Source organism: Schistocerca serialis, chromosome 1 (assembly GCF_023864345.2).
Source record: "Schistocerca serialis cubense isolate TAMUIC-IGC-003099 chromosome 1, iqSchSeri2.2, whole genome shotgun sequence".
NCBI classification, from domain to species: Eukaryota; Metazoa; Arthropoda; class Insecta; order Orthoptera; family Acrididae; genus Schistocerca; species Schistocerca serialis.
In genome coordinates, this window is record NC_064638.1 from 1271343985 (window position 1) to 1271416073 (window position 72089).

The 72089-nt window shown below is 42.4% G+C and overlaps 1 long non-coding RNA gene across 1 annotated transcript; it reads left to right on the forward strand.

Annotated features, from left to right (window-relative positions):
* Positions 1-23061: 23061 nt before the first annotated feature.
* Positions 23062-60356, forward strand: LOC126459906 (uncharacterized). Its single transcript, XR_007585932.1, has 2 exons — positions 23062-23386; positions 59806-60356. It is a non-coding gene; the product is annotated as an uncharacterized LOC126459906 (long non-coding RNA).
* The last annotated feature ends 11733 nt before the right edge of the window (positions 60357-72089 follow it).

Consider the following 72089-nt stretch of genomic DNA (forward strand, 5'->3'; position numbering starts at 1 on the left):
AAGGTATAAAATAAAAAATGGAGACGCAGACGTAATGTTTTTGAATAAAAAGGAAATGCCTTTCTCAAAAAGAAGGAAGACGCTGCCGTTAGAGGCGGAACGCTAGCTCAGAATACGGAAGGATGCGGAAGGATCGGCCGTACCCTTTTCAAAAGAACCATCCTGGCATTTGCCTCGAGCGATTTAGGGAAATCACGAAGAACGTAAATACGGATGGCCGCACAGGGATCTGAAGTATCGTCCTCCTGAATACGAGTCCAATGTCCTTAGCAGTCCGCCAACTCGCTCCGTTAAGGGACGAAAAAGTCGTTGAAAATGGAATTTGAACTATATCACATTATGGGTACCAAACATGGGCCAGGGTAAGGAAAACTCTTGAAGACTTTTAGGTATGGCATTGGAGAAATCAGATAAAAGATAAAATGGACGGAAAGAATAACCAAGCAGGAAGTCTTTCAAAGAACTGGTGACGAAAGAACATCGAGAAAAACAATCGAACGAAGACGAAGCCACAAAGATTTTGTTTTAAATATTCTACAAAAGCCACCTAAGGAAATGAGCGCTAAGGAAGACCAGATCGGCATTTTTAAAACAAGCCATAAATAATACGGGAGTTAATAACTGTGCCGAAATGAAGGGGTTAGCTTGTAAATGATACAGATGGAGAGCTGACAACCAATACAAAAAAAATATGATGAAGAAAAAAATCATTTCCGGAAAGACTGTTCATTTAAAATAAACATTTTTTTCTGCACTAGCATTCGATATTGGCATTTGCGCCGTTGTCAAGTGGCCATGGATTAGAAGATTCTTAAACTAAGACCACGTCAAAAATAAAAGCCGCAAATTGTTGGTACACCGGCGTACATGACAAGTGAAACATGGGTCTAGATGTGCTCACAGTCGAGTGAACAGAGCGGTTACTTCTCCACCCACTTCATAGGTTAAGATATTACGGTCGTGTACATACCTGTCATACTGGTCGTAGGAACAGTTTGTGGTTTTTACTTGGGATGTGCAGCTACTGTAAGAATGCACTTATCCATAAGCGCTTGGCAGTGGCGCAAATGTTCAAACTGTCGTGACTGTTTTGGGAGATGATGTGTGGGGGAGGAAGTAATGTGTTGCCTGGCTCCTCTTGGAAAGAATGCTTTCGGTATTTTAACTGCAAGCCTCTTCGTGACGCACAACACATCTCTTGTCTCGCCTGCCACTGGACTTTGACGAAGATCGAAGTAAAACACTTACTAAACGTTTTTTTGGATCTTCCCTTTCTCCATCCTACTTGCTAAATATAGCAGGCTGACGAACGGAACTCAAAAACCAGTCGATTGAGTGCTTTGTAATTAATTTATCTCTTGGGTGGATTACATTTTATCCTGACGAAGACTGAATTATATCGCGCGGTTGCGCAACCAGAAGAATTTTATCGGAAAATGAATTATATTTCCTTAGCAGTTTTCCAATGAAACTCTGCCTGGCATCAGATAGCTAGTTTTGTGTCGTCATTCAGTTTTAGTTCGCTATGGACAACTGAGGCATCAAGGGCTCACCAATTTGGTATTGAGGGGCAGCGTGGAGGGTAAAAATCGAAGAGAGAGGCTAAGAGATGAATACACTAAGCAGATTCAGAAGGATCTAGGTTGCAGTAGGTACTGGGAGATGAAGAAGCTTGCACGGGATAGAGTAGCATGGAGAGCTGCAAGAAACCAGTCTCTGGACTGAAGACCACAACAAAAACAACATGGACAGCTTCTTTTATATATCTTAAATGTTACTTTTCCAAGTGCTTTATCGCTACCAGTGAAATCAAACATTAATCGGCACTCCGTCTGTTTATTCGAAGTATGTAATTGCGTAGGCTGCTACGGCTATGGTAACTGACATAATTTTGTGGGCGTAGGGCGACTCCATGTTATGAAGTAACTGTCACTAGAGGGATAAAACGAAAGTTTACGGCAAGGTTGCACTGGTCTTCTCCTGGTCTCATGGTGGAGAATTTGTATCCACTTTTTTCAGATAGTGTAGCCTCTCACAAAATTCTTTGTCAGATTGCTTCAATTATTTTATGTTACAACATGTTTCGAGATGAAACATCATCAGGCAAAATGGTAACATACAAACTTTTAACACGAATACACGTAGCTCTCAATGTAGTGCGGCGCAATCTACAACAGAGATAACTGGTACGTCAACATGTGTGTGGTATTCACGGGAAAAGTTGTTATATTGTCGTTTTGCTTGATGGTTGGGTCACACCTCGAAACATGTTACAATATTAAAATAATATAAGCAACTTAGTGAAGAACTGTTTGACCAGAAGCAGTCTCTGAAAAACGTGTTTAACAAATTTTAATAAACGATGGAATAACCGATGGAGAAAACCGAATTTATGGAAATAGGTCGAGTCATAAACCCAAATCCTTACTTTGAAATTGACCAACATTCTAAATTCAGAAAAGTTCTCCAGTTTAAATACCTTGGATCACGTTTCAACAGTAAAAATATCATAACAATCGATATAAATGAAAGAATAGCCTCACGGTCAAGATGTCTGTACTCACTAATCAGCCCACTCAAAAGTAATGCTTTGTCAATCACCACAAAGATGAAGATATACAACACTATTATCTACCCCATAGTACTGTACGGTTCAGAAACCTGGACGCTTACAAAGAATGAAAGAGAAAAACTGAATGTTTCTGAAAGAAAAATAATGAGAAAAATCTGGGAACCTGTGTTGGAGAATGGTGTATGGAGAATTCTAAAGAACAATGAAATTTATCAGTTCATGAAGCAACCCAGTATCATCCAGAAATTAAAAAGTAGAAGACTACATTGGGCTGGACATGTGGAATGGAAAACAACAGAATCACCAAGAAAGCCTTTGAAGGAACTCTCCAGGCAACAAGACGATTGGGCCGACCTCGTACAAGGTGGAAAGATGACACAGAGAAGGACATCGCAGCATTAGGAATTTCCGCAGGGTGGAGAGAGGCTGCGAGAGATAGAAGGCGGTGGAAGCAGATTGTTGGTCTACAGGGCCTGTGATCACTGAGAAGAGAGAGAGAGAGAGAGAGAGAGAGAGAGAGAGAGAGAGAGAGAGAGATGAAATAACAACTGATTACTAGTGGAGAAACTTCTCCGTAATATCGTGACGCTGCTCCACACGGAGAAAACTTTTCTTCTGTGCGCAACACGTTACGTCTACTTTCCAGTACCGTAATCAAAGCCGTCGCGCCGAGGACTAAACGGGGCAGAGATCAGGCGGTTGGACAGCTCGAGCACGAGTTTCGCCGAGGGCGGATAACCACAGAGGGAAACAAAGGCGAGATAAGGGGGGGGGGGATGGGGGTCGCGTCATTTGTTGTGCGCGGTCGCTGAGGCGAGGCATGCATAGCGGGAGACTTGTTGAGTCTCCCCATTGAGGGCAGCAGCAGCGCCAGCGGAAGAGGGTGGCGGGGGCGCCGGAAGTCGGGGGCGGACGCGCTCCGCTGCTCCGTGCCGGGGGCAGGGGGGCAGGGGCGGGGGCCGCACTCGCGACTCGCCGCTTTGTACTCCGCAATTACGGGGGCCACGCGGGTTATGAGGGAAGCGGCGTTAAGGGGGTGGCCATTAGCGTCGACTCGATACCTGGTGGGAACGTCGCAGTCAACATGTGGTTGAACGGTGGCCTACTGCTGGGCTGTTCTTGAATTCGTCATCTTACACGAAGCAGTTCGTTGCTGGAAGACTGCACGTGTGTGTAACGCATGGTGAAAAAAGTAAGCAGGGGATAAGAGGAGCACCACAGGGAAACTGAGCAAGCCTCGCCAAGACAAGTTTATTATTTTCAAACAGTCTTAATTTAGAAAGTCATCTGTCAGAATATACGTCTGGAGCACAGCACTGAACGGAAGTGGAGCACGGATTGGGGGGAAAATGGCAACAAAAAAGCACCGGAGAGTCCGGGATGTGGTGTTACAAAAGGGTGCCACAAATCTCATCGAAATGATAAGTGAAGAGGACGTTTTCTGCAGTACGAAGAGGAAAGAAAGATGGTGAAAACACTGACTGGAGGAAGGGGCAGCTTCGTAGGTACTTACAAGAAATAACTTCCAGGGTAATAGAGGCAACCGTAAAAGGAAATGTAAAATCTGTGGTGCAAGCCCGTGACCGGAATATCGGCCTGATTGCCGATAAAGTGCAGCGCCCGACCCAGAGAGAAATGTAGAGCACAGTTGTAGGGGAGTTCTCAGATGGGAATATATAGCGCTGCAAAAAATTAGCGAAAATGTTAGATGTAGGTACTACTCTGCGAAATTACCGGAGGGAAGGGAATCGTTGCTGCCGTCATCAAGCCAGTCAGAAGACTAATGAAGAACAATAATAATAACAATATATAAATAAATCAATAAATTACAGTAGAAGCCACTTCAGCATGCATCCGAAGAAAGTCAGAATGGATGTTGCAGATCATTTTCAAATATTCTAAAGAAAAGAAAAGTTTTATGGAAGATGAGAACTAAAAAAGTACGAAATTTCAATTGTTCCATCAAATTTCGGGAGAACTGCCGGACGTTGATAACTTGCTCCATAATATTTCGCCATCTTCCGTTGTATACTCTGACAATGCGGGCCATGACGGGGTTTAAAATAGGGGAGTTCAGTGGACTTTCGGTGTTATACACCTGAAAATGGCCAGAAGATTCTGAACTGAAATATAGTGGTAGCACGTTATCGACATCCAGCAGTTCGCATGAAATGTCGTGGAACAACTGAGAATGTATTTAGTTGAAGAATCACATTTCAGTGAATGTTCTAGGAACAATCTGCAGTACCAATATTCTGCTCTGGCCGGTATTGGCAAAAAGTTATAGCTCACTTAGAAGCTTATCAGAAACTATTCTTCTTACTGTTTATTTGACAGACAAAAGAGAAGAAACATTAAAAAGTAGCTTCATCTAACATAATTTTATAGGATATTACTAGTCTGGCATCCGACACTAGCTAATTCGAATTTGTACTAAAATTTTAGATAAAGAAATAAATGAATTTTTAGCACAAAGTTAACTAGGAACGAAAGGAATGCTTCAAGTGAACAATTACACTACGCACCAAACCCCTAGAAGAATTGAAAAGAGAGAAAAATTATTTATTTTTCGTTTAGGGTTATACTATCGGACAAGAGAAACACTTGTTAGCAAATCAAATGTTGTTTAGTTCTACAATGTACTGGTCCAAAATTAATTCACAACATTAATTCTGTAGTATTTTCTCTGATGGCGACATCTCTGGCGTCTTTTCCTTTTTTTAAATTTCAAAATGTAAATGACGGAAAGAAATAAGTCCATTCAAGAAAAAATCTGTAGAAACTAATATGCTAAGTTTTAAGAAAACCTCACAAATTTTGTATAAGAATTAATAATGAATTTCCATGATACTAATTATCGGGAGTACTGCAAGAGTTAAGCGTATATGATGATGTGAGATAAACCACCACAATAAATATTTTTGATACAACTGCATATTACAAATTATGAACACGATAAAACCTACCTGAGTGGGATTGCTCACAGGTACCACGGTAGTCTGTAAAGTGTTCGATTTTTCTGGAGGCAGAATATTCCGGGTGAAATTCATTGCGCTTACAAACCGTCGAGGCAGACTGAAACGATTTGGTAGAGTGGGACTCGAATCCGAGTCTTCCCCTTACGCTGACAACGGCTACCAACCGATGCACCCAAGCAGCTATTAGTAAGCCACTTCTGGCCTCGCCTGCTCTCTAACGCTGTATGCCCTGACATTTGCCAAAGTACGGGTCATATTTTACTCCGTACAGAAACAACTGCGCGAAGTGTAATAAAGCAATAATCTCATTTATAGACATGGAATATGTAAAGTTCATACTTAGCGTAATTATGAAATACATGCGGAAACTGACGCCAATAGATTCATCGATTGCTCACTAACCTCAATCATCCCTAAAGATATAAAAGGAAGGGGCCATGATGTTTCAGGTGCATCGTAAACGAAATACGTATTTAAATTTCGATTTCTATTGACTGTTACTATACATTTGAAAATACGTTTTTATAACATGATATGGTTACATTAAATTTAGTTGTGTTTGTTGGTTATTATAGCCAACACTTTGTAAATGAAAATTCTGACTGAAGCAATGTTCTGTATATTAATTTCACAGCAGGACCAGTACGGCTTGATGTGTTAAGTTTTATGAATTGATTCACGTTGCAAGTATGCTTAATATTGAGGATTTCCGAACGAACTTGTAATTTAACAGCTTGAAAACCAAAATGAAAATTTTAGAATGGACTTTAATACGAGTAAATCAACTGTTGAATTACTTCGGTCAGTGCGTTCGAAACATTTTGATTCTCTTCCTTTTTCAAGTGACAGAATTTCGCAATGTTACATCACTTATTAGAGAGTTGTGTAATCTTCGTCACCTGCGAAGCTTTCAGATAAAGTGACCAGAAATAATTTGAGAGCCTGATCTGTAACTGAGCTCGAGTTCATTTTAATCCTATATTCCGTATAAAATCGTATTTTAAAACAAGGACAATTTATTAAACAGACAACTGCTTAAGACCGTATCCCTCCAATCGCAAAAAGTTGACAGCCATTTGAAATGGTGTCCTAGGCTTTCTATGAAAGGTGATTGTACACACGAAAAACAAATGTCTCTCTTTTTCTGATCAACAAGTTTTAAAGGAAACATTAAACGGACGACTGATGTGGAAAATCCTATACAGTGAGCGTCCTGTCTGTCTTGGCGACGAGGAAAGCAGGGGATTCTCTGGAGAAATAGCCAAATAAAAACGGCCGCATATTTCCTGGTTGTGAAGAATTTTACAATATTCTCTGAGATGTCATACTCAGTGAACACGACTGAATTAGCGGTTCTGCGCTAAAAACTGCACAAACTATTCTTTCCTCCGTATCCAGTGCCGAACCACGGAGAGATATAAAGGCTTATAAGCCTGTGTGAGAACTTTTTGTTATTCTAAATTTATCTCCAATGACGGAACGGGAGCAACCCACAGTGTGCTGGAGACTGTTTGTAGATTCCTCTCAGAAAGCTACTTCTTGGAAATTTCTGACGTCTGTATCTTCACACGCGATTTTAAGCGCTTTCTTTGAATGTTCGTTGTGGGAATGCGTATTTCCCCTGATCTGCCTGCAATGCCCTCCTGTGTCCAGCATGACTCACTCGATCGCTAAAAGACCGCCGGTGGGTATGAGTCACTGAAATAACTGCACACTTCCCGTCCATGAGTCCAGCTGCAGGCTTCGAATCCCCGAGCGCTGCCTATTTTCACAGCAACTGTCCACTGAAATTTTCTGCAAATTATTGAACGTCTGTTACCACAAAACCTTGCGCGTACACTTGAAAATGACATATTGCAACAAACAGTAACTGTCTTCTATTCTACCAAAGGAATTTTTTTCCTCATTTGGGCTCCCCGTTCGTCGTATTTCCCCTGTATTTTTCTTCCAGGCAGAGTTTGTTATTACACCGATAGCCCGATTTCCTGAATGATGTTTTGTTCAAAATAAAGAAGACCGTATTTTTTCAAAACCAAACTGGCTTCGCCGACGTGAAGTTTCAATGAGATGTTCGTTGTTATTCGTATAAATTTCCATAACATTACCACCAGTGGTGAACGGGCCAGAATGTAAAACTTCCGAACGGGATCTACAAAAAACGTGGTTTTAAACAAACACAGGAGGGTCTCTCGCTCGAAGTGGCGATTGACTTTTCAAGTCCCAGAGATTAACGTGAAATCAGGAGACGGCAAAGCCGTTTTGTAAAACATCCCGACGAAAAGGCTGTGAATAACGTAATGTTCTTGAAGCATCTTTGAGAATGAACGTTTTACGAGCTTAAATGTTTTCTCATACAACTTTACTTACTCGTGTTGCTTTTGTTTTGTTTTTAATGCCTCTTTTCCCTAGTCGCAGTTATACAAGTAATATCTGTATCGTCTTCTGCGACTGTAATAAAAGTCTTATTTAAAAGAAACGCGTTTCGCTTTATTTTAAGGTATCTCCAGTGGTCAGATTTGTTTTGTTTCCCGGTGCCTTCTAAAATAGGTGTTAAACTTTTAGTGCCCTGCACTTCACTGACACTGAATATATTTTCATTTCCGTGTTGCATAGATCCATTTACAATTCCTGTCTTGAAAGAAAGGGAAAAACGAATGGCCTAAAGAAGACTTTTATTACAGTAGCAAGAGACGGTGTGTAACCTATTTTACTGGTAATGTACTTGTGTTTTACAATAGAATAAAACGAAACCCACTGAAGATGGTGTTACATCACCGAAACATGTTTGGGCAAAGTGAGCAAAAAATGGATTATATTTTGCTTCAGGCAGTGTCTTCAGTGTATGGTTAATGCGTATAAATTTGGCGATAAAGTCGAAAAAAATATTTACCCATGTACCTAAGGAAATCATCCTTTCATGTCGATCATATTGTGAGATGCTAGTGAGCTGCCAACGTTCTTAAAACAAAGGACACTCGTATCAGAAGCAGGGCGCGCATATTGAAACACGTGCATCCCATCGCTCAAATTTAATTTTTAACACCTGTAGAATACTATAATACAAGCTGTGGGAAGTATGGAACAGTAAAACTGAAGAAAGAAGACACCACTGTGCTGTACAGCAGTGCTCTCGAATTCAGGCTGAGCATCTGTCAGGTTAAGAAGGACTTGGAGAGGAATGTCTGCCGGAAAATTCAGTGTTACTGACAGAAAGAGAAGAGGAAAGAAAATCAATTATTCTGATAAGAAAAAAGGCCATCAGCGCTCCAGCCGAACGGAGCACCGCAGCGCCGTAACGTGAGTGGATCTGCTGAAGGTAAAATATCTTGTCTTTATCGGACTTGGGGACCACTTTATCTGATCATTTACAAGTTGACTAACAGTTACCGTCGAATCAGAACCGTGATATAGTTAAGCATTTGCCGAATGCGTGAAGCTTTGCCAGTGGTGAAAATTCCATTAAAGTTAAATTAATTAAATCTGAATTTGTTAGTCTATTACTCAGTAAGGTAAGCACAAGTTAGCATGTTTAGAACAAATGTTATTTACAAAACGTTGACGCCTACGTCTAAGCGGCAACTTTCCAGAAAATAATATTTCTCGTGTTTAAGTTCTTGATACGAATCGGTGGTTGCTGTGCAGAAAGCTAGCAAATGCGTGCGCACTTCTGTGTCCATGTTGAACGCGCAACTGGTGTTGTGTATCTATCATATAATGTGTTTTGGACTGAGAGTCTCATCTCGTATCGAATTAGCTGTTAAATTCTGATACTGATATTTATGATTAAATAGAGTTCCATTTTTTGTTATTATATTGCCTCATCGAAGTACCGGCTATCGTTGATCTTACATTTGGTATTGTACTAACCTCCACCGAGGTGGAATATTTCCGAAACTCTAGTTAATCTAACGACTAGTTTGAAGACAGATCCACTTGGGTACAATGCACGAAACAAATTATTCTGAATGTTCCGGATATTTACACCGTCGATTTGTAATAGTATAACTCGTAAAACCAAAATTTTTTAAAAAAAATTATTACTGTTATGATTTTCCTTTGTATCAGAAATTCTATTTTTAATGAAAAATGCCAACTACAGAAATATTCAGGAAGAGAAATTATTGTGATTAATCATATTATCTGATTTGAAATGTGATTTTGTGCAGGTGTAAATTTTTATTGTACTATTACTGCAAAATATCTGTGTGTGTATTCTGATCAGTGGAAGATTAACTGTACGTGGAACTCGGTGTGATGGCATTTTTAACTGTTAATGTGTTATTGTTGCACGAAATTGTGAGCTACGATCACCACGTTTATATGCAACGCAAATTGCAATGGGCCGAATGTGAAATTCGGAAAATGGTACTTGCTGTCCAGTTCACATGTGAGGCCAGAACTGATTTTGATAGTTCGATCGAATAGTGGATTCCCTCGAATACCTTGTTTTGCGCGAACGGTGTTTGTAAATCAGCTGCAACGATTTCGTTAATACGATAAAGTGAAGTTATAAGAACTTCCGTAATCTGTTTTGTTTGATAAAGAGAGAGTATGAATTCCATACGGATGTCAGCGAACTCCTAAGGAAGAGAAAGGGGAACTCGTATAAGAATCTTAAAGGAAAGATGTTTACAATAATCTTACCGACGCCAATTAATGCCTGCGCAGCTGTTTTACTACACTCACCTAGATCATTCAAGTTATTGAAAAAGTATCAACCGATAACTGGTGGAACATTATTATACGCTAAAGTTCTGGAAACTTGGAATGTCTAGAAAACTTAATAAAGAGAAAATACACTTTCCTACTCTTGCGCAAGAAACTGGTGATTATTTTATCAACAGCTAATCATTGTGTGGGGAGCCTTTTTCAACTAAAAGCGAGATAGCGTACAGCAATTTATAATTTGGAATGTCTAGAAAACTTGATGACGAAAAAAGGAGAAAAGATACTTTTTTAACCCTACACATAGATTTAGCGATTATTTTGTCAACAGCTATTGATTGTGTGGGGAGTTTTTGCCAATGAATGCGAGAGTGGGTATAGTAGTTTAGCATTTAGCCGGCTACTCATAATATAGGTTGTTGCCAAGCAGTTCGAATTTGCTAATTCAGTAAATATATTAGAATTCATGTATCCCGATCCGTAACACAAAGAAAAAAATTCGTTTCTCACCAACGAAGGAAATTAGTAACTTACTCGTCAATTCAGTGCTACTTCTTCTTTACTCCACATGAAATCGCTTCGCTCACAGTGGCCAACATTTTAACAATCCGACAACTTAATCACGGCTCAAATACTGTGAGCGTTTATATGAGACCTAAAACGGATTGTGAGAGCTGGAGGCCAGAAATGCATTTCCAGAATCGGCAGCCGAAAGGGGAACTGAGAAATCGGCTTAAGAATACCGGTTCCGGAGCCCACGCAAGTGTAGTGAGAGAGAGATTTCATTACTGAGTTTACAACGGCGTTACGTACTGAAACATTGTACCGTGTGTTAGGATTGCTGAGCCTTCTGGTCTGGCCCGTGTTATGGGGAATGCGACCCCACGAAGACGTCTGTGCGCGGCTGCGGATGCTTCCACACGCCTGCAGACTGCTTAAACAGCGGCGCAGAGAAGGCGAGCTACTGGGGCAGTAGGCGTAATTGTCCCGGACCAGTGCGGGCGGCGTTACGTGCAAACCGGCTGCCGTGGAGACGGGCAGCCTTCATTAAGGAGGCTCTGTCAACGTCACTAACAACACGGGCCGGGGAAAAGGAGAGGCCGAGTAATTAGCTTCGTTAACCAGTCCTGAATCACAAAGCCGGACGCGAGCGTCAGAAGCGCGCCTCGGGGAATTAAGACCGCCGCGACTCGTTACGCAATAGAATATTCCAGTGTGTCACGCAACCCAGAATTTTATTCTGTTCGCGATTCAGATTCATTACACTGTAGGCTAGAGGCAACACTTTGGAGATGGATGAGGCTCGAGCTACAGGTGAACAAAATCAACAAAATTTATGGCAGTACATTACAGAGACTTATGAGGTGGAATTAGGATTTGTACTGTAAATGGAATTCTGATAGCTTACGTTCAGAGGTAACTCACACACAGAAATTTGCTGAGAACGACAGCAGAGGATGTTGTGAAAAAAAAAACAAAAAACACTGAATGGAGTTACTCACTGGTGCCATGGAGTATTCAAATCATTGAAATGGACAGCGAATAGGCATGCCAGAAGATATCAGGCAAGCAATAGGCACTTTACCTGCTTGTCAAAACACCATACTAGTAGTAACAATATGAAAGGTTGAAGAACATGTCACTGACGACTAAGACGATAAATTAAAGTTCCGTCACATTTGTAATGTTACTCTTGAACAAAAATCGACATTTAAGGAAGAGCAAGACAGAATATCAAAAGAAAAGAATTCAGTTATACATTCTCTTAATCGCTGTGTTTTCATCTGGATGAAATTTTCCTGTTCCTCCAAAGAAACCAATGTTTAGCCAACTAAATTTATTGTGTACACACCTCACATGTTTACATATTTCTACTAGTAGTTTTAGTAACAAACATTTCTCGAGATATGTTTTTTTGTGAGGTGCTAAAGCCACAATGCGGTTAAAAGGCAATTAATTAACACAGAAACCAATTAAAGTCTAAATGACAAGTATCCTCTCACTGGAAGAACACCGACCGCCAGGAGAGATCAACGGCTTCGTTTTCGTCCCTGGGGCCTTCAAGTGCATATCACTAAAAGAGGCAGAACTGCTACGATTCTGAACACGATGGGAAAGAAACAGCGGGTGTCGGATGTAATGTTGTTGAATGACTGCAAGATTCACAGAAAAAGATCTGTCAGCATAACGATACTGTAACGTAGATATTCACTATTACTTCAACCTTCTCGCTTCACGTAAATAATAAAGTAAATTCCGGTAATGTTTACCATAGCTTAATTATTATGGAGAAGTTATCAGATAAAGTAGCATCTTACTATTTTATCTAAAGTGTAGTATTATATGGAAGTTAATCATGGACAGCGAAAATGAAAGAGAAAACACACTTTTTGATACTTCTGGAATGAGGTTGTGGAAAAAGATGCTTAAAGTGAAATGGATTAATAAAATAAATAATGAAACAGTACTTCTCAGAAAAAGGGGGGAGGAAGACATGAGACTGGGGGAAGCATTAGTGTTGGGACGTGTGTTGTGAATTAAGTTGTCTGTAAGGAGAGTCGCCGAAGGGAAGATTGTAGGGAGGAGAGAAAGGTAAATGCTTGGAATGCTGGACGACAGTTAAAACAGAAGTTAGCAGAAAATTAAGGGAGAGGCACAGGGAAGCAGAACGTGGTTATTGTCCAGCCGATAATGGAAGGAGTGAGCCCGGAATGACGGTTTTACGTGGAGAATGAGTAACCGCTCGCAGTTTAAGGCGTTTGAACGGCGTGGTTGCTGGGAGGTGTGTTCGTCGGAGTCGAGACGGGATGCCGATTTTTGCACAGACAGGTTGGAGACCAGGCGAAGAACGCATTTATATGAGACGTAGAGGAAGAGGTCAGTAGTTGATACGTTATGCACAAAACTGGCTCCGAAAACCCGCCTGCACTTCTGACAATATTGCTGCTTCTAACTCACATTTTTCTTGTTAACTTGGTAAAGTTATACGTCCTGCCGAACAAGTTAAGTCTGCTGCCACTGAAACCCGTGAGTAAGTGTTATCGTGGGATCTCGACATCAGAATTAGAAGAGGGTGTGCAGGAAGCTGGTGAGTTGGACGTTGTTCAGATATGAACGGCGTTTAGGAGGACTGAGAGCGTGTCCTCCCTGAGTGGCGGGGTCAAGCAGAGACCCGGCGCTGCCCGCTGCCCCCCCAGTCACCCGACACCAAACACCCGAGACGGCCACGCCGCGCCTCACACCTGTTGCTGTCAGCCGGGCCGTCCCAGCGCTCGGCAGCGGAGGCGACAACAAAGAGGGCTGTACCGAGCGGAGCTGGTCAGTTTCCTCTGCAAGGCCGAAAGCGATACGGAAGCGTTGGAAAACAAGGTGAAAGCAATCGTCTAACACGGAGATTCCGAAAATCTGTCCCCAGTGACGACCCAAAATGCATATTCCTGTCTCAGCATACACAGAAACGCCACGATGGACACAACGACCGCTTCTCCGCGAACGACTCGTGAATGGAACAAGAGTGCGGCTAAAATGAGCTGGTGTCGCGAACCCTTTGTCGCGCACAGAGAGTAGACTTGCAAGATCAAGTTAGGAGAAGAGCTTAAAAAATTAAAGAAAAATACTGCACCTGCATGTTTTGGAGATGGGAAACCACAGGGAGCTAGTTAGAACGCATCGACGTAATTCAGAGGGAACACAGGTAGCCCTACACAGAAACAGACGGACGTCGCGGTTCGCTCGCGATTGACTGGCAACGTATCCCGAGTCTTGGGAAGGAAGATTTGAGTCGAATCGCATTTCGAGCCCTATGCACAGTGTTGCGTTGGCAAATGAATCGAACTGCCATCGTGAAAATATGCTGGATAGTCGGTGTGGATATGACACTGAATAGCTCCTAGAAAACGATGATAATGCGTATCCGCGAATCCATGGGTAATATGTACGGTCTGTTACGTGAAAAGGGCTGAATGATAGATAATTCTGAAGGGCATTGATTGCCTAATTTTGTGGACCAACGACATTAAAGAAACTTTTCAGTAGGTGATGCTGCACGGACTGTAAACATTTATTTAAAATCGTTTGAAGTCGCACCACCTGCAGCTACGACGAGTCACTTTCATTTCGGCAACAGGACGATTAACGGACAGTCATGAGAAAAGAATAATTTTTTATGATGTAGTATTTGTGTATGATTACAAGTACCATATCAAAAAAAGACCTAAGTGTTAACGAATAACTTCGAAAAAAGTTCCAGAACAGTCTGTGACGATTTTGATAAGTTATTCTACAACGCTTAGGGTATTTTTTTCGGTAGTGGTTGGACTGATACAAAAATGCGGAGGTGATATATGTTTTTCGTAGTTGATGATTTGCTACGATTGGAACTGGATGCAGAAATAGAGTCATAGCAGCAGAGAGTGACTCTCTACTGAAACGAACACTTGTGTTTGCTGTACGTCTGATTACACAAGGCGACGATCACTGTTTAGCTATAACACGTTTTATTCATAACGAAACACGAAAAACACTGATTTCTCAAATCCTCGTAAGTTAATTTTTATTTTCCTTTGACTGGCTTTGTTGAAAAAATTGCCGTTTTGACCATTGTCTTATTCTGTTTCGCTACCGTAGGTCTCGCGCTAGTGCAATACTTGAAACGATGATATATTGACCACTGTTTTATTTATTTAACAGAACGAGGACTGCATTACCACATTACAATATCGCACATGTCGTTTATACAACAGCTCGCTTCTAGAAAGATCCGTACCCAAAGTCTGGAAAGCTGCACCAGTCACAGCAATACCTAAGAAAGGGAATAGGAGTAATCCGCTGAATTACAGACCCATATCGCTAACGTCGATTTGCAGTAGGATTTTGGAACATATACTGTGCTTAATCTTCATGAATCACCTCGAAGAAAACGTTTGGTAAATAGGCACCACGGATTATAGAATGATCGTTCTTGTGAAACGCAACTAGCTCTTTATTCTCACGAGGTAATGAGTGCTATCGACAGTCAAATTGATTGCACATTTTTAGATTTCCAGAAGGCTTTTGACACTAGTCGTCACAACCCACTGTAGTTAAATTGCGCGCTTGTGGAGTATGGTCTCAGTTGTGTGACTGGTTCGCGATTTGCAGTCAAAAAGGTCACAGTTCGTAATAACTGAGAGAAAGTCATCGAGTAGAACAGAAGTAATATCTGGCGTTCCCCAAGGAAGTGTTACAGGTCCTCTGTTGTTCTTGATGGACATAAACGATTTAGGAGACAATCTGAGCAGTCCTCTTAGAATGTTTGCAGATGCTGGTGTCATATTCCGACATTTTAAGTCATCAGATAATCAAAATGTGATGCAAAACGAATTGGACAATATTCTGTTTGGTGAAAACTGTGGCAACTGAATCTAAATCGCGAAAAGTGCGAAGTCCTCCAGCTGAGCAGTAAAAAGAAACCGATAAATTTCAGTTACACGAAAATCACACAAATTTAAAGGCTGTAAATTCGACTATATGCTTAGGGATTACAATGACGAATAACTTAAATTAGAATGGTCACATAGCTAATGTTGTAGGGACCGCAAACCAAAGGCTGCGACTTATTGGCAGAATACTTAGAAAATTTAACAGGTCTACTAAAGAGACTGCTTTTATACCCTTGTCCGCCGTCTTCTGGAGTAGTGCTATGCGGTGCGACATCTGCATCAGATAGAATTGACGGAGGATATCGAAAAAGTTCAATGAGGGGCAGCTCGTTTTGTATTATCGCGAAATAGGAGAGAGAAAGAGTGCCAAGGATATGATACACGAATCAGGGTGGCAGTCATTAGAACAAAGGCGTTTTTAATTGTGGGAGGATCTTCTCATGAAATTTTGATGGCAAAATTTGTCCTCAGAGTGTGTAAATATTTTGTTGGCGCCCACCTACTTAAAATGGTTCAAATGGCTCTGAGCACTATGGGATTTAACTGCTGTGGTCATCAGTCCCTTAGAACTTAGAACTACTTAAACCTAACTAACCTAAGGACATCACACACATCCATTCCCGAGGCAGGATTCGAACCTGCGACCGTGGCGGTCGCGCGGTTCCGGACTGTAGCGCCTAGAACCGCTCGGCCACTCCGGCCGGCCCCACCTACTTAGAGAGAAATGGTAAAATAAGAGAAGTCGGAGCTCGCACGGGAATGTTTAAGAGTTCGTTTTTCCCGCGCCATATTCGAGAGTGGAACGCTAGAGAAGTAGCGTTAAGGTGGTTCGATGAACCCTCTGCCAGGCACTTAATTGTGAATTGCAGAGTAATCATGCAGACATAGATGTAGATATTCGTGAATCATATAAAATTTGTTCTGTGTGCTTGTGCTCTTTTAATTGGCTTCGTCACAGTTCCGAGGTAAAGATGGGGAACAAGCACAGTGTTCTCTACGTTGGCAACACATGCAGTTGCCAAAATAAACCACGGAATCTGCTACCGTTTCCTGTATTTCCCCCGCATCTTCTGCAGAGCCCCAAAACCACATGGCAACGGTTGGGAGCAGCTACACATTCAGACGAATAACGAGCCGTATAAAGTGGAAAACTGGTAGGACCATATGGAAACAACGGTTCCAATGCCGCCACACTAGTGAAACGTACCAGAGGCCGTTGTTAACAGTCTTCTCCTTCGAGTCAGACAGACCTCGTTTGCAGTGGGAAGAGCAAGTAGTGGCAGACGCAGCAGGTGGGACCAGCGCCACGTGCGTCAACACGTCGCGGGGTGTCGGCGTTTAGACGGTCTCGCCTCCGCTCTGCACTGAGCCGCGGCAGGTAGGCACACAGAGCGGTGAGCCCGGCAGCCGGGGGAGCCAGCGGGCGGCCGGCCATTGTCCGCAGGCTCTGCCAGCGCCGGCGCGGCCGTGACGGGCATCGCCGGCCGCCGCTTTGCATACCGCGGAGGCTCCGCCGTCATAATAAGCGCTTGTTTACAGCAGCCCGGCGCTCCGCGGAATGAAAGAACAGCTCCCGGCTGATACCCATCGCCTCGCCGCTAAGTTATTCTCTCGGCCCGCCAAAGGCGCGGTACAGAAATCCTAAAGACATAGAATAACTGTAAATGTGATGCTGTCGTCACTAATAAAATGGGAAGTGTTACAAAATCACTAGTCTCATTCGTATTATACGAGGTGACGTACACGAGGAAAAATAATTTTTTTTATAGTGGCACTCACTGAGCCACACGTAAAAAATAATTTCCCCCAAGTTCCAGTGACAACAAATGGCAATGGAACTAAACATAAAATCGAGAAATGTGGATGAACTTTACTGTGATCCTATGGGCCTATATAAACCAGGAGGAAAGGGTACCTAGAAAGTAAATGTGGACACGTTGCAGTGGTAGGAGCTGTCGGTCGCTATTTCCGCTAAGAGCTCCAACTTCGCAACACACGAAACTGTACACTCCATCATTGTCGGCATGTGTGGCTCTCAAGTTTTCATACCGTTTCTCTGAGTTTTCACTGCATATATTTCTAGCGCTGCTGGTCCCGGCGGAGGTTCGAGTCCTCCCTCGGGCATGTGTGTGTGTGTGTGTGTGTGTTTGTCCTGAGGATAATTTAGGTTAAGTAGTGTGTAAGCTTAGGGACTGATGACCTTAGCAGTTAAGTCCCATAAGATTTCACACACATTTGAACAATCTAGCGCTGGCTCCTGTCAATCAGGATTTAGATATGTCATGTTAGGCGTCTGTGGGAGAATAAACATACCGATCTCGAGGTTCTTCAATGTCTCGCTAAATTGTCCGTCTTTTTTGTTTGTTTTGTAACCGAATAAGTCTAGCAAAAGAAAAATAACAGCTGTTCTTGATTTATTATGAGAAGCAGCAAGCGATCGTTGCAATATTTTTCTGATTTAGGCTCAACGTGTGTATATAAATCAATGATTTGCCTCACTGTCTTATCTGTAATGTGATATTGTTCTACATACGTCGCTGTTATCCATGTGCATGAAGTATTCGATAAGGACTGCGGCTATGTCCAGTTAAATTAGCCTCCAGTGAACATTGGCACCTAGCTCTTAATGTTCAGAAATTTTTGGTTCAAATGGCTCTGAGCACTATGGGACTTAACATCTGTGGTCATCAGTCCCCTAGAACTTAGAACTACTTAAACCTAACTAACCTAAATACATCACACACATCCATGCCCGAGGCAGAATTCGAACCTGCGACCGTAGTGGTCACGCGGTTCCAGACTAAAGCGCCTAGAACCGTCAGAAATTTTTACTTAATGCTTTATTGAGTATAAAATCATTGACTTCGCTATAGAAATTTGACCAAAAATCTTTCCACAGCCAGTTAGTACTATGAGACGTTACTCATTGGGGAAATACATTGACTGCAAATATTCCTGTTGGCGTACCACGTAAGTTACACTGTGATACGCTATTTATAACCCAAGCTCTATTTCCGACAACACTGTCTCTCTTTTAAGATCGTTCATTTTTATGTATCCTAATGCAGAAACAACGTGTGAGTAGTATAGCAGCTGATTTCGACTCATATGTTTCGAAGGCAGAAGCATGTAAAGCTGTCTGAGGATGAATTTTGAAAATTCGAAATTAGTACAGACGCATTTTTAGTTTGTATTTTGTAAAAAAAGCGACATGGAATGAAACTGAATTTAGTATGGTTGCTGCTCTATATTCTGTAAAACTGTTGATTTTTTGACAAAATAGACATTTGAGTTTGTTCATTATATGACTGGTTTTCAGCTCTCAGTGTCACAGTTTGAAATAGTTCATAAACCAGTTATCTTGTAGCAGAAATCGGCACTGTCGAAGAACTATGTAATATATTCAGAACATCTCTCTACACGCTTTTCGTAGAGGTAAATATCTATTTTAGTTACGAGATAAGTGGTTTACGATGCAACTGAAAATAGGACATCAGCGTCATATAACCGGTCATGTAATAAGTTCAAAGTGACTGAGAAGAGATTTTTGATCAAAGCCGTACAATATACCAGACACGGACTAGCAAAATACCAGTTCAAAGTAAACTAATTGTTGTTTTCACAACGCTATTAATGAGGCACACCTGTTATCGGTGACGTCAGCTGGACTCAGTTATCCGTGACGTTATGGAGGTGATCGATGTCACAGACTCAGTCATTCGTAAATACAGCACCGAGTTTTGAATCTCATGTAGGAGACTGGGAGACAACACTACTTCTTTGAAAGGGCTCGCTTACGAAACGGTTGTACGGACTGTACCAAAATACTATTCAAATACGTGGGCTGCTTATCGGGTCGGAATACAAACCAGCAAATGTCGAGCTCATACCCAGAATACTCCCGGACGTGTTTGAATCGAGGGGGAGTGTGACTGACAGCCGATTATGAATTGGCAGGTATTCGACGAAACACACGTTAATTTTGGAAAAAATCTACGCAGCAAATGGCAACAACTGGTTTCCAAGCCTGCTCTGAATATTTTCCAGCTCTCTGTTTACGGTGCCTGTAGCGGCTGTGAAGTTGAAAGCGCAGCAGTAGTCGCTCGCAGAGAGGCATTTAAGTGATTGTTCACCCAACGTCCTAGCTATGGACTGAACGGAAAAAATACCTTAACAGTTTCATGTGGCACACTAAACAGTAACATCTGACATTACTGTAGTGAGTTGCAGCATTTGATGTAGATATAGGGACAAAAATGTGATACATGTGGAAACAGGTCTTAGTTTCTGTTTTGTTGGAAGAAGTTAGGAGAATGATAACGCGAGTTTTGGTAAATACTGACAGAATAAAATCTTTTGGAGAGACAAAACGTCCACGAAAGATTAACAGGCAATTTCGAAGTAATTTTGTAGCATTTGATTAAGCTATAGCCTTGTCAAAACATCATCTTTCTGCTGACAGAATAAAAAAGAACGTTTCTCCGTTACTCTACCAAAAAAAGATGCAGTCACACAATATGGTTTTAGAACTTCCATACAAGAATCCCTGGAATGAACGACTTTAGGTATGCTTAACATTTTAAATGGATTTTTTTTCCCACTCTGCACCTCCAAGAAAACTTGTTTCATATTTGTGGCGTATAGAGGTAATACTGAGCTCGGTTTTTACTCCCACACACGGTGCCCATCTACTTAGACGAACCATTCATCCACAACGATTGCAGTGGGATGTTCTGACAGGTGCATGTTATGAATAAAGGTGACAGATGTCCACCATCGGTACATCTAAAAGTGTTTCTGTAACACGTACGACGAAGTGCACAAATTTTACAGTTTGGGAATAAAATGGAAGTGCGGGAAAGGAATAGCAGCAATAGATCAAGAGTCCCTGACAGCAATATTGACGAATTCGACGTGGGGTTGAAGGTAACAATATTTTTCCGATAAGTAGCAGGTAGGACATTAATGCTTACGGAAAGAGAAACACAAATTCTTTCGGTTAATGACCTCTTCCAGCAATATCGGAAGGACGAAATTTCCTCTGTTTATAAAATATTCGCGTCACATATTTTTCTTAAGTTTGTACACTTACAATATAAACGTTTATCGATGGACGGTGTTATTTCATCACATATTTAGGTGTCATTCATATGTTTTCAATGATGTCATTCCTAATGTACAATCTCGAAACTTTGCTACTGCTGAGGCTTCATAGTTCTCTAAATGTTGCGCTACAGTGTATTACCCGATCTGTCCCAAAAGAGTGTAGCATCTTTCTCTGAAGCCACAAGGCTATGAAGCCAATAATAAAACATGAAATTAATTTTCACTCTAAATTGAGACACGTCTACGCAGCTAGCCACTGCGAGGGATCACACTATCTTTTGCAAACTGCAGCACAGTATTCGGAAAAAGAGCGAACACGCTAACCGATAACAAGTCACTGGGTAATTTCACACTAATCGACCAGAGCTTTCGAAAACAGTTTGGTTCTCAGCGTTTCTATAGCGGGCTCCCACAACTCTACGTTGTATTGGAATGTAGCTGCTACAGCCACAGTGACCAGACAGTAAAAAAATTCCCCTTTGTCCCTCTAGCGTCATTACTTAAGAAAGTATTTTTGCCAGGACGTGGAGCAAGCGTAGGGAAATCTAAAAAGCAGTGGGCGGCAGTTCAGTGACACGGGTTTGTTGCCTTGTCACGCATCGCAGGCTCCAGCTAGAAAGTCAGCCCGTGACTCACCGCCGCTAAGTACGGATCTCTGATTTCTACGCGCAACTAGCGAACCCCAAACAGACTAAGTTTTCAAGTGGACTCTGCCGCTCCGATGCCGAAGCGTTTCACTGTTAACTACATACTATCGGTATCATATACACTAGCTTGGTTTCAGTCCAGCACAACAAAACACAAGCATAGAAGGTAAATTTTTGTTATTATTAGTATTATTATTCGTCTTCCTTGAAAACCTACCGCTAGACCACATAAACTCTTTCAACGACAGCAGTAATTGTCAACGAAGATAATTCTATGCTGTTGCTATATAAAAACAAATATCGCTTCCGGTTTTGAACAAAAGACATGAGCTTCATTATAACTTGACACGAGCTGTCCCGAATCATCCTGTTAAGCGTATGATCACCACAACGGTTTCGAAAATAATCACTTTTTGTAGAGCACACGTGTGGTGTCGGTTTTTATAACAGCAATTATACTAGCCGTTGACAGTAATTGCCCGGAACCTCTGCTCCTGCCGGGGCTGGAGTGGCACGCTGCGGTTACGCTTTCTAGCCGGCGCGGGCCCGGGCGGAGACCGCAGGTACTGCCCCGGGCCTCCGCTATTTTTAGCCTGCACCATTCTGGCGGCGGCTAACCTTCGCGCCTCGGAGAGCGGGGCAAACCGGTGTTCTGTCAAGTGCATCTCGGCGTGGTCTTCAGTCGAGCACGCAATGCGATACTCCGCGCGGTCTCGCCTAGGGTCGGTCAGGCGGATAAGATAATGGGCGGGCAGCGCTGATGCGCTAAGTGTTGCTGTTTCGACCGCGCGTCGAAGTCTCCACTGCGGAGCGGCGACCACCTGTAGCTACGAGCGCGGCCCTAACTGGGCCTGCATCGGCGCTCGTTAAAGATGTGTCACATGGTTCGAAACACGTATTATGTACATATACTGCGCAGCCTCTTGCGTTTGGCAAATATTTGCTATTCTTTCTCACGAAATTCGACCCTACAAGGTCTGCAAAGACAGGTAGTACATTATTTGGAAAATCTCACTCGTAGGTCAAGGTTCATAAGATACATATAATGTGAAAAAAAAATGAATCACCTGTGTGACAAATCCAGATCAACGATCCCACAAAACTGACGGCTTTAAGCACAACAAACGCTCCACTTAGAAGGATACATCACTGAGAAGAACGCTCCAGCTAGAGCTACGCACCACTGGAAAGCCACTCAGACACAGATCTCGGTGACCACCCGCAACAGCACGATCCACACACAACACTCGAAGAGCGCAACACTGCGCGTGCGTCTGCGCAAACACTGTCAAAGTGCTTACCTTTTCGGAAAAGCGCCGAGCCGCCGTGGATGAGGCACTGGGTCGGCAGTTTGGTCGTCACGGTGGTTATCACTGAGAGCTGGGCGCGGCGAGACGCTCCGAGTCACATGAGGTGCGACGCGACGCGAGCGAGTAGTTTTTCCGGTTGCCCGAGCGCGCGCGCGCGCACTGTACAGAACTACACACGCGACTGCTGGAGCGTAGTGGCGCGGCGTGGCGCACCTGGGCCGCACCGCCGCCCCCACCGCCGCGCGCGCGCCCCTTCCCCCGCGGCCCACGGCCTCCCATTGGCCGACACCTGCCACTGGCCCCGCCCCCCCGCGACCGCAGCCGCCCACACACCCACACAGCCGCCGCCGAGCCGCCGGGAGGACGCGCCGCGGCAATACGCAAAAACCTCCGGCCTGGACACCTGTTGCACCGCGGCGCCGCGGCGGCAGGCGTCGGTTCCGTCGGCGACGCTGGCCGAGCCGGTGAGTGCGGTCCTGCGTAGCCATCCGGTGCCGACCGTTCGAGGGCGCTCCGCGGGCAGAGGCCGCCGGGCTTCCAACTGCCGTCTCGTCCCGTCCGTTCTGCGCCGACCCGCTGTCGGTAGCTCTGCTTAGTTACCCCAGTTTTAAGCGACGCGGTTGAGACAGCCTGGAAACCACGCACTGTGATACGTAACGCGCTATCGGTAACTGTGTGATTTCTAAAAGTAATTATCAGTTATGTTTATTTATATAAAAAACTGTGTCTTCCATTGTTTCCAAGCGACAGTACGGACTGTGTATGTGACTGTGAACTGATGTAGGCGATCTGGACGTAAGAACTGTGAGCAATGAAAGAGGACAAAAAACAGGAACGATTGAGGGTTTCTTTCTTTTTTTCTTCTTTGGTTTAATTTTATAGTTTTCACATATCGTTTCGAACTCTGTGCACCATTATCAGGTGATGTACAAGGCGCTCTGCTTCCGATCCAACACTGTAACTTGTAGAGGGATACAGAATTCCGCACTCTTTTGTGGCCGAATACGTCTACAAACGAAGCTGGAAAGACTTGTCACTCTTAGCAACGGCTTTTTAGTCAATGAAATGAATTGGAGTTTGTATCATTCAGGACAATGTAAATGTTATGGTGGCAGGAAGTGAAGCTGCCCGACTTGGGTATCACTTCATGATGAAGCATAGGCTCCGAAAGGTATTGTGATGCATTCAACTAGTGAGGAATAGTGATCGGTTATATTTCTTCTTCTCCTTCGCTGTCAGTTGAAATTAAACACGACAGATACGATATACACGCAGCAACGTAGTTACTTTCAGAATGACAGACGTGACTCGTACAAATTCACAGTAATCATTAGCAGGTGCGAAACGTTTGGAAGGGAAGTTCTGTAAGATGTCTGCGGACAGCCTTGGTCATTACGGAGGCTTGCTGTTATACGCAGTGCGTGCAGCAAACAAACCTCAGGCGATTATCTCGTCTAGGTCACAGAGGTAATTTCTACACAGCCTGCATTTAAAACGAAGGACATCCAGTTAACTATCTCAACAGACGCGGTACAAATGTACAAAATAAGTGATAACGACGTCAGAACCGACTTGTTGACTATAATGAAGACTCGATGAATCCTTAGTCCAAGAAGCAAATTGTAGAATAATTTTAATATCACAACCTTCAGTTGCCAATTAATGCACGTGCCCAGTAAAACACTCATGTCTTTCGTTACGAGACACACAATTTGAGTGAACGCAAAATATAGAGCGGATCGGTAGTAAACAGCTTCTTGAGAGTTACTGCTCTTTGTCCGTTGGAATGAAGTGTAACTTGCTTTTTATTTTACGATCTGTGACAGGGGCGCACACTTCTACTACGGGGAAAGGTTTGTTCTAAGAGGACAACGACGTGCCCTTCTGATCAAATTACTGCTTTCAATTTCTGCGTTGGAGTTCGAATACCAATGATCTGATGACAGCCTGAAAATGGTCTGTGCCGGAACGTAACACGGTTATTGTGTCCTCTATAATAAAACAGATCTTTCACGACTGTCTACCTATTTGCAGCGTGTTATGGAATAATTACTATTAGTTAGGGCAACTAAGAAGTTTAAAAAGTCTGAGGGCGGAAGAAGGCTAGTGTTAACGATGACAGAATTAACACAACACTGGAAGAGGCTCTTATTCCGTGGAAGAAAGCTCCATTTATTTAGTAGCCAATGACAAGTTTAATTATGTGCAAACATTCATCCTAATTATTAACTAAATGTGTAGGAACTTAACGTTAGAGGCCCATACGTAACGCGTTCTTGGCGATTAATCTCCATTTTCTGACGAGTCTCCATTGTGTCCTTTGGAATAGATGAGGAACATGTTATGATTAACATGTTTACCTATATAAAGGACTGTCTTGCATCAAATATTACTGAATAGCTTCAGTGTGTTTTCTGCAACGCTGCAGTGCAGTTCGAGGCGGGTAATTCTCTCGTACAAAATCTCTGATAGTAACGGATCTGGTAAGAGAGCCGTCTAGGTGTCATAAAGCCTATCGTGTTTCCAGATTTTTTACAATATATTTTCCCGTTTATGGATACAGATTTCGGAGCGAGGTGTTTTTGTAGAATATGGTTGAATTCCTGCTTTTTTTAAGAGTTGGAAGACAGTCGGTCATCCCCTTGCGAAATGTATCACAGAAAAAAGTTGTCGAATTCCCTGACGGCAGAGAGAACCGTATAGCAAGTGCAGGCAGTGAGAACAGCGGCGGCGCGTCTGCTACGAGTTTTAACGAGGGCCCTGCCGCCCGGCTTCCAAGGCCGTGTAGACGGCAACTTCCTTCCACGAAGACGACGCCGGGCAGACTAATTAGCTAGCCACCCCACTGTACGCCAGTCCTTATGATAATCGGGGAGGAAAGGAAAGAGGAGCAACGACTGAAAAAATGAGACTTTTACCTAAAGTAGTCGGATTGTAAATAGTCATGTACATAATCTAAATTAACATCGGATACAAATCGCAGTTGGTTTGCTGTCCGTGACTATCCACTCGATCTGTAGCACAAGACAAGTGACGTTAAATTTACTTGTTTAAACACTCACCGCCAGCTTGCGGGCGAATCTCTTGATCGTACACTGAGTTTCGATCTACAAATTGATTAGACTACAAAATTTTGCATTAGTGTACGTATAATCTATCGTAATTTTTATAGTGCGCGTTCTGTCTCAAGTTTAAAATATGTAAGGTTTCATTTGATCGTAAATTCCTGGCTTCGAAATGTCATACATCAATCAAATCACAAGCTGAACATGTGCAATGTACGTCACAGCTTAATTTTAAAAACCGACACCTTCTCACACACTTCTCTGCTGGCGTCAAATGCCAGAAGCTGTGGAAGAGCAAGATGTGCATGTCAGTTTTGTCATAGCTTGAACTGTCTGACGTTCAAATCTAGACATCATCGTTACAGCGCCCAGCGTTCCATGTTATCACATCACATTTTAAACTATAAACAGATGGTCGTCATCGAAATCGCGATGTGCTATACGTACACATGGTAATGTGATATTTTCTGATCTAATGATCTCCTTGTAGACTGGTCGCACAATAAATAGATTCACTTAGCAGCTGTCAGAGTGTTTTCCAATGCGGCTTTAACACAATGAAATACTTCACGGCTGTGGAGCACCGTCTATCGAAAATATTCCACACGTGATGCAGTTTCTGTACTTTGCTTTGATGTTTTCTGATAGGCAGTGTAAATGCTTTACAGTCACAAGGACGACCAGTACTCAGATATATGCATTTGCTGATTTCCGGTAGTATCTCTAAAATTGGGACGTGTTTAAGAGTACCATTCGTGTCAAAAACAGTTGACTGTCTTCATCCACCTTATGCTCCCGAGCAGGTGTCAAAAGAGAAAAGCTACACCATGTCTTCCTGGATTTCAGCTTTACTTTCGACACACTGCCGATTAACATTCATCCAGTCATATCAACTGTCTATTCTTAACTACTTTCGACCCTTTGTCGACTGACATTCATACAGTCGTATTACCTGTCTATTCTCAACAAAGGCCAAGGGAGGTGCCTGCGGGAGTAGTAAGACACACAATGGAGTGCTATTCGGAAGGACGATGGTTCACATCTACTCCCGGTAATCCAGATTTACCTGTGATTTTTCCTAAATCAGTTAAGACAAATACCGGGATGATTTCTTTGAAATGGGACGGTCCATTTCCTTCCGAACCTTTCCCTATACCGGATTGTGCTCTTTCTCTAATCACGACGTCGTTGACGGAACACTGGACGCTGACTTCCTTTCTTATTCTTAACGGACAAAACGAGTGATGCTGGGTTGCCTGGTGTTTATCAGATATGGAGAAAGACTTGCGTGTGGTCCAAGGAAGAATGAGGCTATTAATCAACCTTAGAACGAGTGAACCGTCTGCTACGCAGTGTGAGAAATACCTACGTGTAAAGCTACCAAGTCGTGTGAGGTTCAATACGAGAAATTAATAGTAGCAAGGTCCACAAGAGAGGGGAGAATGTTACGAAAGTGTAGCGTATGTACGAAAGTGTTCGCCTCTACTATGACTTTTTCTAAAATTTTGGTGCAACATTTGAGATGTCGTGAGATCGATCTAAACGGACAAGTGGGAAAACGACAGAGTCACCCAGATGGGATCGAATCACTGACTGGAAAAATGTGAATTTACGGAGAAAAGTGGGGTTATTGAGAAGTAGGAGGACATTAATATTGTGAAGTCGTTGGGTAAATTTTGTGAATGCATATTTACTTCTCGGACTAAAACGATTGTACATCTACATGTATACCCAACCGCACAAGCTAGGTGTAGGGCTGAAGGTATATCTGGTACCACAGTTATTTCGTCCCTTCCTTGTTGCATTCGCGAGAAAAGAACGACTGTTAGTAAATCATACGAGCTGTAATTTCCCTGATACTGTCATCATGATCGTTTCGCGGGACGAATATGGAACGAAGTAATACGTTGTCCGACTTTTTTTTTGAATCTACACTGGCGGAATTTCAACGACTCTGTGCAATAGGTAACGCTTCTTTTGTGCGCCTGTTGATTGCTCTACATATGAGTTCTATTTGCGCTGATTTTGTCGTCGCAGTCATTTCGCGAGACGTATTTGGTAGAAAGTAATATATTGCCAAACTCTTTTTGGAACGTCCGCTCTCGGTATTTCAACGTGTCTCTCCGTGATACAGATCACCTCTCTTGTAGCTCCTGCCATTGGAGTTCGTTGGGCATCTCCGCGACGCAACCACGCAAACTAAATGATCCCATGACGAAAGGCGCCGCTTTCTGTTGGATCTTCCCTACCTCTTGTGTTAATAAAACATCGGAATGGTCCCAGTCTGACAAGCAAGAGTCAAGAACCGCTCGAGCGCCGGTTCCGTAAACCACTTTCTTCGTGGATGAGCTACATTCCCGTAAGATTTTTACAATGGATCTTAAACTGGCACCTGCCTTTCTGCTACTAGTTTTATGTGATCTTTCCACGTTTGATCGCTTTGGAGATGTAGTTCCAGGTATTTTACGATTTCTTTCTCTTTACAATACTTTATCGCCTATGGTTTAATCGAACAGTAATAAATGTCTTCCGCGTTTTATGTGCTGTAGTTACACTGTATTTATTTACAAGCGGGGTCAGTTACCAGCCCATGCACCAATCACCAACCTTCGACCTTCTGCGAGTCTTCTCGTACTTTACTACAGTCCTTTATCGCAATCCTACAGACTGCAGCATCGTCTGCGAACAACCTCACAGAACTTCGACGCCCCACTGATTTATTTACTTATATTGTAAACAGTATGACCTTATGATACTTTCTTTTGGTAACCCCCTTATTATATTATTGTTTTATTACAGTATGCTTCGCGTAAGTGCCACGAGTACACGATTGATCTACGTTTTATATTTTTCATTCCACGTTTAAGAATGGAAAACACGTTATATACACTGTGGCTTGCAGGGTACGGTGTCTGTAGATGTTGACCAGTCAGCTGCTAACAGCACGTAAAAATCAGTGGTATAGAGTAAGCTTTTCCAATTACCTGACATGGCATGGAGGCACTTTTGTAGATACTGGTCATTCAGCTGCTAACAGCGTGTAATAATCGGTGGTGTGGAGTAAGCTCTTCTAATTACCTGACATGGAAAGAAGGCACGTTTGTAGTAGTTGACCGTTCAGGTGTTAATAACATGTAAAAATCAGTGGTATGGAGTAAGCTTTTCTAATTACCTGACATGGCATGGAGGCAGAGGTCTGTAAACTTGAGAACTGTAGATTTTTTACTAAAACCTTCAACGTCAGCGATTGCAATGTAGAAAAGAGTGGTTACTGTTTTCTGGATTGCAATCGTAGTGAATAATGGTTTTAATAAAAAAATCTGCCGCATTCGAGAAAAGTGTTTATACGTGAGACCTCACACTGAGCAACAGACGATTCTTCTGACAGGATTGTTAACGAACCCAGTAGTCTTAAGACCTTTACTACTTCAATTAAAGGCCTTAAAAGACGTAGCTTAATCTTGCGGACACTGTGTGTTACGGTAACGTTTCAAACTCAAAGAGTTTGAAAATCATAAGATTCATAGGTATCTCCTACATATTTTTCGTGTTCTCCACAAACAGATGTTCGGTCCTTAGTGTAAAATATTTCGTCATTTACTATTCCTTAAAATAACGTTTCTTAAAAAAAAGAAAGGTAGTGGTTTTACTTTTGGGAATTCTCTGTGCTGAAACTGCGATGTATGAGAGTGTTTTGTGAGCGTTCCTTAAAACCACGCACCAGAAAATCGCGACATCGTTAAACGCGGAACGAATCGCGTTTAGTGTGGCGCAGCGCTACGAAAGCGCGTTGTCCGACGAGAATACAGATAATCCGGTAACTGCACTTTCCTGCGGAAGACCGCCGCGTGAGTCAGCCGGGCTTTCTAGAAGCCACAAACATTGCACTCTACGCTCTGCAGGGGCTGGCCGAGTGTGCGCGGAGATAGCCGCTCTGAAGTGACTTGCTGTCTTGCAAGAAGCTCCGCTTTGATATTGTTCTCGAAACAAATAAAGTGCTGCGACGTCTTTAGATTCCTTGGAAATCGCAAAGTCATTCCACGGGATATTATCACCACCAATACTTTGTATCGACCGTGCGCGTTGTCTTCAACATCACGTTCTTAGCATTCACAGTCATGAGATGACGACAGGTGACGACTGCATTTCCATATTTTACAGCAAGAGATCAAAACGGGGAGCGCCAATCTCAACGGATCAAGAGCATGGACAGACGACTTCCTGCTGTACCCTTTTAAATTAATTTTTCAAATAAAGCTGCTATCATCTACACAAATGTGAAATCAAACTCAGCTACTGGGTAACCACGTCGCTTCATCCCACGAGCTTGGATCCTCCTAGGTATGGCGTCCAAAAGGTGGTCTGGACGTCGATGCTCTGCGCTTCCCACTCCCCCCCCCCCTCCCCCCTCCTCACGAGTTCATCCAGTGTGAGAGGGAGGGTTGCTGCGCGCAGGCAGTGATAGTTCCAGCTGGTTCCAGGCATAGTGAATCGGTTTAATGTCAGAAGGTAGAGCAGACCGTTCCATTCGGCTAGTTCCTTCCTCCAGGAAGACGGTGTTCATTTCGTGGACGTGACGTCGTCTTGGAAGGTGTACCCATTGCCAAAAGTTGGCTTTAGAAGTTCGACACCAGCCTGCAGGATTCGCCCCTACTGTACCGCACAGCCCTAAAAATATCATCCACAGCGAGGAGAGGCGTCTGAAACTCACGCGTGACAGCGTTACAAAATGTAACCGGCTTGTCTCCCTGCGAATCGGAGGGACTGCACGCCTGAGCTGTGTATTGGTACTTGGCCACCTCCACGTCCGTTTACGACTCTCATCAGGCCCTTTCGTTGAAGAGAACCCGAAGCTACAGATCAGTGTTTCATCCTAGGTGTTCTGCTGTACACTTCCTCGCGCACCTTGGTGCTGCGGTTTCTACTGTTGGGCGTAATGGAGGCCTAGTGGTTTGGAGACGGTTGTATACTGTCTGCGTCGACACAGCCCTACAAGTTGCCTTCCAGAGAGCAGTGCATAGACCCATTCTGCTGATCTTACCTACGTTCCATATTTTGTAGGTAGTGGCCATCAGCTGTTGTTGTTGACACCGGGCGTCCACCAAGAGACAGATTTTCAGTGTTTTGTGTATCGCGTTAGCGGTTGGATGCTCTGTGTCTGTGTCACAAGACAACAGGTGGAGTCCATATTTCTAGATTTCCGGAAAGCGCTTGACAGCGTGGCTCGCTGCAGACTATTAGCGAAGGTACGAGCATACGGAATAGGTTCCCAGAGATGTGAGTGCCCCCAAGACTTCTTAAGTAATAGAATCCTCGGCAGCGAGTGTTTATCAGAGACAAGGATATCATCAGCAGTGCCTCTTAGTCTGTGACTGGCGGACAGGCTGAGCAACAATCTGCAGTAGTTTTCTGGTGTCGCTGTGTGTTTGGGACCGTGGAGGATGATACAAGATAACTGAGACAAAATTTCTCTTTGGTGTCATGAATGGCACTTGCTCTAAAGACAGATAAATAAAAGTTCATGCAGATGAACACGAAAAATGATCCCTTATTGTTCGAATACGGCTTTGCACAACCATGTCGCTTAAATATCCAAGCTGTAGCTCACCTGTAGTGAGGTCAGCGTATAGAATGTTAGTACTACCCACTGTTGAGTACTGCTCGAGTATTTGGGATGGCCACTAGGTAGGACTAAAGGAACACATAGAAGCAGTTCAGAGGCGTACTGCTAGATTTGTTACCGGTAGGTTCGATAAATGGGCGAGTATTACGGAGACGTTTCGTGAACGCAGATGGGAATCCGTGGAGGGACGACGATGGCCTTTTCGCGAAACATACCCAGTATTGAGAAAATTAAGAAAACCGGAATTTGGAGAGAGAGAGAGAGAGAGAGAGAGAGAGAGAGAGAGAGAGCAGAGGCATTAGACAGGTGTTTTTTTCCTCGCTCTCTTGCGAGGTATGTACGTACATAAGTGTAGATGCACAAGCATACATAGAAACTCTCACAATTTAATTATGTGACCTGTGCATTTACAAAAGTCGACTGGCATTTACAAAATTCTATTACCTATCTGCGCGACACAGATTTAGAAGTAAAACTTAAGAAGAAAATAGGGGGAAAGGCGTACCGAGTGCTTTGGTAAGCGGTGAACAGTGTCACTATGTACATTATACAGTCACAAACAAGAATTGACTACATTTTAATTTTCGTCCTTCGAACTAATTTTATGCCTCGTTCTACAGCCGCAGTAAATTTCACGAAACAAGTAATTTTCCTGAATCAGAATGGCTCGCGGAGTATAGATGTAGATGTAGATGTAGATTTATTATTTAAAACTAACCCTTTATTTCTTTGGTGATTTGCTAGTTCTGCGCATTTGAGCTTTATTAGCCAGCATCAATGAATAAATTTTTGATAACAGAGATTTTTTCCCTTTATGTTAACTGATTTTGAGACGTTCACTACGGCCTGTTGTTTTTATTTCAAAACATGTCCTTCCCCATTCTATCACAATATGTTGTCTATGATGGGTGGCACTTTGTTGCTCTTGTAATAGAACTTGATGTGTGATTGCTAGACATTACGCCATTAGACGAGAATGTGGGGCAGTGTTAAATATTTAACTATTCAGTACTGCTGTGTGAGTCTGACAAATCGAAGAATGATATGTAATTTTATGGTGAGTTGCTTAATAGTGCCCAAGGGGCCAAGTAAGTTAATCATCACTGGAATAAAGAGTTTGTTTCATTTAGAAATAACTAGATGCACGGAAATCTCTTCTTTCAAGAAACTAATTTAATTTACGTTAATTTTTTTCTCTTTTTCTGTAGAACGTTATTTCACGTTGTATAAGATTGTGAAAGCTGACGAGGTAGCATCTGTTGAAAACCAAAACTTTCTGACATGCTGACTAGTTCATTATGTAACTTACAGGCATAAGTGAAGCAATTCAACATCTCGACCAACAAGTTACCGCTTAAAAGTTCAGTAAACGTGCTTTCTTTATTTAATCAAATTTTGTTATTGTGAAATTACCGTTTTTTTACGTGGAAAGGAAAAAGGGAAAATATTCATATTTGTAAAAAATACGGTGTGTTGTAAACATCAATTACTCTGTCGCCAGTGTGGTTCGATAACACAAGTTCAAACACGACCTTTCTAATGAGCGGAGGGAAGTCATAAGAGATCTGATCTGGACATCGGTGACTTTGCTTTCATTCTGACTTCCGCCTCAAGCGGTACTGATAAACCGGGCATCTCTCGGGTACACACGCTGTAGTTCGTTTACCTTTTGGTAACAATAGATATTCTCCATCAGATGGGACGGTTTTCCATCTTCACTATATCCTCCCTATCTGTGCATCCTTGTTTGAGGACAATATCCGACAACACTTTTTCTTCGAGTAGATATTTGCATACTGAACAACATATCTGCAAACAATTGGCTTCCATATAGTTACTAATGGAGCCGCGTCCTTTGTATGAAAATACCTTGAGGCCTCACAAAAGTGTAATCTACAACGGAATAGCTATTCTTCCGCCCTGAGTATTTATATTCTCTTGTCATACGCAGCTGCTGGAATAATGAATATTGCCGGCCGGTGTGGCCGTGCGGTTAAAGGCGCTTCAGTCTAGAACCGCGTGACCGCTGCGGTCGCAGGTTCGAATCCTGCCTCGGGCATGGATGTGTGTGATGTCCTTAGGTTTAATTAGTTCTAAGTTCTAGGCGACTGATGACCTCAGAAGTTAAGTCGCATAGTGCTCAGAGCCATTTGAACCAATAATGAATATTTGCTGTGCTCCTATGTTGCTTCAGTTACCCAATAGCTCATCGTATATTTTAAAACGACTTTAAAAGCTAATTTTTGAACTTATTTCTACGAAAACTAGGCATCACGACTGGTAAAACGTCACACGTCTGCTATGATCAACATTTAAACGCCTTGTAAGTTTGTTTAAGTTCTCGGAACATTTGTAAACTACCTGCCGAATACTAGACACCCTTTTTGCCTTAGAAGTGGCTTCTGGCATACGAGAAAAAGCGAGAGATTGTTTGACGAATCATAATACTTTGCTACAGTGCTATTTGCTTTATATTTCCAAGCTCCCTAGGTCTAAATTATTACTCCGTCACACCGCTAGCATACTTTACGTTCTTAACACAATGAAAATGTAGCAAAGTATTCATACTTTCCAGATCGAAGGGCAGAGGAAGGCGGTTGTAACAGGCAGCTGGCGAGTGCCACGGTCCCAGCAGAGCGTTTACGCGTTCGCGCACACCGTATAACATGAACTAGAGCTGTATCCGTTTTACACTCTTTACACAGGTGTGGGGTATCATTAGTCTGGGTGTCATTGCAGACGATCCATGTAAACAAGAATTATGTGACTCTTCCAGTGTACATACACGACTCAAGTGGAAGATGTACTGAAATGCCGCCCGTTTCTAGATACACAAAAACTGGTTGCTAGCTATTAATCTAGGTGACTGCAAAGTTGTGCGCTTTACAGAATGTAAAAGTGTTGTGTTCTATGGCTGCAGGACTAATGAGTTGCAGTCACGCGTTGCATACAAATATTTACGGAGTAACACGTGTATAAATACGACGTGGAACGAGCATAGGATCAACTGTAGGTAAAGCAAACGGGATAGGGGACTGGGGTATTACAATGTTTCTATGAAAGACATTGCATACATATTACTCAAATACTTCTCATACTTGTACATAAACCAAACAGATCATCTCATCAAAAGTATGCAGACACCCATTAGCGGACACTAAAATGTGTTGCGTCACCAGCTCGCGTTCTTGTGGTGAGTGTTGCTGACTCTCGATCAGGGGCCCTGCGGGGTCGGTGATTTTCTCCTCTCGGGACGGTGTGTGTGTTGTCCACATCACCATTCCATCACCATTGGCGCGCAAGTCACCGAAGTGACGTCTAATAAAAAGACTAGTCGAATATGCCAGATGGGATTTCCCTGCCAATAGTACCATATGCACATTTTAGTATGAGGTCTGTCCAACCTTCCCATTTATGACGGGTACATCTCTCCTGGGGATCCTTTCAATGGGGAATCTGAATATCTGTGGTGGAAGGTCAGCCCACTCTTCCTGAAGCCCCGAAACTAGAGATAATGGTCATATTAGCTTCGAGATTTGCAGCGAAGTCAAAGTCCGTAATCATCCCAAAGGTGTTTAATTGGATTCAGGTAGGAACAATGGGCAAGTCGGTCCATTTCAGGGACGTTATTGTCCACAAAACAATGTCTCATAGATGCCACCTTATGACTGGATGCATTGTCATCCTGATACAAACGGTCGTCGTCTCCGAATTGTTCCTCTGACGTTCTCCGTACACAGTTCTGTAAAATGTATTGACATACTTCCACATTTAACGCTTCCTTTAGCGCAATAAGGAGACAAAATTTTAACGTAACTCATTCACACTTCACTGCTGCCGTTACGCATGGCAGCAGGTACCTTTCTACAGGCATTCTCCAAACCCAAACTCTTCCATCGGATTGCTACAGGGTATAGCGCGATTCATCACTCCAAATCACCGTCTCTAATGACCTCGATGGCGACGGGACGTTAAATCCTAATCTTCATTCCTACCTTCTTTCACGTCACTCGTTGCTTATCGTCCACTGTCCACTGGCGTCTTTCTTGACGCCACCTCAAGCGTCACCTGAAAATCTTGTGGCTTATTAGGAACTGCTCAACAATTTTACCCTGTTATTTTTAACTCCTAAGGCTCATTCATAGAGCTACACGGACTGTTGGTAGCACTTTGGAACTCACGAGTGATTCCTTCCTCTGATTTTATAGGATCTTTTACAACCACCTTCCCCAGTACTCGACGACCTCTATTCGTCAGTAGAACGGGTCCGCCTGCTCTAAGTTCAGCTGTCGTTGTTACTTCACGTTTTCCCTTCACATTCACATCACCAACAGTTGACCTAGGCTGCTTAGGAAGAGCTAAAATCTTCCTGATGGATTTGTTACTCAGGTAACATCCAGTGACGAGTCCCTGTTCGAAATTAGTGAGCTCTCGTGACTGACCCATGTTGTCGTTCCTGCTTCGCCACTGACAACGCAGTACTGGCGGGTCTACTCTCATCACATCTAGTGGGCATTTCTGCATTACGTGGTGGTATCCGGATACGTTTGATCAGATAGGCTAAGGGTTAGTCCTCACGATATGTGATACGGTACGTGATACGGCCCGTGGTACGACCCAGGAGCAATCCGCTTCGGTGGAGTGCGCGGACAACTGAACGAAGCGACTTAACTGGTTCACAGTAGAACGACGGCAATACAACACCGATTCGATTCTCTGTCGCATTGCCCAGCACAACAAAGGGTGGTGGCTGAGAGCAGTTTTATTGTACGATACATTGGCACTGAAATTTCAAGTCATCCGGCGTCCCTATAAACAAGTGTTTTATCTAGATTAAGCAATGCAACAATGAAGTTGTGCCTACGTCATCGTCTATCGTCCTACAGTCACACAGCGACGACACTTTCCCATACGCTACATCAGTGTCAGCAAACAGCTGCAGACAGCTGCTCACCCTGTCCGACAGATCGTTCATTTACATGGAGAAGAAGGTCACTCCCGTAAGACTTCCCTGGGGCACTCCGGAGATACCCTGGTCTCTGATGAACACTCGTCGTCGAGGACAACGTTCTGGGTTCTATTACTGAAGAAGTCTTCGGGCTATTCCCGTATATGGGAACCTAGTCGGACACTTCCGGCTCCTTTGTCTTCGTCATAAGCGTTATGTGGAATTATCCACATTTAGAGAGAGGTCCTTACAACATGCGCAGTTTTGACCAAGTCTTTCTACGAGGGCTTGCTGAAAAGTAATGGTTCTGAACATTTTATGTGAAAACTCTTAAAGCTTTTTAATAAAACATACATTATTAACATTCTTCATCTTTATTCTTCATGTCTACAAATTTATTTCTTAACATAATCACACTGGCGAAGAACACGTTTCTCCCAACGAGACTCCTGTTTGTTGATAACCTCACTGTTGAGTGTTCGACTTTGTTGACGGAACCACAACGTCATCTCTGATTGCACCGCTTCAGTCAAAGTGATGCCCTCGAAGGTTTTCTTTATGTTTTTGAATGAGCTGAAAATCGGCTGGGGTCAAGTCGGGACTCTATGGGGGATGATCGAGAACAGCGAACCCAAAGCATCGGATTGTTGCAGATGTCGCAGCGGCCACTAGTGTGTGGTCTGGCATGGTTATCCTGGAGGAGAGGGTGCTGCTTGTCTGGACGAACTCTTCGGATTCGATGCAGTAACCACTCACAGACGGCAGATGGCAGCACTAGCAGTGGAGGGTATATAAAGCGTGTCGGGAGGGGGGCGCAGGAAACAGTGCAGTCGTTGTCATAATGCGGAAACGCAGCGATTCATCTGACGTCCACAAGAGCATGATTATGAACGTTTCTTCCAAGGGGGAAGTATTTCCGACACGACTAAGTCTGTAAACTGCTCGCGGTCCTATCTGATAAATTGTGTAATATGCTGACAACATTACAGAGACGTCTTATTACGCTTCCTTGCCGCCTCCTGGCCTTTACTCTTACCCGTATCCAAAGTAGCACCAGATTTCAGAGAAGGAATTTTTACCCAAAAACACATTACACCCATAAGCATTACGGCCTCGTTCTGCCGTAAGCTACGACGTCTGTCGCGTTAAATGCTGCAGCTATTCCGGCCTGAAGAAAGAAATCACGCTACGAAAGAAATCACACCATTCCTATTCTTGACGCGGCATAAGTTCGTAAAGCCATCGACAGTTAACAGTTTTGCTATTAGCAGACAAGTAGCACATGCTGTTGTTCTGTGGACAGAGTGGGGAGGGAAACACGAGTTTCCACGTGCCTCGCCTCGCCTCGCGGGCTGAGAATTCCTGCTGCGTGTACGACGGAAAACATTGTCCCGTCTGCGTGCCGAGATGTCGACACGGCAGCCGGTAGAGGTCCAGTGATGGAGTGGAGCAAACTGTAAAGTGCTAATGACTCTCGCATGTAGCAGCACTTCTCGTCACTGATTATTACTTGTCAGCTCCAATTTCCGAATTGCGATAATTGTCACTAGACCGCGTCTCAGTTTCTATACATGTGCGGCTCGGTGGCCGACTTCTAAATTATCAGAGTACGGATGCAAAGTTCTGTACCTCGATCTCCTGTCTGGCTTATCCCTCCTCTCACCACTACAATGCTTATTGATGCAAAAGGTCGAGCTGCACTGTGCTTCGGAGTCCACGTTGAACTATAATTGGCTTGCTGAGCCAGTGCCAAGACCGTAGTGCCACTTCCGGAAGGATCCTGGCTTGTGGGGTACTGTGGTGTTCTAACCAGCATTGGGTTTGATGGCAGCTTTTCTTATGTACATTGACAGAAAAAGTTTCAGTCACTGTTTGCCTCTGTGCAAAATTGGTTCATTGAAACCTTATCGCTCCATTATTATTCCGCTTCGTGAAGCTCTCGGGAGTAGTAAGTTTATATTTGTCGTTTGTCACTCTCCGTTATGAGAAAACACAATGATTTATGATATTGTATGTACAGCCTGCAAATGAATCTGATGTATTGCAAGGATAGAAGTCATACCGAATTTATGTTCTTCACTATTAAACGGACTGTCATTTTTTACTGAAAAACCCAATAACTTTCCGTAACAAATGGTTTCTTGTGACAAACAAATGTTAAGACAATTTAATCATTTACTAACAACAGATATTCTCCATCGTCTCTGCTCACCCACTAAGGACGGAAATAAAAACTGCGAAATTTCTGCAGTAACTTGTTATCTGACTGTATTCTTCTAAGCCTTAAAATATTTTAGAAAAGAACATTAACATGGCAGAAGATTCACATTTCATGTGTTTGAATGGTAAGGAGGAATCTCTTCCATTATATAGTGGTGACATAATCCATTAATGCGCTATGTATTCGTTCAAACAGTCTTTTTTCCCTTAAAAATTTTTTTGAATACGTTACCGGGTCGTCAAGTCTATGTATAGCCAAACGTTTCGGTTACTGTTGCAAATTCCCTTAACCAGTGTGATACATTTTGGTGAAATGCTCTAACGGTATAATGAAAAATCCAGTAATGTGAATAGTAAGTTAGTATTTATTTCTGTTGGCAACAGGATTTGTCTTTACGAATTCATTATCAGGAACAAGTTAAATACTGTCATCAAAAATGTTAATGGGCGGGAAGCATTGAGAGGAATTTGTAGTAATACACTACAACTAAAATTATATCACACATGTTGTGATATACAAATACCCTAATTTTACAATGATTTAGAACCGTACTTTTACCTTGGGTATAAATATTGACTGAATATAACTCGCTCTGAACAAATATATGTCCAGTTATAAATTTCTCCATGTTCAAAGTTGCTCAGCAACTGTATATTCAATTAATGGAAAGCCACTTCATTAATAAGTATGCACGTCTTCTAGAATGCAACAATTTGGGTAAATAATAAGACCCACCTCTCCAAAGGTCCTTTTTCCGATTTCTTATTTATATAACGGGAACTAGTTACGATACATGAAAAAAATATTCAAGACAGCGCCTCTTATTTTCTCTTCACGTAATTAAGTGTGCTTCTTTACGATGATCTACTCACCACAGCCGTATATCTCAACTAAGACACACGTCGTATGGCCCCGTGATTTAATTTAGTTACCAAATGTCATAGAAAAATGTGTCTATGCATTCTCTTTATGTGTATATGCTAGGGAAGCAAGGGAAGTTATGAGCGGAATTCTAATAGCCACATGTCGCAATATGTACGCAGACAGTTATAGAGAGCATTGCAAACAACATCCCAGTTTATTCTCTGTTTCTTTGCTAGGTAACTATAGCAAAATCAAGAAACTTTAATAAGTGAACTCTCTAAATCTCTGAATCTATGCGGCACCTCTACAAATACATTTACTCGTAATTAACACCCTCTCACAGAAGGTATTAAAAAATTAAGCACATGATTGCAGAGAAATTATCAGTGCCGCACTGCAATACAACACATTTATTCCGTCCAAATATTTGGCTATAACTGAAATTGGTGTAGACAACAAATAATTATATGATGCAATAATGCATGAAACTAAGTCGTAAAAACGGCTTATCTTCAGTCTGAGGAAGTCAGATAAATTTCATTGCTGGATGAATAGTGCACAATAAAAGCTCTAGACAATAGCAAAAGTTCATTTTCCATTATTAGCGGTGAACCTTTTTTATTTTATTTTCGGATTCAGGCAAAGCCCATTTCATCAATTTAGATTATGTGACATAATAATACAAATACGACATTTGTTTAACTAACTACAAAAAATTAAACAATGTGTTGTTTGGGAACAAGATAAGCAAACAATTATGTAAGATGATTAGCCTAAAAAGTATTTTAGTCTTACTGCACAAATACAGTAAAGACATACATTCTATAATGTAACATATATGATCCTTCTGTCAGCATAGGAAAACGCGCGAGCCGGGTGATCCTACACACGCGAAACTATTTACAGCAGTGCTCGACATGGCTATGTCCAAAATTATTTGGAAAGAAAAGGGTCTCGAACCAATGACAAAACAATCAATAACCTGAGATTCGTAGATGATATAGTAGTTCTGGGGAACAATATGATAGAACTGCAAGCCCCTATAAAGTATTTATCCGATTTGTGAAAAACTGGGCCTTCAGATAGATCTGTCCAAAACAAATACTATGCACAACAACTGGGTAACTGCAAAACAAATAATATTGAACAATAAATGTCTAAAAATTGGAATGCATTCATCTGGGTTTAATATATTTTGTATGGGATCTAAAATTTAAAAACCTCTCTCACACCGGCCTGATTTAGCTTCACTGATCAGGATAGTAAAAAACATGCGTATATTAAGGGAATTTTCATTGACAAAGCAGGCTTATCACATTCACACAGTTCAATACTGTTCTATCCTGATTAAATTAAGCTTAAATTAAATTCCATAAGGCAGTGAAGCAATTTCGAAGTCTCGGTGCGACGAAAATTGTCAGCCGATCTCCTGGAAACATTTGTAATAATTATTAACTTTCGGTGATCTCATGGGGAAGACCGGAGATCTGCTGGTAAGACCGTGTTAGCCTATTTATTTGAAGTAACTGGATATCTTGAGCATACAAAACGGCAGGTTCGTCCAGTGTAAATCAGACGTTCCCCACTGATCCCGTGCAACACAGCGTAGTAAGCAGACACTGTCAATAATAATAATCCGTTAAATAATACGCGAACACACTTACTTTAGTTTAGTTCATGTATTAAATTCCTTCTCATACAGAATCTCATCAAGATGGCGACTAGCTCAACAATACATACATATACATCCTTCTTTTACGACTAATCGGCAAGAAGTCCCCTATTCTTTTTCCTAAGAGAAAACATAGATAGCAGAGAAGCTATTCCATGGAGTAAATGGACGCTCCAAGGAATAATTGGGCTTGAAATACTTTGCATTGATAATCGGTAAGATAAGAAGAGATATTTCGAGATATGTACTGAGTTATATAATTTATAAAATCTCTGAAAATATCGTGGAGAGACCGCTGCAAGAGACATTACATGGGGACAATTAATTGATATCCAAGGAGACTTAAAACAGAAAATTTTCGTCAAAGCAAGCTAGGTTGCAAATATTGTGGACGAAATGCACTCGTTTTTAAATCTGTTACACCATCAAACTTGAAAAAGTTTGTTTTTGAATAGAGTGTTCTTCCCGCGCTAACGTGGACCCTTTGGCTATGAAACTTGGACATAAACGGGGTTTTGAAACGAAAACTAAGAACAGTTCAGAGAACTATGGAAAGGTCGCTCCTAGGTCACATGAAAAAGATGAGAAGAAAATGAAGACATAAGAGTAATAACAGGAATTCAGGATGTTATGGAAAGGGTAAATGTTCTAAGTTGGAAGGAGTGACGGAAGATGGACAAAAGTGGTACTAGAGTAGTGTCCCAGACAAAGAAGAGAGCCGCCAGGCAGATCCCCGACATCTGGGATGAAAAGCTGAAGAAAGTCCCAGGCTTCAACTGGCAGAAGATGGAAATAGACGGGGAGGCGTGGAAACAGATAATGAAATTATGCTTGTCAGTTTAAGATTAAAGAGACTTGTAAATGTTGAATTAGCTGAGTTATAAACAAAATTTTCTTTTACAAAGACAAATGAAATGGAAAATACATTTAGCAACGGACTTTTCATAGAACTAAGGAAAATAATCCTTAATTTTTAGAATATTGTACAGTGTATTTGCACCTCGATGGCTGTTGTTATCACATTCTATATGCCATATACAGTTGGTGGGAATTTTATTTCTTCTCTTTTTTTCAGATTTTTCTGGAATGAGTCGTAAAAATTCTATAAGCATTACTTATTAGTTTACAAGAAAATCCATTAACAGGCATTCCACACCCAGTACTGAATAAAAGCCGTCTCTAAATATTTGCATGCACTACTGTGTAAGTTAAACGCATGGTGTTCCTGTACGTTTCCTAATGCCATCTAACCATCGTCCTTTAGTTCATCGTACCCATCTACATTTCTGTAATGTCTTGGACTCCAGCAAAGAACTTTCGTGCTACAGCTATCATCCTTTCACTTGGATATCCGTCACATCTATTTCCATTGCATTTCTATAGTCATCATAATTAAGTCTTCCACTCCAGTCTGTTCCCTGACCCATTTTTGTTTTGTTTTACTGCCTCTCCTAGTTATTCCCAAGGCACATCTTTTCACTGGTCGCTCAGTACTCTAAGTTTTGGAATGATTCTCGGAGTAACATTGGCACAAGAAAAAACTGGTGACGTACACCTGTGAGTTATATGTGCACCACAGGTGTTCCAGTCTTGCGTCAATTAATTGAATGGTGTACCTGCGTGTGAGGGTTTTCTGAATTATCTACTGTTGTGAGAGTGTAAGAGTACAATGCCCTTTGTGTCTGGTCTGAACCGTGGTCCTGGTTTGGCGCCCGCTAGCGTGCAGCAGGTGTTGTGCAGCAGTGCGCGAGGAAATGAGCCACTGTGTGGACGCGAGTCCAAAGGGCCGCGGAGTTTACTGAATAGTGTGATTTGTACGCCGTTTAGGGCTGTCTACATAGTCCTGGTACACAGTCCTCAAAGAAATTAATAAATGTCTTGATGGGTGCTCTGTGGAACCGATAAAATAAACTTAGCCTTTATTCCATATTTGATGACTTACGTGTTAACCACTTACTGTCGCAGACCTTTCCTCAGCTTGGCCGTAAAGGATCTTACCAACAAACTTTCTGAGCTTTCTCCCTGTTCAGCCGGGCTTGTGGCCGAGCGGTTCTGGGCGCTTCAGTCTGGAACCGCGCGACCACTACGGTCACAGGTTCGAATCCTGCCTCGGGCATGGATGTGTGTGATGTCCTTAGGTTAGTTAGGTTTAAATAGTTCTAAGTTCTAGGGGACTGATGACCTCAGATGTTAAGTCCCATAGTGCTCAGAGCCATTTGAACCATTTTTTCTCCCTGTTCAGCCTGCACATGATGAGGACCAGTCAAATACCTGGGATAAATGCGGCAGAAACCTACACACCGATTACGAACGTTCCCATTCAGACACATCAGAAGCTGATTTATGAAATTATCTTTTATTTACAGAAAGCCCTCTGTGCTCTTACATTTACTTCTTTTCTTGCCCATCCACTCATTATCATCAACTTCTGTAAATGCAAAATCTCATACACTGCCTTTATGATTTCACTGTTGATTTATACTATTTTCTTTTCGATATGTTGGTATACATTATTTTAGTCTTAATGTAATTGATTTTGAAGTACACTTTCAGTCTTATTCCACTGAGCTCTTACAATTTCTGTTGAAGTTTATCTGAACTGGAAGCAACAGTACAATGTCTCCAGAAGCAGATTGGTGATACAAAATTTCTGTTGAAAACTGTGTAAAAAATCTCTGGAACAACCGTAAAGGTCTCTAACACTAAAAGCTGCACACCAAGACCTGACCCCGTTGTTAGCGGCTGCCCAATAACGCCTTGTGTGAATGTTAAGTCTCAGTTTCCGTGGGATGATTTCCTGGGAGGGTCACCAGTTTTCTCATGCTCCGCATTGCCTCCGCAAGATGGCGGCGTCTAGCTGTGTGCTGCTCGCCACGTAGGCCTGGCTAGGTCTGTATCTGGGCCGTTTCGTCTCGTCTCGCTCCTGTCGTGTCGTGCTGAGCCGGCGGCGGCCTTCACGACACGCTCCACCCGCCCTACGGTTTCTTTTCTGCGGAAATCTATCCGATTGTTTCGCTACCGCTCTGCATAAGTGGCGCGGCTAGTCTTGAGAAATTGCTCCCCTTTTTATGACGAAGAACTCCAGAGCGAAACGAACTACAAATCACGGCATCACGCGATTCTTGATGTTGATTAAGATTTTGCTTAGGCAACAAAACACGGCGTCGTTACTGTTTTGGGTTCAGTGGCAGGACGTTCTGAGATCACTGTACCGCGCGAATGGGTAAGCATACTTGAATGTCAGCGGAAACAGTTGCCGACAGCTATTAGTTTGGGTGAGGCTAATTGCAATAACCTGAGAACTGGGAGTGATTTGTTGGAAACAGAGGACGCTTTTCAGAATTTCACGTTTTGCAATTGTTTGCTTCTGCCGGAAGCTGCCGAAACAAAGTGGACTCACTAGCAGAGCACACAAAACGTTGAACGCCAGCGTCTCTTAAGAACGTAGATGTAGGAGTTAAACACGCTTTGCTTGGCAAGTTCGGAGCTCATCAGAGATAATGAAGTAGAAATTCAAATGGTTCAAATGGCTCTGAGCACTATGGAACTTAACTGCTGAGGTCATCAGTCCCCTAGAACTTAGAACTACTTAAACTTAACTAACCTAAGGCCATCACACACATCCATGCCCGAGGCAGGATTCGAACCTGCGACCGTAGCGACTGCGCGGTTCCAGGCTGTAGCGCCTAGAACCGCTCGGCCACACCGGCCGGCGACAATGAAGTACACAACCGTATAATGCATAATTTTATCGTGGTGCACCATTCATCTCAAATTGTTGCAGATAGGCTTTCCATTACAAGGGTCCGCAGCTCGTGGTCTCGCGGTCACGTTCTCGCTTCCCGAGCATGGGGTCCCGGTTCGATTCCCGGCGGGGTCAGCGATTTTCACCGGCCTCGAGATGACCGGCTGTTTGTGTTGTCCTCATCAGTTCATCATCATTCATGAAAGTGGCAGACTGGACTGAGCAAAGGTTGGGACTTTGTACAGGCGCTGATAACCGCGCAGTTGAGGGCCCCACAAGCCAAACATCATAATCATCACCATCATCATCATCCATAACAAGGAAGAAAAGTAGAATTTAACGTCGCATCGACGATGGGATCAGTAGCGACTGAGCGAAGTCTTCGACTGTGGAAGGAACCAGCCTGTGATTTGCCTTAAAAGGTTCTGGGGCTCTACGGGAGACCTACATATGGACGGTAGGGCGGGCGGGCATTTCAACGCCAACCTCCCAGATGCTCACCCGGTGTTTCAAGCACTGCGCCACCTCACAATGTTTTAAACACCGCGCCGCCTTTCGGCGTTTTAAGTTTCAACATCTCACTGTCTCGCTCGATTCGCAGCAGAAGATCCGTCCATTTGACGTTGCTGACTGCATGACACTGTCAGTTAAGAACGTAATGGATGTAGGACCGTCTGGGAAGAGAGTGGACTGCTGGCTACCAGAGCGTCAGGACCAGAGACAAAACTCCATTGTTCAGTGCTCCGTGCGTCCTATGAATTATTTTTATGTCAATAACGTGAGATATAGGTCTGCGAAAATGGAGTGCGTATATAGGCAAAGTACCGAAGTGATTCGAACACGATGTCAAAATGTGCGTCCCATCACAGTTCACCAGAAGAACCAGTTGTTAGGTAAAAGGAAGGTGAGGACATGGCACTGAAAGTGGAGCCAAGGATCGCAAAGCACTGCGTTTTGATAGCTGCTTCATTTTACTTAGGGGACCACGGAACTGAGAGCTGAGCTGTCTGATACACAGGGTGAGTCAGGAGGGAAAGTACATGCATTGAGGGATGATAGCATTACTGATTCTGAATAACAAAACTCCACATGGGCAAATGCAATGTTACGAATGGTTTCTGAGATAAAACACATGTAATATCAAGTATTTACTATTAAAACAGTATTGATCACAATTTATTTAGTACGGTGACCGGTTTCGACCACTACTGTGGTCATCTTCAGACCCATGAGTAAGAACCTCCTGTTACTAGAGAATCACTGCACTACCACAATAGTGGTCGAAACCGGTCACCGAACTATATAAATTGTGATCAAGACTGTTTTTAATAGTAAATATTTGTAAATATTGATCACTGTCACTCCCATAATGTATTCAAAAGTAACATGTAATTTCACTTTTCTATGATTTCTTGAATCACTCGAAACCCGCACCCTCCAGGGAAAACATGTCGCAGTACGAAACTACAATCAGCGTCCTGCAAAAAATGGACCGATTCATGTTTCTCTAGGACTTACAGTTGGCCCAACCAGTGCGCGATGATAATTGAAAATCTGGCGCGATGAGCATGCGCTGTATCTTAGGTACTCTTTGTAGCCCAATTTGAAGTAGTCTCCCGACTTCATGGAACACTTGTGTCCTGTATCAAACTGTTCGTCTCAGCTTCCTCTACACTGCCGTCGTACGTTGTGAACAATAACGATGTCTCAATAACACAGAAAATAAGGAACAATGTATTATTGCATACGTTCTATCTCGGGAACCATTCGAAATAGGGCATATGTCCGTACGAAGTTTTTTGTTCAGAATCCCTTACACTGTCAGCCCTCAAACCCTGTACCTTTCCTCCTGACTCACCCCGTATAACAGGGGTCGTGGTGACGGAGCACGGAGTTTGCAAGGTATGAAGTACAAGGGTGTCTGGGGCAGTGTTGTTCTGTAGGAGGGGTGGCTGTCATACGCAGCCGGCCAGAATGGGCGTGCGGTTCTAGGCGCTACAGTCTGGAACCGCGCGACCGCTACGGTCTCAGGTTCGAATCCTGCCTCGGGCATGGATGTGTGTAATGTTTTTAGGTTAGTTAGGTTTAAGTAGTTCTAAGTTCTAGGGGACTGATGACCTCAGAAGTTAAGTCCCATAGTGCTCAGAGCCATTTGAACCATTTTTTTCTGTCATACGCACATCGCTGACCCCTGCAGCTGCGGCGGGAGGCTCCACACTTACGCGGTTGCCCAAAACTTGAAGAATACTGTCATCCATATAACAGGGCCAGGTTTTGCCACACTAGTTCGGTGAGAGTTCTGACGATTTCCAGGTACACAGCACATCTGGGAGCAGAGCTTATGGATCACGATATCGTAATTACAGGAATAGCATGACCTGTGAACAGGCATCTGTTGCCACGTACTTGTTTTCATTTCAGCTACATCTGCGTTGGTTGACAGAAGTGATCCGTTCACTACAATTAATGAAGTTAGTCTACCATAATTTCCTCTCTGTCCTCTGGTAATCTAACAGCACCTTTGAAAGGAAGGCAGTAGCTAGTTTTTACCGCGATTATATAACAACATAGACATCTGCGTACCGATTGACTGTGATCGAGTCACAACTTCAGTTACTTTACATTCCTTGTTCCCTATTTTTTTTCCAAAACTGCTTCATTTTCTCTCCACGTCGCATTTTGTTTTCTTCCATCCATTGTTTCTGTTTTCCTTGTTGAAATTTTATTTTTCTTGTCCTGGTGGCCTTCTAATTCGAGGATCTTAATGCTAAAACAATTTCTTTTGTGTTATTTCTTTCCAGTTCTTTCCTAATTTATTTTATCCAAGTCACCTTCGGTTTCTTTTGTTTTTTTTTGTCACAGTGTGTCATCCTTGTGGCTATTTAGGTCCCTCTCATCCGTTAAAACCTAGAAATTTGATGAGGATTATCTCGTCTCAGTTCGGTGAACAATCAGCTTCAAAACTCCTGTTTATTAACAAAGCGTATGGTCACGCTATCTAACATAGACTCGAAACTCTCGCACTGAAACGCACTCACAGGTCAAAACAGCTATCGTAAACGACCTTGTTGCTAGTTGGCTGCGCATTGTGTTTGCGTTTCCTTGCGGACCGACTGTCGCAGCGTCACAGGGAACCAGCGGCCGGCCTGTGAATCATTTCTGGCAGTGTCTACGCAGTATCATTAATTGCCTCCATTCTGTTGTCTCACAAGAGATGTTTCCCTCTTTGATGCAAACGAAAGTGGCCATACGCGAACACTCATAAGAAACAACTTCTTTTAGGTCACAAAGAAACAAAATGCACAAAGAAAATATATTCGCACAGGTTAAGAGTATTTAATCTGACCTAATGGAATGTTCAAATAAGAAAATTGCGTTACATCTGCAATAAAATCTGAGGTGAATGTTTTGAGGTGCAACAAAGTGACTCCCGGAATGGACGTCTCGAGTGTGGCTAGAGACGACATTTATAAGTTTCGACTCCTGAATCTGCGATTAGGTTTTTTCTGTGCTCTACTTTGTCCTCTGTAAATACGAACCTTTACTACAGCGTCTTCAAATCTGTCATTCCTACAGTTAGCTTATTCCTGATAACTGGAGTACTGTCTTCCACTGTTGGGAGACAGTTTGTCTTTGTTTCGTACCCCGTCACTTAATTTGTTATAGTCTTCTGTAGCACAATATAATTTTTGTACGATGTAAATTTTCAGGCGTACAATTTCTGAAACTGACGTTATATTTACTTTTTGAGGAAATCCGTTCTGCTAACTGCATGTTTCTTGCATCGATATTTTACAGTTTCTAAAACCTTTTCAAAATCCATAGTTTGGCACAACAGCTTCTTTACTGAAACACTGCTAGCTCGGCTCAAAGAATAGACCGTCCACCGGCATTAAGAACGACGTTATTGCAGGCCGAGCGTCCAACATGACCATTTGAATCTAAATCTACGATATCCATTTGCTGAGTCTATAAAATGTGAGAAGGCGATAGAGTTACACACAAGGCAACATGTCAAAAGGCCGAATCACAAGGCCATACTGAAACGGCACATTCTGTCGTACCATAATTGTTATTTCTAAAAATTATGTTATCTCGTATCCTAGTAATTAGAATTCTGTAATTTTTTGTACTGAAATTATTCTTTCTTTGTGTGCACCTGAAATTATTATTATTTCTGTAACTCTTCGTAGCTTTTTTCATTATTTCGTTTATTCTCAAATTATGCACCACATAATCCGTGTGCAGTCAGTATACTGCTTTTTCTAATTTCTACTTACTGTCAGCAATAATCTGCTGTAACATTAACATTTGTATCTGTCTCCCTCGCACTTTGTTTCTTCATCGCTTGTCCAGCGTATAAACAACATGGCAGTGACAAGGAGTTGTGCCGGTGATGAATAGTACGTACATTTAAAATGGGTTTCGCATTCTTAACACCATTTGTATAGCCATGTTGAAAATTATTAGCACGTCTGCTGTTTCATCACTACACTTGCCAAAATACCAATACTAACTGGCGAAAGAATACTGTAGCTCCCCAAACAATCATGGACGTTGTTCGTGAATAAGCAGCCAGCCACAAATGGTTTTAAAATGATTTTATTTCAAAGCTGTAACAGGTTTAACCTTTCCAGTTACATAAACATTTCCAGAATGTTGCTAGTCCAGCACTGCACAGAATGTTTGAGTATTTAGCTCCCTTTTATGTTATTTAGATGGCAGAAGTATGTTAATATGTCTGCATTTAGCTATGTATAGGATGAAACAGTTGAATGTATAAGTAATTGCAAGCATATTAACATGTTTTTGCTGTCGAAACAACATAAAAGTGGCACTAAACATTCAAATATTCTTCTGCAGTGGTGGAGCTGACGACATGCTGCTGGTGAAAACATTTATGTAATTGGAAACGTAAGCAAAGTGAAGATGGGCATGAATGTCCGAAACCGGTTACGGCTATGAAATAAAAGTATTTTAAAAAGGTAGTTGTGGCTGGTTATTCACCAACAATCATTAAATGTCGCGTGGTTCACAAAATCCGTGAAAGCGACTTGGTTTCCTTTAAACTTTTCCGCACTTTCGCTTACAAGGAAGCACCCCAGTTAGAACGCCTGAAATGGGATAAAGTGATTTTAAAGTAAGGACATGTGTCTGTTCTACAAACCACGAGAGATATTTACTTGTAAAAGTTACCGTGCAACAGACAGTTGTGACCAGAAAATTAACAAGAGTCGAAAAAGAGGTACTACGTGACAACGAGCGAAGCATTTGCTTGAAACGATGTTTGTTAACATATACTACTTGCGGACTCAGATTTCCCAAAACAAAATGTCTGTGTTGTTGTACTTATTTGTCATCGAAGTTCAAATGTGGATTTTCAAAGTAGTTACTAAAACACGGCTGAACAGAAGATTATGCACACTTGATAAAGGCGATGTAAACGACCAACATCTTTTCCGGTGTACTCCCACTGCGGCAGTCCAAATTCAGAAGCCCCACTGCTCACATTATCAGAGGATCAAGCAGGAGTATCGACATCGGATCTTTTCCACGCGTTTGTCATCATTGCTATGTATATCGGTGCAGACAACGTGAACGCGAATGATGAAATATCGACCATGTGTTAATATACAGGATCATACAACTGCACGTACCGATGTAGTTTTATGCAACCCGTAATGTTACATCTGGTCTTCATAAACCACGCGCGAGGTTTTCATATTCTCTCGCTCGCTACGCGCAAACTATTAGTCGTACAGAAAAAACGAACAGGACATTTAAAGTAATTAAATTTTGTACTGGAATACGTTTTCGCTCCTACCACTGTACAAAAATTTGCGACTACACGAAATATTTCCCACATTCGACTTTCTCTCGTTTCGTTGACTGGCCTTATTACGCCACCGGTTTAGTCGAGCACTTACAAATTGTAGAACTGACGTTTGTGTCAATTTTTACTACAACTTCTATGAATTTTAACGGAGTAAAATAAGCAATTACATCGTTGTTTTCTTAAGGTCTTCTGACTACTGACAGGGTTAAGTTTGGATCGAATTGTCACCGCAATTAGTTTTAGCGTAACGTTTACGAAAGTCGTTTGTCTTTCGTTAGTGAGGGGATGGAGGTGTGTTTGAAGGTCACTTTTGTACATATTTCTTGAATAACTCAAAAATTGTGGCCTCCAGCGAAAACGTATCCCGACACAAAATTTGATTACATTAAATTTCCTACAAGAAGGTCACATTCATTTTTACCTGTAGGAATACTATTTTACGCGCAGTCATGCGAGCGAAAGGAAAAATCTCGCGCGTGGTTTATGAAGTGCAAATATAACATTGCGGACAGCATAAAACGACCCCGATAGGGGCAGCTGAATATCTCCCAATAGTGTTCAGCAAATGTTGAGATTTTACCAATTAACCATTTATGAATCTGAAGGCCATAAGTGTCTGTATTATTTCCTCAGTGATTCGTTCTTTTACAGTCTTTAAATTTGTCAATCCTCGAACAGCGATTGTATACATAATCAGAGTTTGAAAGATAAATTACCTTGATGGGTGGTAGAACTTGTTTGAAAGTCGTTTTTATTCAGTTTGGGTCGGTCGAGTGGGCCGCTGCCGCAGTTAGGCGCCTCCCAGCTGTTGACGCCAACTCCGGCAAGAAGGCGGACACACCGGCTCGTGGCCAGCGGACGAGGCTGTCCGAAGTGACGTGCTGTGTTGTGCAGAACAGGGAAGCGTCATAGCGCACCGAGGGGTCCGGCGCGGCTTTCTCCAGCCGGCGCGGAGCAGAGCAGATGTAATCAGGGCCGGCGAAGGCGCGCTCTCTCCCCCTAATATGTGCCTCTCCTCTGCTCTGCTCTGCGCGGGTCCCGCCGGGTTTCCTGCCGGGCGCAGCCGACTATGACCGGCCATACATTTCCTCATCTCCATCTGCGCGTTCCTCCGTACTCCTCCTGTAACCCAGAATCATAAAGGCTCCACACTGTGGCTAAACCCACCACTGTGTACCCGGAAGACGTCCTAATGTCCATGTTCTTCCTTCTAGTGGTGTTTTATGACTTCCATGCCTACGTCATTAGAGACACGGGACTCAAGCGCAGTCTAAGATAGGTACGACATTGAAGCAACGAATGCCGGATATTTGCCACGCCGGACATTTGCCACACTTGCCCTTCGCCAGGTAGCTTGAGTAGCGATCCCTCAGGTAAGGGACGCCCTTCCTCGTACTTCTTCTGTCCGCTTTCAGATCGCCGTCTTCACATCTTACTCCATACAGCCAGTACCTAAGGGACCTTCTTCTTCGACGTCTTGGCGAAATACAGGGCTTCTTTTCCGAAATAGAAATATTTATAACTTTATGGGAAACGAAAGCAATACCGACTATTATGTCAGTATGTAATTAGTTCTGCCAATTATAAATATAGATCACTGTGTCTGTACGGTAGCTTCGTTTCACGCTTACTGATTGCAATAGAAACAGTCCATCGGCAGGGGAGCAACAAGAAAGGAACGATGTAAAGAGAATGCGAATGTACGCTAATCATTTCTTTTTCATCACTGCATTTGTGCCTACTTTAATTACTACAACTGCATGCCCAAAAGACAAGAATAAATGGAAATGTGAATGTTTGAAAAGAAGAACGACATACTCGATATTAATTTACTCTCTAAAATCCGATATCCCTTACGGCGAAACATTAGTTAATAAAATGTATGAAACGTCCCCTTTGAAAAATTATACATGACTGTGCTTAAACTGACACACAATATTTTTAGCGCAACGCAATATGACTTTCAATAATCCCTACAAAAGAATGGCCCTGACTAACATTAACCTATACCTTTCACAAATCACTTACCTCACAAAAATCTTCGTTACTCGAACTACTGCAATACAGCGAGCGCCACTACTGCCAGCTAAATAAAAGATTCAAACTACGGAAGGCACTAAATACTGATAGGCATAGTTAGCAAATGAAAGATTTTAATAGAGAACAAACAATGTATTTACCTTAATAGTGTTGAAAAATCATAATATACATAGCAGTTCATGACATCTAGTCTTACAAATTTCAAAACTCCGCCATTTCTCTCCCCACATCCACCACTGCTGGCGGCTGACCTGCAACTGCGCAACGCTACGCGCTGTTAACATCCAGCTGGCCAACACTACAATGGCAGACAACAATGCAAACTAGCCACAGACTGCACACAGCACAGCGAGTGATTTTCATTCAGAGCGCTACGTAACGTTGCCAATAAGAAAACATAAATAGCCTACTTACAAGTGTAGAGGGGAAAATTTTCAAAATATGAATGAAAATACGTTCACTAAATAGAGATAAGAACATCTATGGTTGACATGTCATCTAAAGTCGACGTACAATTTTTAAATGTTAGAAATAAGGAAATGAAGTAAAACAGAATGCTATGCTTGTAACATACGTTGTTGTTCTACATTGTTTAACTCTGGCATTTACAGGGTCACAGAGAAAGCACCCTAGGTTTCGGAGGGAAAATCCGTAATTGTAATGATCTGCACTACAACAGAAACAAGAAGCACAACTTAAGGAAAATAATGTAATGTGTGTTTCAGCTCACAAGCGACATTGTAGTAAATAGTTCCTGTGACTTAGTATGGGCAGACAACCGGAATAAATTAATAACTGGCTCCTTTTACCGACCCCCGGTCTCACTTGAGTCTCATCACAAGATGGTTCGCTACTCATACAATTACAGTTCGCAGTGACTTCAATCTACCTTCCGTATGTTGTCAAAAATACATTTTCAGACCCTACTGTAGACAGAAAACAACTTGTTCTAAATGATTTTTTCAAAATTATTTTGAACAGTTAGTTCACGAGGCCATGCAAATTGTAAATGGTTACGAAAACACACTTGACCTCTTAGCCACAAATAATCCTGAGCATCACGACAGATACACGGATTAGTGAACACACAGTCGAGCGAGGCTCAATTCCGTAACAAAGAAATTCACCAAAATTAAACGCGAGATATATCTGTTTATAAAAACAGCTAAAAATTCGGTTGACGTCTTTCTAAGAGACAGGCTCCAATCCTTCCAAACTATGTAAATGAGGACCATATGTGGCTTAAGTTCAAAGAAATAGAGATTCATACCAAATAAATTAATAAGAGACGGAACTGATCCCCCATGGTACACAAAACACGACAGAAAGCTGCTGCAGGAGCACCGAAAAAGGCATCTATAATTTAGACGAACGCAAAATCTCCAAGATTGGCGAAGTTTTACTGAGGCTCGAAATTTGGTGCGGATCTAAATGCGAGATGCATTTAATACTTTCCACAACGAAAGTCTCTCTAGAAATGTGGCGGAAAATCCAAAGAGATTCTGGTCCTATGTTAAGTAAACCAGCGGAAAGGCTCAGTAAGTACCTTCACCGCGCGACGGCGATGAGGAGGAGGAGGGTTGACAAGGGACCCAACCCTTCGGAGCGGGTAAAATCGTGGCAAATGTCCGGCGTGGTAAATATCCGGCGTGGTAAATGTCCGCACACCGAAGCAACAGTCGCGTCGAAATCTTACAGTAGATGAAGTGCACTGTCGTTCGGTAGGCCCAGAACTCAATCAGCATCGACATAAGAAGTCTGTAAATATCTGTGAAGTGCATGACAGAGGGCATTTCCTTTTGTACAGCATATTATTCCTCTTTCCACTTCCGTTCACTTATATAGTGCTGCAAAAACGACTCCCTAAATGCCACTCTGAGCGTTTCAATTAGTCTAACGCTTTCTTCCCAGTCCATAGGGGAGTGCTACATGGGAGATTGTAGTACGCTCCTAGATTTTTCATTTAACATTGGTTCTTGAACCTATGTAAGCAGGCATTCTCGGCACAGTTGACACCGAAAATGATGCATCTGCTAATGTAGGTTTTTCAGCATTTCCGTAAAACTCGCCGGTCAGTCAAACAAACCTGTGACTTTGCATGTCATTCTTCTTTATATACGTTCAACATCCCCTGGTAATCCTCTGTGGATTGTGTTCCGTCTTTTATCTACGCCGAAGAGTTGACTGATGCCAATTATCTGTCATTCATACTGTGGTCATAGCATTATAAGTTCTCTGAAATTAACACTTTAATATCTAGGTTCATTTAAAACAAGCTGCCAATTCTTTCACTACATTGAGAACTTGACGAGATCGTCGACGATGTGAAACGTGTCAGACAATATTTGCAAGGGAACTGATATGAAAATGTTCCTTTCTATAGATCATAACTGAGACGGTTTTCAAAGATGTGGACAAAAATATTCGTTTCTACATCAATTAAGAAACATTGTATGTTTATGTCCTTCAGTACGTAAGATGATTCCAAGGTTACTGTACTCAGAAATCGTAAAAAAGTTACAGAACTCTCCTATTATAACTGAAGCTATGCCACACTCAAACAGTAGAAGGCTTTAATGTAATGTGAGGTAGTCAATAATAACTAAATCAGATTGTTCTGGTGAGAAATCTATTAGTGGAATAACAGCAGTTACCCACCTATAAATCTTTTAAACTTCAATCTTCTGCTGCACTTTATCAACAGCTAAACTTCTTCTGACTGCTGGAAAGCTACCGAAAATCTGTGTTCCTGAATGACGAAAAGCTTTCTGGCGCAAACTGAGCGACTATTCCTTCCTGTTAGGATTTCCGTGATGGAACTGTTGCTCTATAAGACTCTATTACTATAATAAATTTCATAAGTGAATGAATATACTAAGAAGCTGTATTTAGGATATCCAGTTATTTCAACAGGCTTCTGTAAGACGTCCTTGAATTTACACCATAAATAATCCATATTAGGCATTTTTAAATTTATATAAAGTTATCTTTCGTTAATGAGTTAACCAAAAATATGATACCGCATGACAATACATAATCAAAGTAAGGGATAGTTTTTATTTTTACTTTACCTATAAAAAGACATAGTATAGGAACTGACTTAAAGCAGTTTATTGAATCGATTGATCATCAGAGTCGAGATGTCTGAAACAAGATATCAGAACGAGTCGGCTATTTCCCATATCGAAAAAATAAGAATGATCGTTTTATTCATGTAGTGTTGGTGCAGTCTTTCACTTGTTTGTATGCTGAAATTATTCGTCGGATAAACACAACGCGTGTGACGGCAACTCATTCATGGACATTACCATTCGTGGCCAATGCTATGGCAACCAGCCACATTCGATTTGCCGACTGAAGCTCATTTTTAGTATGTCTGGAGGCAGCCCTTCCATTCAGACTGGCAGTGTATCATTTGTTACTTTCTTATGAGAATCAGCATGACAACTTTGTTAAATTTCATGTATACGATTCTGGAAATCTCGGTTCCCATAGTTGAAACGGGATTCCAAGTATCTTCCTGACTTGGCTCTTTCTGACTACCACCTCTTCCGAGGTATGAAGCTACGTCTTCACAGACATCATTTTGCACACTTTCAGTAACTGTTGTCTTTCGGTGACTGCGACGGGATCCAAAACAGGAGGAACTACAGAAGTTAAACAGACCGAGTCAGGAGAATTTCAACGGTGGAAATCGTGGATTTCCGACTATCACGCGGACGAGTGTTGTCATCTTGGAAGAGAATATTTCGAGACAGTGTATCCTCTCCATACAATGCTACCAATCGCCTATGAATATCCGTATTGTTTACGCCCTCCTTCCACAGAAACTCCGTCATCCAGCACTTTGATGTGATCATACTCCATACTGTCTGCTGACGAACTGACAGCAGTTGGGAAAATGGGCTGTAGCGTGCAAAGATTACACTGTCAGTGCTTATCCTACCACCTACGCTTAGACCAAAGCATTACATTCATGAGTCAAATGGCGCACCATGAATGATGGGAAAAGATCAATACGGAAAGCCCCTTGAAGATAAAGAGAGAGGCGTCAGAGAGTGGGTACTGAGTTTTGTTTGTGAATCGTATACGTGATCTCATATTTCGTAAGAATGTGTTTTGTTTATAAGGCAGTAAGAATGTGTTCTGTTTATAAGGCAGCAATGTGCAAACCTATTGTAACATTTGTGGAAGTCGAGAAGCGCAGCCAATTTTTGGGCTTGCTCCTCGTCTACAGTCTTCCGAATCTCAGCAATAGAAACAGTGAATCGTGTTTTCCACGACCTGTCCTTGCAGAATCTATGTCGATTCTGACAGAGAAACTGTTCAGGCTCCTATACATTGTTCGTGATCATAACACTTTTCGTAATTCTACCATGAAGTTGCGCGAAGATCGTGGATCTCCAGCCATGGGCGTCTGTCCTGTTACGAACCTGGAGAAGAATTAGCAAACTGAAAAGAAGAGAAAGAAAGGGAGAGAGAGAGGGAGAGAGAGAGAGAGAGAGAGAGAGATAGAGAGAGAGGAGAAGAGAGAAAGCTGTTTTATGAACGAAGCGCAGCTGCCCGCTGTGACCTGGGGCGTGCGCCGTGTGGTGGCTGGTGGCTACACGGCGCACACACGGAGGCAGGCAGCCCGCACAACGCGCCCGCTGGCGACTCCACGCATGAGGCCCACACAACACACGGCCCCGGAATGTAGGCGCGCCCGCCACGCACGCCGCCGGAGAAGCCCAGAAACTCGACAGTAACTTGACACTGAGGCGACAAGTCATGCGACACCGATGTGCACATTCATGAGTCAAATGGCGCTCCATGCATGATGGGGGTAATATCGGTAAATAAGGTATAAGAGGGCAGTGCTTTGGGGAGCTGTAGTTTGCATTCAGGTGATTCATATGAAATGAGTTTGGACTTGATTATGCCCGCCGAGGGGAATTAACTGACTTTCAACACTGAACGGTATTTGGATATAGCTGCATGGGATATTCCATTTCGCAAATTGTTAGGCAATTCAATGTTCCCAGATCTACAGTGTCAAGAGCGTGCCGAGAATACCAAATTTCAGGCATTACCTCTTACCACGGACAACGCAGGGACCGACGGGCTTCACTTAGGCCTGTATTACACTATCAAATTTCTTTGTCAAAGATTTGATCAAAGATGTGATCCAATAATCCGTCAAATATATTTGACAAAGATCTTTGACGTAGCGCTAGAAGGGGTATTACACTGTCATCATATTTTTCGTCAAAGTTCAAGATGGCTGACAACAACAACTTGTTATTAACCGCAGCAGTTGCATGTACCACAATTGCACTGTGTGCACAAGCGGAAAGAAGCGCGGGAAAAAAAGTAAACGTACCTGGGTGAAGCTGTGGGTTTTACGACGACACGATAAAAGCATTCAACAAAACTTGTTACGTGAGCTTATAGTGGAGGACGTCAAGTCGTACATCAAATACTTAAGTATGGATGAGCATACATTTCTGTATGTGCTCAATGAAGTGTATCCTCATATCACAAAGCACAATATTCACTTAAGAACTGCTATATCTGCAGAAGACAGGCTCACTGTAACACTCCGATTCCTTGCTACAGGAGAGGGTTAGGTTAGGTTAGGTTAGATCAGGCCAGGTCTCCAATCTTCTTAATCTATCTTTGTATTCAGCGTGCATCACGTTGTAAAGCGCCTCATCAGCTTCATACATCTCTATTAATTTTGTAGTTGTCGGCACACACCAATTGTATTTACAGGCAATGATTATTAAAACACTACAGACGACAGAACGCTGCAGCGATGCTAGCGCTCCGTGTGGTAACATGTCACACTGCAGTGAACAGAAGACAAGCGACTTCTTCGATGAAATCTACAGCGAGGCCCTAGATTTGATCAAATATTGTACGACATTTGACAAAGTTCCCTATTACACCATCAAATATCTTTGACAAAGATATTGGGCAAAGATATTTGACAAAGCAATTTGATAGTGTAATACCGGCCTTAACGACTGAGAGCAGCAGCGTTTGCATAGAGTTGTCACTGCTGACAGACAAGCAGGTTGCGTGAAACAACGACAGACATCAATGTGGGACGTACCGCGAACGCATCCGTTAGGTAGCAGACGACCGCCGCGAGTACGTTTGCTAACAGCACGACGTCCCCTGCAACGTCACGTACAGGCTCCATATTACGAGATACACTAATGCAGAAAGGGAAACTGTAAACAATGGCTCCTCAAAAATTAAAGATTATAAATTGTGACAACTACCCCGTCTCCTCTGCTGGCTTCGTCTCTGCTGTGTCAGACAGACTCATTCGTTGATCAGGAGGTGTGGGGTTAAAGGCTTACGTACACTATCCGAATGGTGACAGTCTTTTAGGCTGTCTACCACTGGAGAAAGAAAAACTTCCCTTCATTTTGTTTCAATTGCTGTACACTTTCAGCCATTCTCAGATGTATGTACAGTGCCTGAGAATCATGGATGTAACTGTGTATTCATAAGCAGTACTGTGTTCTAGGCAGACTAGTTGTTGTGCCCTCTGCTGTGAAATGTGACCTAGTTCTCACGAGTACATTGTTACACTTTTGAATAGAGTACTCGCACGCTGACTTTAGAATGGCCGTAGTCACACAGACTTGAAAATGGCTTCACGACACACACTGTATTGTAACGGAAACAAATGTAGGCAGGTTTTGGATCTTCCAGTGACAGCAAGTGCGGTGAAATGGCGTCACTGCGATAATTTTCTTTGCACATTTTCAGTACGTTCTTCGATACAGACGCACAGATATCAGTCTGGTACTGATTGATGCATAGCGTGCCATGTGTTGCACAGTTAGTTTCCTTTTCAGTGCATTTAACTTGCCGAGTTATCGTCGTCATCGTTAACATTCCTTGAATGAGTCGTTGCTGGTAATGAACTTTTGTTACTTCGTGGGTAGTGTTGTGTGCCAAAATTCGCTGATGACCTCCTCACACTAGGCCGTACAGTTGAAGCGTTTATCGGAGTATATTTGTAATTTTTATAATAAGACAATCTATTACTATTTGTAACTGACACTTGTTTTATTTTTTTCTGTTTAATATGAAGGCGTGTGAGCGACGCAGCGGAACACAGGCGAACCAGCGACTGGCTGCCCGTCTCAAGCTGAGCCAGTCGTCCGGACAGCCACACGAGAAGACGGTCAACGTGACGTCACTGAGTACTTCGAACGCTCCGTGGAGTATAACAGTATAAAAATGTAGACAAAGGAGGTGGTGGGGGGAGGGCGATGCAGCGGCAGACAGAGAGTACAGTGTTCAAAATGGTATGTAGGTTCATGAGTGTAACAACTACGAAAGGATGGAAAGATAGGAAAAGCTGGAGGACAGCAGGACACCAGTAGAAATACTGAAGAATAAAAAAAAGTAGAAACAGTTTAGTTAGGTTCTCAAAATACTTTGTTCCTGTGTGACTTGTTTATGATTCAAATATGATGTGAATTAGTGGTATTTAGTGCACAATGTACCAGTTCATGATTCTTGTGTCTTTTATTTATATCAAGAAAACATGATTCATTTACAAGAAGCTCCTAAGAACGTGTCCTAGGAGATGTATGCTGTAATATGTTCCACAAAAATACAATAAATAAAATAATAATGGTTTTTGGATGTTCATTGTTCGAGAAGTGAATCACACACGTTGCCGACAGCTAGAGTATAGCAATAACTTGGAACTATAATTTTCTAATATTAATCACAAAATTCTACACTCCTCCTGCGTGGGATAAAATTGCGATACCTGAGATCTCAAATTCTGTAAAAATTAGGTGCAGAAGTCGTCGCTGAAGAGCGGAAAAGCTTGCTGGCGCAGGACCGTGACAATATTAAATGTCAGGGTAATAAATAATTTTCATGACAATAGCGTAGACAATCGGACATCGTGAAAAGAAAATTGCATTTCAGGTTCGACTTGTGAAAATGTAAATCTACCTCTGACAGCTCGCTGATGGCATGCGATCGTCGTGACACGAAACTGAAAACTTCAAACGGCTTGATTAATTGGAAGCGAATAAATGGTTCGGGTTAGTAGCATTTGAATAATCTGAAAACAGGTCATATTTGACCAAAACAGAGATTTTATGATATAAGCCTATGAGGTATTCTCTGGAGGATAATTGCATCCTTGAATTTAAATAAATTTTTGTTACAGTACATACCAAATTTCAAGAAGAGAGAGTGAATCAAACTGATTAACCTAGCACATAAACACAACAAAGAGTGATGTCGTCTTGCAGATTCCTAAGTCGATGCCCTACTCCTCCGGGTTAGTCTGGCAGTGAATCGCGATCTGCTTTTAGTTCTCCCCTGCATGATGTAGTTTCTTCCTGTCATGTCTTGAAAGTTTGTAACGCATGCAGAAAAACGCAAAACACACTCAGTAAAGTTCAATTTTTAATGTGAAAATTATTTCAAGCGTAATTAAAAAATAAAATATTATTGATATCATATTTACTGTAAACATAATATATAAGATATATTAAGGTAGTAATTAGAAAAATATGTAGAGAAACATTGAACGTTCATTGGTTCTTGTACCGGGATGCGGTAATTATTATCTTTGTAATGTAAAAATAAAGTATCAGCGAAGATTAAAAACCCAAGTTCGGGTAAGCAACTTAGGGAACCGGTGAACTGGGTTTGAGAAAGTGGCAGCAATCTGTTAGGAGCAGAGCTGAGGTGCCTAAGCTAGCGGACGTGGTCTGCAGACCCTCGGGTGCCGTGGGTGCTTTCAGAACGAATTTAGTTCATACTGGAGATGAGTCTGGCAACGATCGACACTGGCTCAAAGTATCAACAGGAGAATGGAACGATCGATGCAAGCCAGCCTGGGAGGAAATCATCTTGCGTTTAGGAGCGAATTCAGGGTGAAGAAAAATTCGCGCACTCGGACTTCGCAGCGCGATTCCTCCTGAATCCTCACCCAAAACGCTGCCTACTGCACCAACAGCAGAGCACTGCTGTATTTTCTGACAGAAGTAGCTACCGTGCATCTAATCCCACACCTTACCCCAGAGAATAGGTTGATGAACTCATAATGACACATATTCAAAGGTTTTATACAATAAGAAAAGGGCCGCCCAGGATGGCGGTTGTAGGCGCTACAGTCTAGAACCGCGCGACCGGTACGGTCGCAGGTTCGAATCCTGCCTCGGGCATGGGTGTGTGTGATGTCCTTAGGTTAGTTAGGTTTACGTAGTTCCAAGTTCTAGGGGATTGATGACCTCAGAAGTTAATCCCATAGTGCTCAGAGCCATTTGAACCAACAAGAAAAGAATTTTGACAGTGTTGACTGTATCCTTTGCAATTGTGAAGCTACCACGGATAAACACGGGAACGAAAGATTATCAACAACTTGTTCTGTACCAAGGCTACATTTATAGGAGTTCAGGATCATGGTAGCGCACCAGTATTTGAGAACAGAGCGAGATGAAGTCATACTCTATCCCTCATCCTATTGAATCTGCCTATTGAGCGAGTAGTTAACGGAATCAAACACAAATTTACAAACGGAATTAAAGTTAGGATGTCAAATAAAAAAAAGTTTTAGGTTTGACAGTGAAGTTGTAATTCTGTCAGGGATGACAAACGAATTGGAATAATCAAGTTAAATGAGCTTATGCTGCAGGGAATTAGATTAGGAAATGAAACACTTCATGTCGTAAACTAGTTTCGCTACTTGGACAAAAAAATGGTGACAGAAATGAGGCAGAAGCAAAAAACTGAATGGTAACAGCAAGACAAACTTTTCTGAGGAAGATGAATATAAGCATGTTTATATCGACGTAAGGAGGACTGAAAATATAGACTGGCAATACCACGCAAAAACTTTAATGGAAAAACACGTTTGTTAAAATCGAATATAAATTTAAGTGTTAGGGAATCTTTTCTGAAAGTATTTGTGTGGACCGTTAACGTTATAGGGAAGTAAAAATTGGGTGACGAACAGTGCACAGAAGAACATAATCAAAGGTACGGTGTTCCGGAAGAATAATGAAGATTAGATGGATAGTTTGAGGAGGAGGAGGAGATTAGTGTTTAACGTCCCGTCGACAATGAGGTCATTAGCGACGGAGCGCATGCTGGGATTGGAGAAGGATGAGGAATGAAATGGCCCATGCCCTTTCAACGGAACCGTCCCGACGGTTACCTGAAGCAGTTTAGGGAAATCAAGGAAAACCTAAAAAAGGATGGCCGGACGCTGGTTTGAATCGTCCTTCTCCCGAATGAGAGTCCAGTGTGCTAACCACTGCACCACGTCGCTCAGTAGGATAGTTTGAGGAACTAGTGTAGAGGTACTGAATCGGAGAGAAGAGAGATTTTTTGAGCATCTAGAATAAAAGAAGCGGTAAGTTGATAGGATTTGTAGATGGTGGCAAGAGTTGAGTACAGACATAAGGTTCGAACACATCTAGTTATTCAGATGTGAAAAGACTTTGTGGGGCGGCGGTTAAGTTTTTGTAAAAATTAATTAAATCTGCTGATTGCTGTATAAATGCTTGCATGTAGATTCAGTTTCTGGCTTTTAGAATGTTGTTAATGCTGTCTTTCGCCGTTCTCAATACTGGCTCTCTATTTACTTCTTGGCACCCAGAAAGTGATTTAATAAAACATGGAGCCAGTAATTAGACATCCTAGTGCCCACTTCAATTGAGATACCATTATAGCTGCAGCTTATAGCTCTGAGGAATTAGGAGATTGTCCGGGATTTCTAATCAAAAACGGTTTTCCAAAATAGTTAAGTATATTCTGAAATTCACTGATAAAAAAAAAACAAAACGCAAGTATCCCTACAACCTAACTAACAGAGCAGTTCAGAGTCTAATGCGCTGATGCAACTATAAAGTCCGAATTAAATGTCACAAAGAATGCTCGCCATAATTTGATGAAAGTATTTCATCAAACGCCACGCTAAATATTTGGTAGAATGTCTGTCCCACGACGGCACGTGAAAATACGACAATACGCAAACTGAAGCTAGATAATGAAAATCATTCCAGAATTAATACTTCACATAAAATGTTTTCATGGTTCCGCGTATCTCTAGTAACTTAATACGGCACCCGAGGCTGTTTGTAGCAGTGACACTGATGCGACGCGGCTCCCGACACAGATGGCGTGTCATTCAGCGTCTGGAGAGAACTGGGGCCTTCCTTCCTCGCGCAGCGTTCTTATATATAAAGCCGCGGTGCGGACGGTTAAGGGAACGCCTGATCAAATCGGCGCTTCCGACTAGCCGCTGGGCTAGTAACGCACCACTTCAAGTTACATAATAATTTATAGCTTCTTTTGCTGATGGCCGAAGGAGCTCTTAATTTAAACGTGCATTCAGCACGCAGGTAAGTATTGATAATAAAATTTTGACGTGGCTAAGTTAAATATTCTGGGCGAGAGAATTAATTAAATTACACTGTACGCAGTAGATGAGCTCTGAACTGGCCCTTTTGAGATCCGCTATCGCTATAATTTTATAGGTATTCAAAAGAAACTTTACACATCTTCATAGTCATAGCGGACCTCCAACCTATTTAAATCTAAACATCCTAGCCTTATTTATTAGCCTACTTAATCTATCTTGCTTCCTTCAGTTTTGAGACGAAAACCAGAAAATCATGAATTTCCACTAAAGTCTTAATTTGTGAAATCCAAAGTACTGTTTTTAGTAAATCATTATGAAAGATGAATCTAAATATAAATTTTGAAGTCTCTAGCTCTTTTCTGTTGCGCCAATGATTTTTTTAGAAAAACGTCCAAATTTCGAAAATGGCTGAAGTTATCGAACTGATATTTAACACACATTAATTTAGTATTACTTCTGACATGCCAGAAAAGTTTTAGGTCATTTGCTTGATTTTTAAGGTATTGCGCAACATTTATGACGTCAGAGCTAGTTACAGCAGACTGGCTGGCACACAATGGAAACCGATGAGAATTTACTACAGTGTGAGTAGGCTGCTTCCCTACAACTTGTACAGGTTACGTTAGAGTGCAGAACCACATCATACCACTTTTCAGTCTGGTGGCAACAAAAACAGGAACAACACAAGTTCAGTCTCACTAAATTGTTTACCTATGGAATCATAAAACTGGGTCACTGTTCCAGTCCAACTTTTCATTGTCAATATGTACTGAATAGCAGAACGTTGATTAAAAACTGATTATCTTGTATCTGAAAGTAATCATTAAGTCTCTGACAATAACTGATGTCTGGCACACAGCACTGCAGAAACGGTGCATAATAATTTCACGTACTAGAATTGACAACAGTTACATATCAGTGCTACACCTAGTCGTTTCTGCATGAATCCAGGTTTTATGGAGCACGAGTGTGATTTGAAGCTGTTGACTCATTCCTCTTTTTACGACACCCTGTTTACGACTGTCGCTTTTGCTGTTGCTGCGCTGTTGTAATCTACAATGTAATGATTCTAGTTCTACCATGGATTTTGTGTTGTTCTAAAATATACCTTTGTTTAGGGAGCCGAGGGAGAACATTTAGGGACTTTTATTTTTAGTATGTTGATATACGAGAACAGGGTTGCTATAACTGAACTTCTGCTAGTTGAGCCAGAGTAAACGGAAAACTATCGCAAGGGTACTCACTCTATAAGAACGATGCTCAGAATGTACACTGCAGCATTTGCATTATTAATAATGTTAGTGTAATGACTTGCCGTTAGGCGTCGGTACGTGTAGTTGAGACACAAGCAGTGGCATGCATTACTGTTGCAGACAGTAACATGGCTCTGGAGAAGGTGAGGAGAACTTTACTCTTAAAGCTGTTGTGTCAAAACAACAGCAACAATGCTATCGCTCTTCGCGGATATCGACGAATTAATGGAATACTGAGAGGTCCTCTTTCCGTCCCGAGGTTGAAGAACATGCTTCGGAAGTTCGAATTAACTGGCGATTTGGGAATTGCTTCTTTGCCGCGCAAATTGTTTGTAACCGTTTAATACAGATGTATGTATTTAAAAAATTTTCCTTTGTATACTTCAAATACTGTATTTCGAGTTTCTTGTAAGGTTTAAAAGATTTTTCTATGTGTAAAGAATGTTTATTGATAATAATGTAAATAACTGTAATGTATACTGGGTCAGTGCTGGTAGGAACACACATCGAAGAGTTACAGCGCACTGTGCAGCGGCGTCTCTGGAATGACGTCAGCACTGCACAGGCACCTGGCTGCGGACTCTGATGTGATCAGACGCGCGACTTGTGTGCGAAGTCAGTTTTCGTTATCGGCACGATAGCAGTTGGTGAGCGTGGGCGGATGTAAAGGCAGCTCTATTCATATCAAGGTCCTGCCCCGCCACTGGTCACTGATAAGTAACTCCGTGCTCGCGAATTTTGTCTGTAACTACTGCAGCATTGTCGACGACGGCCGCGGCTTCTTCTCTTCAACTTTAAGACTGTTCCACTTAGATCATGTTTTTTAACGGCTATGTAACGGCTTACCCAGTGATACTGATGAACATTTAGTTTTAATAATAATTACTACAAAAACTTTGAAACTTTAACCTAGTAATTATCCCAAGTCATTATTAACAAGTAGGTTTTATGTTCATTCCTGTTACTCAAACAATCCAAGTGTCGTTATTTGAACGGAAAGAAATATATCAAATTTAATTTCAGAGCCAGCCTTTTTCTATATTTTTTAATAATTTTGAAAACCGAAGTAAAAGTATTTTTTAATCCGCCTTCGTAACTTCATTGTTGAGGTAAATATTGATTAGAGGCTAAGTTATTCTTGCACATCATTAGTTTCGTAAATGCTGAAGCAAATCATTTAGAAAGTCTTGAGATGATAAAACAGAGAATTTTTTTTAGTATTTAGGAATGGTGTACGATGGAAAAGATGAAATTGTGGGTTATTTTGGTAAACAGCTCACGTTAGAGCAGGAATTTTTTTCTATGCAGACAAGCTGAGACATCAAGAAACCGAATGTAAAGTATTTGTGGGACACTATACAATTTCCGAGAGTTCGACTTGCTTCTTATTTTTACATAGCGATGTGACTTTAGTATAACATTGAGAACCTTGTTAGATGCGGCAATGTGTCAGCTACACATCACACATGTCCCGTTAGAATTGGGAGTGGTGTAGCAGATTTCTATTGCACGTCAGTATGTGTGGGCGGGTTAGACACTGTGACATCAGTATGCACACGGGCAAGCTAGACGTGCCATGCATGTCCCATTAGAATCGCGAGCAGAGGAGCAGATTTCTAGAGCACAATATGTGACGTCACAATTCGCACTTGTGGGTTAGACACATCACACATGCCCCGTTAGAATAGTAAGTAGTGGAACAGATGAGAGGGATGGCAGTGCTCTCTAGTGGCAGTGCTATGTACTACGCCTGGACCTCATGGTGAACACACTGCTTCCCTCCATTACCCCCGCCATCTTCGATTGCGTCATGGAACAGAATGGATGACAGCACTCTCTGGTGGTGGTACTGTGCACTAGGTCAGCTGGACTCTGGACCTTGTGGCAAACACACTGCATGGTGGTAGTGCCTCAAATCGCTTAAATGAAGACTGGGGCATGATTTCGGCAGTTGATGATTAGAAAGCATGTTTGCGGAGTATTTTAGATGGATTATTATTTTGACAATTTACGAGTTGCTTGGCTCTCTGGACATATATGTATTGCATTATTTACAAGTGGTGTGCAGTGCATTATTTTGACAGTTTACAATTAGAAAAAGTGACTGCAGAGCATTATACATGGATTATTTCGGTAATTTAGGAGTTTTTTACAGGTCTGTAGGCTGTGTGGCGTGACCCCAAGCACATCAGTGCATGTGTTTTGTATCAGTGTCATAAATATCTCTCGAAATCCATTCTTAAATAAATTGCTCCAAAGTAAATAAAGTACACTCCTTACTCTCTCCAGCAATCCAGTGCAGGCTGAGTCATTTTCCCGCCAATTTCTAGGAAGACTTGGCAGTCTGATGACCTAGGTTAAAGGAGGTAGCCCAAGTGACCTATTTTCCCATCATTTTCTCAGTTTAATGGAGGTGTTTTGCATTGTCCTGATGGAATTTGAACCTCCCACCATTTTATGAGGGTAGGGAGGGGGGTTAGGTTAGTGGAGGTAGCTCAATTGACCTATCTTCCCGCCAAAATTCAAACTTCCCGTGAAAATCCGCCATCTTAGATGACGTCACTGCCGCCATCTTGTATGACATCATGTGCTGTTGCAATGACTACAGGCCGCCATCTTGGATGACGTCATCACCGCCATCTTGGATACATCTGGCAACAATGGAGAGTGGGGCCGTATGAACCTAGTCCAACTACTATGGTATACTATGCCTCCCACCTCGTTGGCAATTTGTTTTACAGGATGCTGGTGACTACTTTGAAGGACAGTAACAGGTGCAAACATGTAATCTTTCTTACCGGTTGTGGAAAAATAGTTGCCACTACTTAAGTTCCAACCTAAGTGTACAGAAGAATGGAAAAGAAAATTGATGGTGTGCTTGATGACGACCAGTTTGGCTTTAGGAAAGGCAAAGACACCAGAGCGACAATTTTGACGTTGTGGTCGATAATGGAAGCAAGACTAAGGAAAAATCAAGAGACGTTGATAGACTCTGTCGACCTGGAAAAAACGTTCAACAATGTAAAATGGTGCAAGGTGTTTTAAATTCTGATAAAAATAAGGGAAAAGCTGTAGGGAGCGACGGGTAACATACAATTGCACAAGAGCCAAGAGGGAGTAATAAGAGTGGACGATCAAGAACGAAGGGCTCGGGTTAAAGAGGGTGTAAGACAAGGATGTACTCTTTCGCCCCTACTGTTCAGTCGCTACATCGAAGAAGCAATGATTGAAATAAAGGAAAGGTCCAGGAGTGAGATTAAAATTTAAGATGAAAGGGTATCAGTGATATGATTCGCTGATGACATTGCTATCCTGAGTGAAAGTGGAGGAGAATTACATAATCTTCTGAATGGAATGAACAATCTAATGAGTACAGAATATGGATCGAGCGCAAATCGAAGAAAGACGAAAGTAGTGAGAAGTATCAGAAATGAGGATAGCGAGAAACTTCACATCAGGATTGATGCTCGAACGTTCCACGGGTGTACTGCCGGTCCATAGTGTCCAACGGGCACAATATTTCGGCGACCAGACATGTCGCCATCGTCAGGTGCGCTGACGAACTGAGCTCCTGAGGGCGGGCGGCCGTCTTAAATCCCCTCCCCCTACGAGGCGTTCTCTCCGCAGTCCGCGCCCGTGTCGGTGGTCGCTGAGACGCTGGCATCGGCGTCTGTGGTGGCGTCGGTGTAATTCCCTCGTCTGCCCTGGTCGCCCGTTGGTTTTCTTTGCTGAACGCCACAGAACCGATGGTCACGAAGTAGATGAAGTTAAGATATTCCGCTACCTAGGTAGCAAAACAACCAATGACGGACAGAGCAAGGAGAACATCAAAAGAAGGTCTAGCACCGGGAAAAGGGGTATTCCTGGGCAAGAGAAGTATACTAGCATCAAATATAGGCCTTAATTTGGGTAAGAAATTTCTGAGAATCTACGTTTGGAGCAGAGCATTGTATGGTAGTGAAACATGGACTCTGGGAAAACCAGAACAGAACAGAATCTATGCATTTGAGGTGTGATGCTACTGACGTATGTTGAAAATTATATGGACTGATGAGGTAAGCGATGAGGAGGTTCTGCACAGAATTGGAGAGGGAAGGTATATGTGGGAAACACTGACATAGTGAAGGGACAGGGTGATAGGACATCTGTTAAGACATGAGGGAATGACTTCCATGGCACTAGAGGGAATTGTAGAGGGCAAAAACTGTAGAGGAAGACAGAGATTGGCATACATCCAGCAAATAATTGAGGACGTAGGTTGCAAGTGCTACTCTGAGATGAAGAGGTTAGCACAGGAGATGAATTCGTGGCGGGCCTAATCAAACCAATCAGAAGACTGATGACGCAAACGAAAGGCATTGTACAGTATTTAATTTCTCAAGGATGGCGTCGCTCTTAATCTACCTCCATAGCCGATTGATCACCGCATCCGACTCTCATATGGAGGACACAAGTTCAGTTCCCAGTATTACCACCGGTTTTTCCTTGGTAGGAGTATTCCAACGTGATGCACACAACTTCATGGCACTAAATGAGGAACTAGTTGTACGAGAAGTAGCGGCTTTAAGGACTGGAATGTCGAGAGCGACCGGGAGAGTAGCGTACTGACCCCATGCCCCTCCATATTGCATACGCAGGACGCCACAAGGCAAAGGGTGACAGCGGAAGCCAGACGACATCGTGCGATGTTGTACCGTTAGTTTTTAGATGTCATTTTTAAGATTTTACTTCATTTTTTACATGTTTGCATTTAACGCCCATTTATAATGCAGCTTGAACAGTTGAATCTTTTAATGTTGGTAAGAATGATCAATGCACATGCCTCCAGAAAAAACACAACAATGATGCACAAGAATGTATTTTTAGATGCAAAAAAATAAACTGATGATTCATCTGTGTACTGTCATTGTTGTTAAGTTGTACCGGGTAATGGGTACTGAACGAAAAAGTCCGTATTGTACCAAACATATCGTCCATTTGTGTAATATCGATATTAATGTGTCGTTTTTTTATTCATTTGTGAACCTAAAGGAAAATTAATGTGCACGTACCAACGATTTCAGCAAATGTTGGAAAAATATTTTCGAACTACACACACATGTTGTGACGTCTAAGGTTTTCTCGAAGTGATTGATTAAGGGTATACCTCTGGGTACCTGCAGTTTATGCGCAACAGTCTGGCTGGAGGCGAGCCAGCGAGTACACATAACAGCAAAACTTGCAGCACCTGAAGAAGACAGCGGGATCGGACGTCGAAATATTCTGTATAAAATGTAAGCAATAACTTGGCAGATCATCCGGAAGCTCACCATCAATCAAGCACTTGTTATGCGACAACAGATGTTGCCTCACTCTCGAGACCCTCTGCACGCTTACCGTCACCCACTGCAACAGCTCCAAGATGGTTACACAACAATTTTCACAGAAAGCGATTTCGGAAAGGAAAAGGTAGGAGTTTTAAATGAATTAGCTCTCATCTTTTAGTGATTTCAATTCCAGTCTCCTATAAAGTTCTTCATTATTCTAGTTCATTTTACAAATATTTACACTGGCCAGTCTCGAAACTCCTTTGACTGATGGGATGTGTTTGATTAGAATGTGACGTGTTAAATCATTTCAGGTGAATAACAGACTGGCATGTAACCACTAGCATCCGTAGCGGGCAGAGGACGTGTTCCAGTTTTACTGGTTTCTGCCACAAAACGGACCGCAGTGAGGGCGGCCCCGGCGCTCTTTGATCGCCCCTGGGGACACCAATCATCGCGGAGCTAATTAGCATGGCCGGCTGCTGCCACCTGAACGGCGGCCCTAGCTGTTAATCAGTAGCCCCTGGTACGGATGCTGGAACCAGTCGCTTCCAGCGGGCGGAAGCTGGAACCACTGGCAGAGAGGACGTTCTCTCGCGCGGCCCGTTTTCCACAAATTATTATTGGCGGCCAGCACGCAGGGCACATGGCAACCGACACCTCCGACAGGTGGAAGACCCGAAAAGCAGTTACATTCATTTAATCAGGTCTCTTCATTTCTTAAGTGTTTGAGAGAGGTGGCCGATGTGCCATGCTGCTCAGGTACCCCGTGTCTACCTTGCCACTGGTCACTTCGTTAGGTTGTCAGTCTGTTGGAAGTTATGCGGAGACATGGGGTGGTTTTGAACGGACGTTTCATTTAGGATACATTCTCTGCAGCGTGGGTGTCTTCTTTATTTCCGTTATTTTAATTCGGACAATGATCCATGAAACCAAATTAAAAATTAAGAAAACACAAGACAAGATTAAACTGAAGTTACATCGTATGTACAACATAAACCTACTGAGATTTTTTTTTAAAGTTTATAGCTGCGTACTTTTCCTCTCACGAATTCAAAGACACGGACGAATGATGAAGTAAGTGGGTATGAAGGAAAAGTTTAATTTAACGTTCAAGATTTTTTTTATAAAATCCAAGGAGAACGCACCGGGATTGTACGTTCCCAGTTAGGAAAACGCAAAGCGTGCAACACTGATAGGAAGAGGCACTTCGAAGGCAAGTACACGTTGGTGGTGATGTAACCAGCGATACAGACGTTGGCAGGGCTTTATAGAAGTCAATAAACCTACACTTCACTGCGCACATTTGCTATAAGGAAAGCACAACACAGTGCCTAATAATTTTTTCGCATAATTAATTCTGTAGCCAAACTGTAACTGTGTTGTAATTTCTGTCACGTGACCTTTTATTATTTTA